Here is a 59,533-nt window from a genome sequence, read left to right as displayed (position 1 = left end):
AATGAATGCTTGAAGAAGCACAATGGTTTAGAAATAGTTTTTAACAAACTTAGGAGTCAGTATAACAAATCCTGCGTAATATGCTTTCATAGTTAACCTTGCCTCAATTAGGACTTTTGAATGTTGAAACTTGGCCTGGTTCACAGTTTTAAGAAACAATGGATATAAGGCTCAAAGTTTATTTACCCCACCCCTTTCTCCTTGATGTTCTCCAGATCCTAAAAATTCGCCTAATCCAATGGATGTGCTTTGTTTGCAAGAGAATCGTTTCAGTTTCGATGTTGAGCAGAAGCCTTAGTAGAGATCCAAACTTTGATGACATATGTTGTAAAGATTCAAGCATTGATGTGAAGCTTTGATGGTTTAGCAGTCACAAGATTATCCTTTGTATTTCGCCTTTGTTTTTATCCCTTATTTTTGCATGAGCTAATTCTTTTGAATTGGACCCATCGGGATGCCCCAATTTTGCCTAAGTCTTTTTGTTTCCTTTTATGGAATTTTCATTTTGACTTAGCGGGCGTTTTTCTCCTTTTTCTTTTGAATGCTCCTTTTGAAGCACTTGATCCTTGGATATTGAATGTTGTGACTGCCATGTCGATTTTGATTTGTAAGCTTCGCCTTTGATACTTCCTCAATCTTGAATGATGTAATGAGGAAGAAGATTGTTGTGAATGTTATCTCTATTACTTCCTCAATCTTTGATGAATGCGAGGAAGAAAATATGCTTGAACCTTTGCTTGAACCTTGCTTGAATTCTTGCTTGGATTGACTGATTCTCTTAACAACCAAAATACACCATTGAATTAATTGAAATCTACCCTGCCCCTGGTTAAAATCAAGGTTTATTTGACAAAGTAGAAACAAACTCCAACTCCTGGCTCGAGGGGGTAACGAGGGATTAACATCCTTATATCTCCATTGTTTGGGAATGGAAACAATGCCTGTACATCCTCGGCTCGGTCTTACCTTGAAAGCATATATTTAGCTGGACTTAGTTTTTGTATTCGTCATTCTCCCTCAAGTTTGTTAATAACCCTAAAAAATAGAAATGTGTGACTGGAAAGTCATGGTAGTGAGTGAATGAATTGACTCCAAAACCTGCATGGTTGTCCCATTATAATTACTAATCTGAAGGTACAACTTTTATCTTGAGTAACACTTAGCGGTCGTAAGGGTTGAAATTGTGAGCACGGTAAGCACCTATTGATCCTAGGGATAATCTCCTTTGTAGATCCACTGACCTTGTTTCACTCCTTAGATCCTTAAACTTGTAGAAGTGAGGGCAACCTCGAATTTTCTTTGGACATGTCAAACCTGGCGGGAATAAATCGTTAGCGGTGGGTTTTCGTCGTATCGGAACTTCATGAGTTTCCTTTGACTGAACCTCTTTTGCTTCTCCTGAGGACAGTATCACTTATGACCCTTTTTTCCTTTGGTGTGGGGCTGACATATGTCGCATTCCCTCCATTGTAGTCATGCATTTCTGCTCAGGGTATTGCCCCAGTTGGACTGACCCTTGCCCCAGGTTATCGTAGAGCGTCCTTGAAAGTTTGATATGTTCTAAGATGAACCCCTTTATGACTAGATACATCTTGAGTGTATCTATGAGGGAACTCTTTGTTGAACTGATCCTTGCTCGATGAAAACCTTTATTGTATTCATAATCCTGTTATGACAAGGCATGGACACGTGGTTGGCATAGTGGAAGACATCTTTTTTTTTTTTTTGCAAGACCCAGATCTTTTATTCTCCTTTCTCCATAGTTTTTTTTCTTTGATTTTTTTGGGAGTTTCGGGAAACCGGCTAGCATGGTTGGTATGGATGCAGGCGAAGATAGAAATGCAAATGTGAATGTATGAATGCATGAAAATGCAAATGCATGCGTAAGCGAGAGACTCCTTGTACTGTAACTCCGTGTATGCAATGCGGACATGTAACATATGATCCTAGGGATAGCCTTAGAGGCGACATTAGACCCTCTTGGAATCTTTGCAGGATAAATGTTATGACACGCTAAGGGAAATCCCTTGGATTCGAGAGTATGCAGAAGATAGCGGCTAGTGACCGTTCTAGACAGTCACTAAATCTCATGGCCATCGAGAGGCCAATCAACGTGTACCAATGAATTTGTCCCTCGTGGGAAGGTTCTCTATGCGGAACACAACCTATCTAAGGACGATATGGACGAAGAGAAATCCCTACAGGCTAGGGATGTGATGTGTAAATGGAGATCCAAACCCTACAAATTAGAGGGTGCGCGGGAATAAGCATGGAGTGACCGTTCAGGACAGTCACTAGATTTCATAGCCATCGAGAGGCCAATCGAACGCATGCTAGTGAAGTTGTCCTTCGGGGAAGGACGCGTCATTGTGAAAACACGTGGATGTAACAGAAAATCCCTATATGCTAGGGAGTACGTAGTAGCAAGCACGGGGTGACCGTTCACGACAATCACCGAATCGCATGGCCATCGAGAGGCCAATTGACGTGCGTTAATGGAAATGTCCTTCGTGGGAAGGACGCGTAGTTGTAAGAATACAAGGATATAAAAATAAAATCCCCACAGGCTAGGGGATGCATAGATGGTGATGTCCTTCGTGGGAAAGACATGGTCTTTAGAAATTAGAGTCCCTACAGGCTAGGGACCACGTAGGGATACCTGCAAAAACGAAGCGCATAGATATCCAAAGCAAATAAATTGCAAACATATAATAAGCACATGAGCACAAAAGTCCTAGGTTCATAGGTTCGACGTAGCGGCTTAGGGTGCCTACCCTTCCCATTGGTATGTTCTAGAAGGTCTCATGGGGTCGTTCGTAGCCGCCGAGAACTTTTTGTCTCTTTAGATTTTAGAACAACTCATTTATCCATGAGGTTCGAATTTTAGGGGTAGGTTCCCAGAGAGATCAGCCAAATACCAAGTTCAGCCCTCAACAAGGTCGAGCCTCGTATCAGACCTTTCCGGATATTCAACCCACTCTGAGTGGAATTGTAATAAGACTCGTAGGCGATGTAATTCCCCTCTGGTCATTACTATAATTCCCACGCTTAGGCTTAACAGCAATTTATATACAACCCAAAAATGCAATAAAAATAACAAATGTTCAAATAATCAAATATTTAATTAAAATTGCTATAAACAAATTGAATTGTAAATAAATAAATAAGTAAAATTAAACAATTTAAATATTTATTTATAAACTTTAAACCCTAGAAATTGCAAATAAATATATAAATAAAAAATTTAAAAATTTAAATATAAAAGAAAAGAAATAAAACCTAAACCCTAATTTACAACCCTAATTTTGGCAAATTAGTCAAACCCTAAAAAATTTGCCAAAACCCTAAAAAGTTTGCCAAAAACCTAAACCCTGTCAAAACCTATAAGAGCCTAATAATTCACCATTAAGTGTCCCCAGCAGAGTCGCCAGCTGTAGCAACCTGCCTAAAATTTTAATGTTTAGAGTCGCCACCTATTCTACCAAGGCGAATAGGAAACCCTACGCAGTTAAGAGATCGGGGTAAGTTATTATAATCAGGTCGAGGGAAGGTGTTAGGCACCCTCAACCCTTTCCTAAGGCTTTGAATCTAAGGCAACAGTTTATGGCTAAAAGTTAAGGTTAATAGCTAAAGAAGTGAAAAGGGCAAAATTGAGATTTTAAGTGAATTGAGATTTTAGGGAGGGGGACTCGCCTTGGTTATCCAAGTGCCTACGTATCTCCTTAGGGAGAATCAGAGTCAACGTAGTTCGGGCACAGGGTTGTACGCCTTTGAATTAGAATTGAAGTTGTTTTGAGGCTTTTTGAATGGCCTATCGTAGTTTTAGAAGTTGTGATTTGAAAGGCATTTTGAATTGCCTGATTGACAAGGATGAAAATCCGTAGTGTCGTGGTTTAGTGTCTTTTAAGATTTGGGCGTACAACCCTGATTTGATATGGCACCGTTAGATGCGATGACCAATAGATTTGGTCAGTATAGCTAACGGATTATGGGGCATTGCTGGTTACTCAGATCGATAGATTGATCGTCGCGGGCAGCAAATTGACTGTGTTTTAATTTATGTATATTCTTATCTCTCGTCTAATGCGACTAATAGATTTAGTCGGGTCGAGGTGAGAATTTAAATAAAGGATTAATTAAATTATTTTATTGCTTTATTCGGATATTTGATCAGTACGACATAGAGAGTCGACTAATTCGAAGGCGGGATGAAATAGATATTCATCCGCCGTTTATCCGTTAAAGGGGAAGTTAGAATTGATTGTTTTTATTATTTTTATCTCTCGTCTAATGCGACTAATAGATTTAGTCGGTTCGGGGAGAGAATTAATTAAGGGTTAGTGTTCTTTGCCAAATGGGCAATGGGATTGGACAAACCCTAACGTATATAACCTTTCTAGGTTTTTTGTGATTTTTAATATTAATTAAAATTGATTAAAATCAATTAACTCGAATAATCGAGATGATCGGGAAAATAATTCCAAAGGATCACCTAATCCTAATTTATACTAATCCTAAAAATAAATTCATTACATTAAGTACAAATCATCATTATTTAACCTAATAAATAAATAAATGAAAAAATTGAATAGGAACCTGGATCCTGCGCTATGCACTTGGGAGTGTCCACCATGAGCTTACAGCTCCTGGGTCGTTGGATCCAATTCTGATGAGATCTGACGACTGTGGCTTGAGGACGTATCGTGTGTCAGCGCTGATGTACAGCACCGGATTTTGTATCAAGTTACATCACAGTTTAAAAATAAATGGTCTTTGGTGGGATTCGAACCCCCATCTCTAGATTTTCCAGCGCCACTCGTTACCACTCCTACTGAAGTAGTCCCCTTGTGAAAGAGCAAACGGAATAAATTATATACAAGCAAAAAAACGTTAATAGCCCAGTCAAAGTAAAGGTCCGTGTGGGGCCCGATCCAAGGTGTTCCAATCCTTATCTCTTCCACGACCACTCTTTCTCTACCACCATTAAGATACAACAAGCTTAGTCTTTTTCCTCTTTGATTTCTATATAAACAAAACAAAAAAAGCACATAAATAAGGGATCAAATAGAAAATGAAATTGCAAGCATCCTCCCCTATTGGAAATAGTATCGCGCACGGGAGGGACCGGAAAGCAAAAGGGGTGGCCGGAATCTCAGATCCGCAGCGGATGGAAGCCGCGCGGGATGCTGGCTGTCGGCGGAGGAGATGTGGTGTTGTTCTAGTGAATAAAATTGTTGTTACAATGTGTTAGCATCTTGGTTACTGTTAGTGAAAACAAAAATTAGTGATGAATGTAATTGTTAAACTTCTTACTATAACATGAATGAGTCTTTTTCTATAGAGAAAAGCATGAAAAGATATATATGTGAATGAAAACTTAAAGATATACTGTACGGCAAAAGGAGGAATTATGGTTAGAAAAATTGGCCTCCCTGGTTGACAAAAAAAGCACCCTATTTATCTTAGTCAAATTAGGGTTTTCTAATCTAATGGGCCTATTGCCCAACTAATTAATTTAATAAAAATAAAAAGAAAAATAATTCTAATAATAATATTAACAAACTTATAACTAATGTATGATTAATTCCTAATTAATTAATAACAAAAAGGTTAATGGTTCTATAATAACAAATACAATAATAATTAATAATATTAGTTAGTAACATATACACATGCATAAAAATGAATAAATAAGTATTGTAGAAAAAAAATGGTGAAGAAGAAATCCTGAGATATATGGGCCAACAGTTGGGCCCTAAATATCTGTTAATTGCACACCTCCGTTTGAAAAGAGTTTCATAAGAGCTCAGGTTCAACAATAGATATATTAAACGCTGCAGCCCTTAATTTTAACACCCTCAGTAAATTAACAGACGCGAACTTGATCGGGCAAATTTTTAGGGTATGACAGTATTAACAAAAAAAAATAAAAGAATGATATAAATTAAAGATTGTTCTTCTCTTTTTTATCGTAGCGATGTGCCATTCTTAGCGTTTTTAACATTTTGAATGACCGAGACTATAAGGGGAATTTGAAAAAGAAAAAAAAAAGAAAGTGGTTATAGTAAAAAGTGCTATTGAAATTCACATATTTTGTAAAATAAATGTTTTTTATTATTTTTTTAAGATTTTTGTAAAAAAAAATAAAATACTCTTGCTTTTAGAAATGTTTATTTTAGAAAAATACTTTTAAATAATATATTTTTGTTGCAATTATTTTAACAAATAGAAGAAAAAAATTATTAAGGCTTGAATTGAAAAAGAAAATACTCTACGTGATGACACTAACTTGACCAAATTAAATGTACTAGAAAAATTTCTTTCATTGTATTACTTATTTAATATCATTTTACTAGATATAGGTAAGAATTCATTATTGGTATTATACCCATTTAATATCTATTCTTTGACTAGTCAAAAGGAAGAATACATTAAGTATTTTATTTTTTATTGTAAATAACAAAAATAATGGTATATATAACTTAAAGATAAGTGAACAAAAACATAAACATAAAGGAAAAATAGAGAGAAAACAGTTAATGGAAAAGTCTTGTTATTGAGTGAGAAATATTTAATTGAAGTGTTGAGAAGAGCATAATGGAAATTGTTGAGATAAGCACAATAATGAAAGTGTTGTTTGGAGCAATTTTGGTGATTTTGGTTCATATTTTGAATATCTTGGTGTTGAGGCCAAAATCACTAAGAGCAAAGCTTCAAAGACAGGGTATTAATGGCCCTTCTCCTCACTTCTACTTTGGCAATATTCCAGAAATGAAGAGACTTGTACAAGAAAACAACAATGGTGTTTCAACATCCATTTCTCATCATAACTGGCATTCTAATCTGTTCCCTTATATTTACGAGTGGAGAAAACAATATGGTAAATTATTTCATCCTTTATCTTAGTATTTTTTGATATATCAAATATGTTAATTTTTTAGTATGATAGGGTATGTTTCATTCATTCTAATATAAATTATATACATGTAGGTCCCATATTCTTGTTTTCTGCTGGGAGTATACAATGGTTACTAGTGACAGATATAGATATGGTGAAGGAAATTGTCCTATACACATCTTTGAATCTTGGGAAGCCTTCTTTTATGTCCAAAGATAATAAGCCACTCCTTGGAAAAGGTATAATATCATCAAATGGCCAACATTGGGCTCATCAAAGGAAGATAATTGCCCCTGAACTTTATCAAGAGAAAATGAAGGTAAGGGTATTAGTATTACAATTGCTTTTTTTTTATTTGGAATAGAAATCTATCATTATTTATAATCGAAAAAATCATGTTGTAGGCAAAGGTGAATATGATGGTGGACTCAACAAATGAACTGCTAAGATCATGGGATACCAAATTGAAAAAAGATGGAGATGGTATAGAGATTAAAATTGATCCAGACGTACGAAACTTATTGTTTGACGTAATTGCAAAAACTTGTTTTGGAAGCAGTTATGTTGAAGGAAGAGAAATATTCACAAAGTTTAGAGAACTTCAAAACATCATTTCCAAAGAAATTGCAGGAATTCCAGGCTATAGGTATGTGTTCTTTTCTTCTTTTAATATTTGTGTTCTTATGATTGTTAGATTGAGATCTCTGTAGCATCGACACATTGACATTTCTGGAAAAAAATGTATATGTGTCAGTATCCATGTTTGAAATTACGATAGTTGTGATTACATTTAATTTATTCATTTTTTAAAATTATTACCAATGTGGATGTATCAGTGTCTGTGTTTCATAGGTGAAAATTCTAATGAACAAAATGATATCATAATTTGTTGTAGATATTTGCCAAACAAAACTAATAGACAAATGTGGAAATTAGAAAAAGAGATCAATTCCAAGATATCGAAGCTCATAAAAAAACGCCAAAACGATGCTCGAGATGAACAAGATCTTTTACAAATGATACTTGACGGTGCAAAGAAATGCGACAGCGGTGGTAGTATCTTGCCGAATTCAATCTCTCGAGACATGTTTATAATAGATAATTGCAAAAATATATTTTTTGCTGGATATGATACTACTTCAAATGCTGCATCATGGTGCTTAATGTTGTTATCTATGCACCAAGATTGGCAAGATCGTGCTCGCGCTGAGGTGCTTGAAGTTGTTGGAAAAGATGGTAATGTTGATGCAAGTATGCTTAAAAGCTTGAAAATGGTATGTTTTATGCAATCTATGTACTAAGTTAAGTGTTTCGAATTCTGCTAGGTACTAACAATTCTTGTGTACTGCACTGCAGTTAACTATGGTGATTCAAGAGACATTGAGGCTTTATCCACCCGCGTCATCACTTTATCGAGAAGTTTATGAAGACATTGTCTTCAAAGGTCTCTTAGTTCCGAAAGGAACGAACATTCACATTCCAATGCCGATTTTGCATCAAGACTCGAAGCTTTGGGGGGATGATGCACATGAATTCAATCCGGAAAGATTTGCGAATGGAGTCCAAGGAGCATGCAAAATTCCACAAGTTTACATGCCATTTGGAATGGGGTCTCGTATATGTGTAGGACAACATTTGGCCATGGTTGAGTTGAAGGTGATGCTGTCTCTAATTCTGTTGAAGTTTCGCTTTTCTATATCGCCGAGTTATCGTCATTCGCCTTCGTTCCACATGCTTATTGCACCCGGTGGTGATGGAGTTGTTGTCAACATGACAAGAGTTTAATAAAAACCAATGTAGGTTGAAAAACATGACAAGAGTCTAATAAAAACCAATGTAGTTTGCATAAGGACCTTTGTCCAATTTTCTTGGAGTTGTTGATTGGCCTTGGGAAGGTTAATGTAAGTATTATGCAATAAAGTGTACTACAAATGGTTGTATTTGGAAATCCTGGCTAATTATGCTGCTAAACTTTGTCATTTCATTTCTGTTCTATGAGATTTATTTCTATCTTGCGTGTGATTCTAACCTTTTTATGATCAAATATGTCTAGCAGATGATTCAAAACATGATGCTTAATGAATCATAAGTTTTTTCAAAGTTAATCTTTAAAATTAGGCAGTCACAGCAATAATTCTGGCTTAATTAAGTCAATGAATTGTTGACAAAAACTATTCCATGTCCATCCACTTTTTATATAGATAAATAACATAATAAGGTGAAAATCATTAAAATAAAATAAAAATTAAGTAACACAATGAGTGTTAAATATTATAAAAAACAAAAAAGTGGAACAGCTAAAACCGAGAAGAAACACACAGATAGAACAGTCGAGCACTTAGAAACATCACTTAAAGGAATCATGTTAGATCTCAGACTGACAGGACCACCATCAACAGATCGGAGGACAACAAACCTGAATCAAAATTTACAAATCACTTACCAACCTCAAAATCAGAACAAACTCTCGATCTATACTATTGGTTTAGATATGAGATGGGATTCTGAAGCCAGACTGAGAAAGTGCACGAGTCCACCTCTGCTCTATCTAGAAACAATTTCCAAACCAAAAAAACTCTTTTCCTCCACTTCTTTTAGAGTTGTTGAAACACCTTTAAACATTTCATCATTACAAATCATAACATGTTAAATCATAGCAAAACCACCTCTAGACTTAGACCTGCTAGGGGTGGCAAACTAGATGGATTGGGTGGATATGGATTGGATTGTTAATGGATGGATCAAAATAATCCATTAGTCTATTAACAATCCGCTTAAATTTCCTTAAAAATATCCAATTCAATCCATCCATTAAGAATAAAATTCATCCAATCCATCCATTTACAAAAAAATAATTTAAATATTTTTTTAGAAAACTCGATTTTACTGTATTTTCAAAAAAAAAAAAACCTATTTTTACTATATTTATGGAAAAACATGATTTTACTATAATTTTGGAAAAACTTGATTTTGCTGTATTTTCAAAAAAATCGATTTTACAGTATTTTCAGAAAACTCGATTTCACTGTCTTTCAAAAAAAACTCAACCTAACTGTATTTTCAAAAAACTCGGTCATACTACATTTTCAAAAAAACTTGATTTTACTTATTTTTGGAAAAACACAATTTTATTGTATTTTAAAAAATTCGATTTTACTGTAGTTTTGGAAAAACTTGATTTTACTATAATTTTGGGAAAACTCGATTTTACTGTAAATTTGGAAAAACTCAATTTTACAATATTTTCAAAAAAAAACATGATTTTACTGTAATTTTGGAAAAACTAGATCTTCATATAGTTTTGGAAAAACAGGATTTTACAGTACTTTCAAAAAACATGATGATACTGTAGTTTTATAAAAAAAACTTAACTTTAATGTATTTTCAAAAAAAACAAGATTTTATTGTATTTTCAAAAAACTTGATTTTCCTGTATTTTTGGAAAAATTTGATTTTAGTGTAATTTTGGAAAAACTCGATTTGACTGGTTTTTCAAAAAACTTGACTTTACTGTATTTAAAAAAATATTGTATTTTGGAAAAGCTCAATTTTACTGTATTTTCCAAAAAAACTCGATTTTACTGTATTTTCAAAGAACTTGATTTTACATTATTTTCCAAAAACCTGATTTTACAATATTTTAAAAAACTCGGTCAAATTGTATTTTCAAAATACCTGATTTTACTGTATTTTCAAAAAATATGATTTTACCGTATCTTCAAAAAGACATGATTTTACTGTATTTTTTTAAAGAAACAATTTTATCTTAATTGGAAAAAACTTGATTTTACTATATTTTTAGAAAATATCAAAAAATCGAGTTTTTCAAAATACAGTAAAAATTAGTTTTCCCAAAATACAATAAAATTGATTTTTTTAAAACATAGTAAAATCGAGATTTTTGAAAATATAGTAAAATCACGTTTTCTAAAAAATACAGTAAATACCAGTTTTCTGAAAATATAGAAAAGGCGAGTTTTTTTTAAAAGACAGTAAATTTAATTATTTTTTTAAATACATTAAGATCGAGTTTTTAGAAAATACAGTAAATTTGATTTTTTTTTTTTAAACACAATAAGATCGAGTTTTTTGAAAATACAGTAAAATTAAATTTTTTAATAATACGGTGAAATTGAGTGTTTCCTAAAATATAGTAGAATTAATTTTTTGAAAATACTAAAAAATTGAGTTTTTTTTAAAATGCAGTAAAATCGGTGTTTTCCAAAAAAAAATAGTAACATTGTGTTTTTTTAAATACAGTAAAATCGGTTTTCTAAATACAGTAAAATTGTGTTTTTAAAATAACAGTGACATTGAGTTTTTTGAAAATACAATAAAATCAGGGTTTTTGAAAATGCGGTAAAATTGAGTTTTCAAAAATAAAGTAAAATCTGATTTTTCCAAAATACAGTAAGATCGTTTTTCTATATACAGTAAAATCTAGTATTTTGAAAATACAGTAAAATTGGATTTGTAGTAAATTGAGTTTTTTTTAAAATATATTAAAGTCAGGTTTTTTTAAAATACAGTAAAATCGAGTTTTTCAAACATACTGTAAAATCAAGTTTTTTTAAAATACAGTAAAATCATATTTTTAAATGATTATAGATTTAAAATATGATAGATGGATTGGATCAATCCATGTATATAAATGGATGGATTTTGTCCAATCTATTAACTTACTTTTTAAGTGGTGGATGGATTTTTGTCTTAATGGATTCAATTGCCACCCCTAAGACCTGCCACCTAAAGGAAGGAAATACTCAAATAAGAGTGTACGCTCACTAGGAATAACTAGATGTCAACCTAACTAATGAAAGATCCTATACCATAAGGATAATGCTAACTCGTTGGTGACAAAGAGATGGAAGACTGACTTAACCATAATGTCATGCAAGTAGGGGTGGGAATAGGCCAGGCCGGCCTACAGGGGCCTATAGCCTAGCCTACATAAGGCCAGGCCAGACCATGCCTATTTGATAAAAAGGCCAGGCTTGAGCTTTTTTAAAAGACTATTTAATAAAATAGGCCATGCCTAGGCTATTAAAAAAGCCTATAAAGCCTTGTAGGCCGACCTATATTTTCATATATATTAAAATTAGTCTAAATAGGTTGGCTTATATATGCATATATATTAAAAAAATTGTTAAATAGATTGGTCTATATATGTATATATATTAGAAAAAAAATGCTAAATTGGTTGGTCTAAATTTTCATATATATGCGACCTATAAGCCTTCTTAAGTAATATGAATTAATTGATAACATTAATAAGAAAAAGGCTTTTAAATAGGCTTTCAGACCAGGCCAGGCTGAAAAAACGAGCCTATAGTAGGCCATAGGCCAGGCTCAGGCCTTATAAGTTTATCGTAGGCCAGGCCCAGGCCTTATGAAGCCTAGCCTATTCCCACCCCTACATGCAAGATACAAACAATCCCATTAGAATCAGCGATTACCCCCTTTTTGAACATATTTTTCCTAGAAGAAAGTCTATCTTGAAAAAAATCTCAAAAGAAGATCGTCATCTTAGAAGGAACCCAGCTAACCCATATTAAGAGGAAGGTCGGGTTCTCAACAAGGTTTGAGACAAAGGAGGGGTAAGTAGGCCCAACAGAGAATGATAAGAAAAGGCAACAAAGAAAACAATGTCTCCTAAATTATTCCATTTCTACTTATCTCTGTATTGAGTGACTGTAGAACTTTGGATCATAGAGAGAAGGTCATCAATCACATGTAAATCGCGAAGGAAAAAGGATTTCCTCCTCTTAAGATTCCAAACAAGATTCATATTCTCCATCCTGCCATTCTCACACCAAACCATCTTGTTGATTATAAATTGAATAAAGATCATGGAAATTTTTCTTAAGAGAGATGGGTCTTACTCAAGGATACTCTCAAAAATAATTTTGGAGACCCGAATCCACAAACCTGAGAATACTATCACCAAACCAATCAGATAAGTCTACCTCTTTTGACCAAATGAGATACACTTCTTTCGACCACGAAGAATTAGATCGGAAACCTAAAATGTTTCCTTCCCAAAGAGAGGAAACAACATAGACACTATATTTGAAAGCAAGAATCTCGCACCGGAGACTTGATGTACCAATAATCATTCTCCATCTCCATTCAACCAAAAGTGTTGTTAGGTTTACAGATATTTTCCCACATGACCCAAGAGATATTATAATCACCTTTCACACCTCCCAATGGAATCTTCTTTTAGTATTAACAAGTTTTTTCCAAATTTTCACAAGCATCTTCATGAAAGATAAAAAGAAGATGGAGATAACATTAAGCACTAAATTAAGAAGGATCAATCGACACCCCTCCCTCCCCCCCCCCCCCCCCCCCCAAATTGACATATTTATGCTTCTAAGAATGAAATCTCTTTTTCAACGATTGATTAAAGGGTCTCAAATAGACTCCAGTCTAGGGTTAGCCCCCACATGGAGGCCTAAGTACCTAAATGGGACTCCTCCAATCCTATAGTAGTGGAAATCACATACAGATGCCAAAAACACAGTGTATACATTAACTTCGATTATATTTCTCTTGAAGAAATTGATCTGAAGCCAAATCAAACCTCCTAAGGATAGCCTTAAAGCTCCACAGTTCCTCAACAGTATGATCAACTGATAAGAATGTGTCATCTGCATATTGAAGATGGATGATCACCAAATCACATTTTCCCACTTTAACCCCCAAAGTAAAGACCAAGCTCAACAGGTCTAGAAACAAGGTTGATAAGTCCCTCATCCATAAGGAGAAAAAGGAATGGTGCTAGGGAGTAACCTTGCTTCAAACCTCTGTGGATTTTAATCTCTTGAGTTGGATTCCCATTAACCAGCAATGCATGATTCTTAGAGAACACACAAACTCTCATCCAAGATCTACATTTATCATTAAACCCAAACTTGAGAAGCATATAATCTAAAAACCCTCAATTTGAATCATACACTTTCTAAAAATCCACCTTCAAAATAAGGCATGTTTCTTCAACCTCTTATATAAGTATGTCACTTAATTAATAGCCATTATTTCATCTATCAACATTCTTCTTTTAAGAAATGTTGATTGATTAGGAGAAATAAGATTTTCCATTAATTGCCCATGCTTGGCCTTCGACACTTTAGCCACCACTTGTAGAGGGAACCAACAAGAGAAATAGGTCAAAAATCATCCAATTAAGAAGAAGACTTAACCTTAGGGATCAAAGTCATGAAGTAAGATGCAAAACTACGAGGTAGGGATGAAAAATAGTGAAATTGATCAAACATGAACCCCATGTCCTCTCTCAGAATGTTCCAAAACTTTTTCAAGTAGGAGAAATTATAACCAATTGGTGTATGGTAAATCTTATCAATTACTTGTAGAACTCGAACATAAAGCATAATGGTCTATAAAATTTATAAAAGCTTAATTATAAGAAATGTGATGGCAAGTGTCCGAAAAATGTAAATATACAAGATGTGAATTAAGAAGTAACATGACAAGAACCTGGTTATGAGAGAATTATATGTTGGGCAACATGTATAGATGTTTAACTCTAGGTTGATACTTTTTTCAAGAAGTCTAAATGGTTAGGTCTCTTCGTGGTTAAAATTGTGTTACCACGTGAAGGTGTGGAAATAGAAGTGCTAGGAACTATTGTAACCTTCAATGTGAATGGGCAAGTTAAAACCTTATCATGGAGATGAAATCATAGAAAATAAAGAATCGTCGTGTTTGAGTTGAGACGGCCTTGGATATAATGTAAGTCGGGTGTTTCATGCAGAAATTTATCATTAGTTCTAGTTTTCTTTGTTGTTAGTTTCCGTCTTATTCCCTAGTTTTTAATTTTTGTATTGCTTGTATTAGTAGGTTTCTTTAGGTTTTTTTTCCTTATTTTTTGTTTTAGTTTTATGTTTAAATATTTTCATTATTTCAATGTTACATTTATCTAAAGGTTTTTTCTTTACCCACCTCCCTATGGGGGTCACCCCAGCGAAATCCCCAACTTACCCCTGCTTCGGAGATGCATCTCCGAAGTAATTTTTTTTTATAGATTTTATTAGACTTCGGAAATGCATTTTCGAAAACACCAAAAAATTGATGTTTTCGGAGATGCATTTCCGAAATGCATGAAAATTCAAAAAATTTACAATCAGGTAACCTTTCGGAAAAGTGTTCATATACCATTTTCCCTCCTTCACTATTTCATCATTTTTCTCCAAAACAAACCCAAACCCTCTCCAAAACTTCCATTAAAATCAAACCATTTTTCGTCTCTTAATTATTCACCATTACAGGACAAAAATTGTAATCGCATTGATAGTAAATTGGAAAGTCTCTTAAATGATAGTAAATGCAGAACGAGTTGTAATCAACCTGATTTGAAATTTCGAAGTGCCTTTTCTTCCTACTTAAAAGTCTGCTCTCTCACCCATTTTTCCTCCATATGTTGCAGCTCCGGTTGTTCGTCCACCTGTTGCAGCGCCGTTTGTTCCATCTGTTGCAGCGCCGGTTGTTACTCCATCTGTTGCTGCGCCGGTTGCTTCCTTGAGTTCGGCTCCGATTTCCATCGAGAGCCTGACTGCCGAAGTTAAATAGAAGGCTACTCTAGAGTCGGCTCCATCGTCTCAGAAGGCGGTTAGGTTCCCTAACCGACCTGGTTACGGTCAATTGGGAAGGAAAATTCAAGTTCGTGCTAATCATTTTCAGTTGCGAGTGGCTGATAAGGATCTACACCACTATGATGTAAGTATAGTTTGCTCATAAGTTTTTTGAACTTTAAGTGTATAGTTTTTGTTGTTGTTTATTATGTTGGTAAGTTACAATGTGGTATGGATTTCTAGAGGATCAGGACTTTCTAACCTGTTGCAGTGTCTCCTCCATCGTCTTTCTAACCTCATTCTTTTATCATCAGGATCGGGACTTTTCAAATTCCCACTCATATGAGAGTCAATCGGGTTAAACTTGACTAAAGCACGCTTCATATATATGAATGTACTAGTACTCATTAACTGTACTCATACAGTATCCTATAAGATATTTTACAACATGTTTAAATGATAACAGTTGTGTTAACAAAAGGGCAACAATTTCTACACCTCTTGGTAAAAACATTTGGTTGAATAATAAAAAAATCCTAAATTAGGTGTATTTTCCCATTAGGGTTTCATGATCATGAGAGTAATGTGAGTGGAATGTAAGAACAAAAAAAAGTAAAGAAAGTGTAATTACTGGGAATATGAAAAGGAGGAGGTAGGTGAACAAGGGTTGGGTTTGGTTCAGTGATGTTGAGTTCAAAGATCGGGGGCCGACGTTATCAAAATGTTGACTCATCCTCACCTACTCGTGTTTAACAATATGTAACTTTAATCTTATGTAATGTGATCGATGTAATCTTCATCCGATTAAATAAAGCGAATCGTTCTTGTTTGTTATTTTTCTTCTGTCCAGACCTTATTTCGGAAGTGCATTTCCGAATTCCTCCAAGGGGGGTGAATTCGGAGATGCACTTCCGAATACACTAATTTTTTGAAAAACAACTTTATTTCGGAGATGCATCTCCGAAATCAATATGTTTTATTAAAATATTCACATTTTCGGAGATGCATTTCCGAAAACACCTTTTTTTTCAATAAAAGTACGTTTTCGGAAATGAACTTCTAAAACAAGGGGTATTTTTGTAAATTCACCAGAGGTGACCAGGAAGGTTAGGAAGTGGGTAAAGAAATTTCCTTATCTAAATATTTGTGTTATATATATCACTTATTTCAGTTTTATGTCTATTTAAGTTGTAATGAGTAGTACTCAAAACACAAAAGTTATAATTATTTATTTAATAATGAACTTGTTTAGATTTAATAGTTATATAATTTGTTTACTCTACTAATGATATAATTACGAATTTGATTGTGAAATACATCAAATGCTAGATGTGACCACTTAAGCACAAACATAAATTCAAAATTGTAGAAGGAATGACAATGACTAAATATTTTAGTCTAGTTTAAATTTTCTTCAAATTTTAGTTACCTTAACCGGTAAGGTTTGAAACATATATTCATTGTTTATTTATTTATTGTTTTAAATATTAGAGTACCATGCAAGTTGAAAATTTTAGAACTTGCACTTTTCTCTAAAGTTATTCTCACACCAATTAAGTCAAAAAAAGTTTATGCTTAGAGCCCTTTAGGTCCCTTACTAGCTCCATGAAGCTTTATCTCTTTCTTTGTGCTACAAACCAAATTATAATCTCTTGGCTTCTGATTACTTTTATCTTATTGGAATTAGGTTGTAATGAGAAAAGTCCTAAGCATGTTAAAATTATAAGTTTCGGTTTCTCATGAAATCTTAACGTTTTAAGTTTGAGGCATTGGTCTTAAAAGCAAAGGCCCAATAAAGAGGCAACACCTTTAAAATTTGAAGTGAAGTCTTTATAATGTTAGCATCATATCACTTAAATTGTTGATTGTGATAAAAAAAAATTATATCCGACAAATTGAAAATTTGAAAGAAATTAGTGCTTAACCCCAAAAATTAAGCCCACTTTTCTAATTTTATTCTTCTTAACCAAAGGTGTTGAAAATGTTGGTGGAACCGGTTACGAGCTCGTGACTTAGAAAAAGAAGTGTATTGAAGGCGTAATCGATTACGCTATTTTTCGTAATTGGTTATATTGAAATTGAGCAGTTTTATTTTTCTATTTTAATTATTTTTGGTGATTCTAATTATTTGTAACCTTCTTGTATATAAGGGACTCATTACTCCCTATTGTTGTTAATGTCAATTTTTCTACTCACCCTCAATTACTCTCTCTCTTATTTTTTTCTCAATTCTCTAAACTTAATCTTCTCTAATTGAACCTAATTCTCCATTGATTCACCTTAATTGATTTTGTATGTTCTAACACTTTGCATCAAGAGCCTGGTTTTGATCTAATTCCGCTGCAACAATGAGTACTATTTACAACGATAAAATTCCTACCAACCTACGTACTGATTCTTGGTTCGAAGAATTATGACAAGTGGTCGAGACAAATAAAGGTTTTGTTTGGGTACCAAAAATTTCTCGATATCGTCAACAATGGTGTTACACCACTTGGGCAGAACACACCTCTGCACATCAAGTTATATTCAAATAAGAGAAGAAGAAAGACTGCAAAGCACTCTTCTTGGTTCATTCTTGCGTTGATGGTGATAACTTCGAAAAGGTCGGTGATTGCAAGTCGACAAATTAAGCTTGGGTAATTTTGGAGAAAACTTATGTTTGGGCTGCTAAGGCGAAGGTGGTGAGGTTACAAACTCATAAGAGGCAATTCGAGTTAACGCAAATGGAAGAGAAGGAAACAATTAACGATTATGTGACGCGTATTACGCATTTGGTAAATCAAATTAAGGCATGTGGAGAAACCATTCTAGAGCAAAATGTGTCAAAAATCTTAGATCCGTTGACGTCAAGATTCGACAATATCATAGTGGCTATCGAAGAGTTAGAGGATCTTACGACATTGAGCAAGGATGAGCTTCAAAGTTCTCTAGAGGCACATGAACAAAGAATGGAAGAGAGAGGAAATAATAAGGCAAAGGAGGAGATAGTTTTGCAAGCTCGTTTCAACAAGAAGAGTAAAGGATCGAAAGGAAATTGGGCTTCGAAAAAGAAGTAAAGTTTTTAGAATTTTGGTGGAGGTGATTCACAAAATTCGAAGTTTGCGACGGGGCAAAAGGGAGAAAGAAGAAACTCCAATGGGTATGGTGATTATAGCAACGCGAGAGGCCAAAAACCGAGGGATATGAGTAAAGTGCAGTGCTGGAAATGTAAGAAACTTGGACATTTTGCTGTCAAATGTAGTGCAAAATAGTGGGAATCTCAAGGGGATGAAGTCAAGGTTGTTAGGCAAGAGGTAAATATTGAAGATACACTCTTAGTGATGATTACCGAGGAGTTTGATGGAAGTTATGAGGTGCTGGATAGTAGCTGCAAGTCGCGGGACATCAGTTGCAGTAGTGTAGAAAATGGACAGATTTGCGCTAGGAACAAAATGAGATGGTGTTCAAGGCAGCGATGAGTGGTAATTGGACTCCGGCTATTCAACTCATATGACAGGGAGAAAAGATTGGTTTGTGCAAATCAATCAAGTTATGAAAAGTAGAGTAAAGTTCATGAATGATACCATTCTTATGGTCGAAGGTGTCGATGATGTTTTAATCGAGAAGAAGAATGGTGGGCATTCTATGATCAAAGATGTGTTGTATATTCTGGGTATTAGGTGTAACCTTTTGAGTATTGGCCAATTGCTTAAGAAAGGTTACAAGATACGCTTGGAAGACAAGATTTTGCGTGTTGTTGATGCTAGTGGAGTGTTGATCCTTAAGGCTCATATGGCTTCCAATAGGACTTTCAAAGTTGAGTTGAAAGTATTGGAGCATAGGTGCTTAGCTACACCTGCAAGTCGAGAGGAGTGGTTATGGCTTTACCGTCTTGGACATTTGAATTTTCACGATCTCAAAGCGTTGCAACAAAATGGTATGGTTACCGGACTGCCACAAATTAACATTCCAGCTGAGATATGTGAGGAATTTGTGAGAGGAAAGCAACACAAGGGGAGCTTTATCAAGGATGCGGCTCATGGGACCAAAGTGCGTCGTGAGGTGGTGTACTCTGACGTTTGTGGGTCGATGCAAGTCGACACATTTGGTGGCAATAGGTATTTTGTCGCGTTTATTGACGATTTTAGTAGGACGTTGTGGAATTATCTTATCAAAAGGAAAAATGAGGTGTTTGATGTATTCAAAAGGTTTAAGACCATGGTAGAGAGGCAATGTGGTCACAAGTTGAAGATTCTCAAAACGGATGATGGAGGTGAGTATGCCTCGATTGCATAATGGAAGTATTATGATGATGAGGTATAGTGCGTGAGATTGTGCCACCCTATACGCTACAACAAAATGATATTTCCGAGAGTAAAAATGGTTTGATTATGAATATGTTTCGAAGCATATTAAGCGGTAAAAGCCTACCGAAGAAACTATAGGGAGAAGCGGTTTCTACAGCCACCTATTTGTTAAATAGATGCCCTACCAAGAAGCTTGAGAAGCTTACACCGGAAGAGGTATAGTCTAGATTCAAGCCGAATCTAAGCCATTTGAGATTTTTCGGTTCGGTAACGTATTGACATGTGTCAAATCAACTTAGGAAGAAGTCAGACGACAAGGGAGAGGAAATGATTCTTGTTGGATATCATTCCACAGGTGGTAACAAACTGTTTGATGCGAGAAATCGGAAGATTGTGATTAGTCGGGATGTGATTTTTGAAGAAAATGGTAGCATCAGTCTCAATTTAATCGGTTACAGCCAGCTAGTGCAATCTGGTGTAACTGGTTACCAGCAGCAAAAATAGAACCCTGCAGAACAAGATGTAATCGATTATAACCATTCAGTGCAATATAGTGTAATCGATTACATGCAGAACAGAATTCTAGCAACACTATTATTTTATGATCCTGTCAATCTTGAAACCGTTACGCAACCCCCGAATAAAGTTTAAAACGAGGAAAATCGTAGAAGATCAACAAGGCAAAGGGTGTTACCTTTGAGATTCCAAGAATGCGAGAGATTCCAAGATAATAAAGTCAATAATGAAGGTGATTTCGTCCATTTTGTACTTATGGCCGAATTTGAACCGGTGAACACGGAGGAGGCTCTAAGCGATCCAAAATGGAATTTTTCAATGAAAGAGGAGTTGGAATCCATTGAAAAGAATGGCACTTGGGATCCAACTCAATATCGGAGATTGATTGGATCATTGCAATACTTGTGCAATACGCGATCGGACTTGGTATTTAGTGTCGGTATTGCTAGTAGATTCATGGAGAGACTGAAGGTGTCTCATTTAGCAGCGGTCAAGAGGATCCTTAGATATGTCAAAGAAACTTTTGGTTGTGGAATTCTCTTTCTGGCATCGGATACGGGCCGTAAATGTGATTTACTTGGATTCGCCGATTCCAATTGGTATGGTGATAAAGATGATAAAAAGTCAATGGCTGGATACATCTTTATGTTTGGTAGGACACCAATCTCTTGGTGTTCGCAAAAAGGAACTGGCGGTAGCACTCTCGTCTTGTGAGGTCGAGTATATTGTGGTGTTGTTGTGTGTTTGCCAAGTCATGTAACTTATAAGTCTATTGAAGGAGTTGGGTAGCAATGAGGGTGAGGCTACTACACTTCTTGTTGATATTGTTTCAGCTATTAATCTTGCGAAGAATCTGATTGCACGCAGAAAGAGAGAGATATAGAGATGCGGTTTCATTATTTTCTGAGTGATGACCAAGTGGCGGATTTGTTGACCAAGGGAGTAACAAGTGAGGTGTTCAAGAGGTTGAAGATAAGCTTGAGTATGCTGGACTTGGACCAACTGAAGTGAGGTGGTGTGTTGAAAATGTTGTTTTTCACATACTTCAGTTGGTGTAACCGGTTACGGTAACTGGTTATGAGCCTGTGACTTAGAAATAGAAGTGTTGTGTTAGAGGCGTAACCGGTTACGCTATTTGTCGTAACCAGTTACCTTGAATCTAAGCAGTTTTATTTTCCTATTTTAATTGTTTGTGGTGATTCCAATCATTTGTAACATTGTTGTATACGAGGGACTCACTACTCCCTATTGTTGTTAATGCCAATTTTTCTACTCACCCTCAAAATTACACACTCTCTTATTCTTCTCTCAACTCTCTAAACTTCATCTTCTCCAATTGAACTTAATTCTCCATTGATTCACCTTAATTGATTTTGTATGTTCTCAATACCTGTATCCATATTCGTTTATCCGCGTTCGTAGTTAAATTAAATTGATTAATTATAAAATATCATATAATTTGAAGTTTTTTAACAATATTAAAAAAAGTATGGATGTTATTGTTGAGTTAAAAAATAAATAAATACTTTTGGTGAGATGTGTAATAGTTTAATAGTGATATTTAAAAAAAAAATGACAAACATGCATTTTTATATAATAATACTATAATACTATATAAATATGTAATGTCGATAACCGCATCCATACCTACTTATTCTAATGAATAATTATCCATGCCCATATCTATTTTTTATATTTTTACCCTACTCATTGTGGGTGTTTTTTTGCGAGTACCCTTAAAATATTGACCATATTGTCATCCCCTACACTGTCCATTAAACATTGTTCTTCCTTTTTTCGTCGTAGCGATGAGTGATTCTTAGCGTTCTTAACATTTTGAATAAGTGAGTGTTTAAGGAAAATTTGAAATGCACATGTTTTTTTTTCAAATTCAAGCCTTAATTATATTGAAATGCACATGTTTTTTTTCAAATAGATTTATAAGATTTTTGTAAAAAAAAATACTCTTACTTTTAGGAGTGTTTATTTTAGAAAAATACTTTTAAAATAATATATTTTTGTTGTAATTATTTTAACAAATTTAATTTTTTTTTATTTTAGAAAAGCTCTAAATTCCTTGAAAAATAGAAGAAAAAAAATTATTTAGGCTTGAGTTAAAAAAGAAAATACTCTACGTGATGACAATAACTTGACAAAATCAAATGTACCCAAAATTTTCATTCATTGTATTACTTATTTAATATCATTTTACTAGGTATAAGTAAGAATACATTAAACATTTCTTTTACTTTTTGGCACTAACTAGACCAAATGAAATGTACAAAATATTTCATTAATAGTTTTATATCCATTTAATATTTATTTTCTGACTTTTCAAAAGGAAGAATACATTAAATATTTTTACTTTTTATTATAAATGACAAAAATAATTATATATATATATAAGTAAAAGAGAAGAGAACAAAAACATAAACATAAAGGAAAATTGAGAGAGAAAACAGTAAGTGGAAAAGTCTTGTTATTGAGTCAGAAATATTTCATTGAAGAGTCAAGTTTGAAGTGTTGAGAAGAGCATAATGGAAATTGTTGAGATAAGCACAATAATGAAAGTGTTGTTTGGAGCAATTTTGGTGATTTTGGTTCATATTTTGAATATGTTGGTGTTGAGGCCAAAATCACTTAGAGCAAAGCTTCAAAGACAGGGTATTAATGGCCCTTCTCCTCACTTCTACTTTGGCAATATTCCAGAAATGAAGAGACTTTTACTTGAAACTCAATCATCTCAAGAAAACAACAATGGTGTTTCAACATCCATTTCTCATAACTGGCATTCTAATCTGTTCCCTCATATTTACAAGTGGAAAAAACAATATGGTAAATATTTTATCCTTTCTCTTAGTATTTTTTGATATATCAAATATGTTAATTATTGTTTCAAATTATTATCATTCAATTGTTCTAGTGGAACTCAAGCTCGTTAACCAGTGTGGCAGTTTTGTAAGATTCCTAGTTGAACTGAGGAACATGTAGATATGAACAGTAATCATGTGGGTCAGGGGATCAGAGTCGTCAAGGCGGGCTACTGCATATAGTCAAAATATTTTTACAATTAAATTATGGTTAAATAAGATTTTAAAAAATATTTTCATAGTTAAATTATACTAATTTAATAGGGTTTATATTTATTTTGTCATGATTAAAATTTAAATAATTTAAAAATAATTTTTAAAAAATTAAAACGGCTCAGATGTGGGTCCCCTTCCTTTTAACGTGCTCTATCGATCTAAAATTCTAAAGTTACTACTACGGTTGTAAGATATTGTTTGTTTTAGATATTAGAATCTAACACAACTTTGTCTTTAGTAAAATATGCATGTTGACAAAAATTATCTTTAGACAAAAAAAATTATTTTGAATGTAGTGTAACAATGATTAAATACATAATAAAATATAAAGTTAATTTAATATGTTTAAAATAATCTAATATAACTATTATTAGTCTAGGATGATAGTACCTACTACTTTGAAATTTAAGAATGAAGAAATTAATACCTAAAAAGGAAATCTTAATTACTCCTCCTCATCCACAAACCAACCTTATCTTTTTTTGCTATAAACAAGCTAACCTTATCACATTTTTTTCACTCAATCTTAGTTGTTATTTTCAAAATTTTAGGCAAACAAAATTTGAGTATGATAGATCTGTTTCATTCATTCTAATATAAATTATATACATGTAGGTCCCATCTTCTTGTTTTCTTCTGGGAGTATACAATGGTTACTGGTGACAGATATAGATATGGTGAAGGAAATTGTCCTACACACATCTTTGAATCTTGGGAAGCCTTCTTTTATGTCCAAAGATAATAGGCCACTCCTTGGACAAGGTATACTATCATCAAGTGGCCAATATTGGGCTCATCAAAGGAAGATAATTGCCCCTGAACTTTATCTAGAGAAAATGAAGGTAAGGGTATTAAATACTAGTACTCCATAATATTATGCTCTAGGGAAATTAAATGTTGCATAAACTTAAATAAAAAAAGTTGGGTATATTGACCATCAAAACTAGTTTAAAATGATAGGGGTTAAAAAAAAAGTTATATAATGGGTTCAATTGCAAAATCCTATTGCTAAATTATTAGCTATGTAATTCAGATAAATGGGCCTAGTAATTCATAGTTCGGGCTGAGAGGTCATGATACTGGTTAAGTATTGTTTCCATCCGAAATTGAACTCGGTATTTTCTGAATCTTTGTTTCTTAGCCAGAGCTCGTTTATCACTCGAACCCAATTGTTTGGTTTAACTTTCTATAATATTGTTTAGCATACAATTGCTTTTTTTTTTATTGGAATAGAAATCTAATTATCATAATTTATAATTAAAAAAAAATCATGTTGTAGGCAAAGGTGAATATGATAATGGACTCAACAAATGTACTGTTAAGATTATGGGATACCAAATTGAAAAAAGATGGAGACAGTTTAGAGATTAAAATTGATCAAGACTTGCGAAACTTATCATCTGACATAATTGCAAAAACTTGTTTTGGAAGCAATTATGTTGAAGGAAGAGAAATATTCACTAAACTTAGAGAACTTCAAAACCTCATTTCCAAGATATTTGCTGGAATTCCAGGCTATAGGTATGTGTCTTTTCTTATGGAGTAATTGTTAGATCAGATCTCTGTAGCACCGACAATTTTGAAAAAAATGTATATATGTCAGTATTCATGTCCGAAATCATGACAGTTATGATTATGTTTAATTTATTATTTTTTAAAATTATTTCCAATGTTGATGTATATGCGTCTGTGTGTCATAGGTGACAATTCTAATGAACAAAATGATATCATAATATATTGTAGATATTTGCCAAACAAAACCAATAGACAAATGTGGAAATTAGAAAAGGAGATCAATTCCAAGATATCGAAGCTCGTAAATAAACGCCAAAACGATGCTCGAGATGAACAGGATCTTTTACAAATGATACTCGACAGCGCAAAGAAATGCGACAGTGGTGATAGTTTCTTGCCGAATTCGATCTCTCGAGACATATTTATAATAGATAATTGCAAAAATATATTCTTTGCTGGATATGAGACTACTGCCATTACAGCATCATGGTGCTTAATGCTGCTATCTACACACCAAGATTGGCAAGATCGTGTTCGCGCCGAGGTGCTTGAAGTTGTTGGAAATGACGGTAATGTAGATGCAAGTATGCTTAAAAGCTTGAGAATGGTATGTTCTACGCAATCTATGTACTAAGTTAAGTGTTTCAAATTTCGCTAGATGCTAACAATTCTTGTGTACTGCACTTCAGTTAACTATGGTGATTCAAGAGACATTGCGGCTTTATCCACCCGCGTCATCGGTTAATCGAGAAGTTTTCAAAGACATTGTTTTCAAAGGAATCTCAGTTCCTAAAGGAATGAACATTCACATTCCAATGCCGATTTTGCATCAAGACTCGAAGCTTTGGGGGGACGATGCAGATGAGTTCAATCCGGAAAGATTTGCGAATGGAGTGCAAGGAGCATGCAAGATTCCACAAGTTTACATGCCATTTGGAATGGGGTCTCGTGTATGTGTAGGACAGCATTTGGCTATGGTTGAGTTGAAAGTGATGTTGTCTCTCATTCTGTTGAAGTTTCGCTTTTCTGTATCGCCGAGTTATCGGCATTCGCCTTCCTTCCATATGCTTATTGAGCCCGGTCATGGAGTTGTTCTCAACATGACAAGAGTCTAATAAAAACCAATGTAGTTTGAAAAACATGACAAGAGTCTAATAAAAACCAATGTATTTTGCAATCATGGCTAATATGCTGCTAAACTTTGTCATTTCATTTCTGTTCTATGAGATTTATTTCTATCTAGCGTGTGACTCTAACCTTTTTATGGTGATAATTCAAAACATGATGCTTAATGAATCATAAGTTTTTTCAGTGTTAATCTTTAAAATTAGGCACTTACAGTAATACTTCTCACTTAAGTCAATGAATTGTTTACAAAAACTATTCCATTTCCATCCACTTTTTTATAGCAAAATAATAATATAATGATAAGGTGAAAATCATCAAAATTAAAAAATTAAAAGGTAGAAATAGGTAACACAAGGAGTGTTAAATAGGTCACCACAATGAGAGATACAAATGATAAAAAACCCTTAAAAAAGTGAAATAGCGGGATGTGTTGATGTGCATAAGGTATATCCTTATGCACGGTGCATAAATACTCAAATATTGTTTATATTACTCAAAGTATTATATTTATTATTCAAACTAAAATACAGATTACTTAAAATACTATAAATATTACTCAGAACAACGAATATATTACTCAAAATAGTTAAAATTCGATATTACTCAGAATGGTGTAAATATTACTCAGAATAGTATACTCATTAATCACAATTAATAATTACTCATAATTAATAGATGTGTACAAATAATGCATATATTATTCATGGATTATAATATTATTACTCGTTTCTAACTAAAATGTTACTCGGAACAATTTAAATATTACTCGTACGAGACTTATGCACCGTGCATAAGGATATACCTTATGCATATCAACCTAACCCTGAAATAGCTATTTAGAAACTCACGGATAGAATAGTCGAGCACTTAGAAACCTCGCCTAAAGGAATCATGCTAGATCTCAGACTGACAGGACCATCATTAACAGCTCAAAGGACAACAAAAAGGATTACAAAAAAAAGGAATCAGAAACTACAAACCACTATCAACCTCAGAATCAGAACAAACTTTCGATCCACTATTGGTTTAGATAGGAGATAAGATTTTGAAGTCAATCTGAGAAAGTGCACAAGTCCACCTCTGCTTTACTTAGAAATAATTTTCAGACCAAAAAAACTCTACTCATCCACTTGTTTCAGAGTTGTTGAAAAATCTTTAAATACTTCATCATTACGAATCATAGTATGCCAAATCATAGCAAAACCACCTCTAAACTTATACCTACCACCTACAAGAAAGAAATATTCAAATAAGAGTGTACGGTCACTAGGAATAACTACATGTCAACCTAACAAATGAAAGATTATATACCATACTGGCAATCGTGGTTTTAAATTGCAGTTACGGGTATTACGGCTACTGCGATGTGGATTGCGGTCGTTGCGACGTTAGTTTATTTTTTGGAGCATAAAATATTATACTTTATTATTTAATTTATATTTCACATGTTTTTCATTTTATCTCTAATTTTTCATATATATCTCATTAATAATTCGCCATCATTTTAAAAATCACTAATTCGTTTAAAACATACCTTAAATCTATGATAAAAAATAGAAAGGAAGATGGATTAAATGAGTTTTGCTAGCAACGTATAATCTATTGCGGGTTGATGCGGTTCGATACAGACTAATGTGACCGTTGCGGTGTTATGATGCAGTCATTGCGGCGTTATGATGCGATTTTTAATGTGATTTACGATCACACCGCAATTGCGACCTGATGTAGATGCGGACATTATCGCAACTGCAATATTGCGGCCGCATTAGGTGATGCGGTCGCAATTTAAAACCATGATGGCAATGCTAACTCATTTGTGACAAAGAGGTGGAAAACTTGCTTAACCATAAGGTCATGCAAGGTACAAACAATCTCATTAGAATCAGCGATTACCCCCTTTTTAAACATATTTTTCCTAGAAGGAAGTCTATCTTGCAAAATAATCTCAAGAGAATATCGCCATATTAGAAGGGCCCAACTAACCCATATTAAAATGAAGGTTGGGTTCTCAACGAGGTCCGAGACAAATGAGGGGTAAGAAGAGAATGATAAGCAAATGCAACAAAGAAAATAATGTATCATAAATGATTCTATTTTTACTTATCTCTGTATTGAGAGAGTGTAGAACTTTGAATCATAGAGAAAAGGTTATCAATCACAGTTAAATCGTGAAGGAAAAAGGATCTCCTCCTCCTAAAATTCTAAACAAGATTCACATTCTCCATCTTGTCATTCTCTTCCACCAAGCCATCTTGTTGATTATAGATTGAATAAAAACCAGAAAACTTTTTCTTAAGAGAGATGGGTCTTACTCAAAGATCCGCCCAAAAATAATTTTGAAGACCTGAATCTTACCCCACCCGCATAATTCTATTTTTCCAAAAATATTTATTTTTTTTCATGGCAATAAAAATTAATAATTAAATTAAATATTTGATCATTTTAAAAATAATTATAATACTTGATCATTTTCATTTAATTTGTATTTTCAAAATAAATGAATAATAATTTGATATTTTAATATTAAAAAATATTAATGGATAATAAACTTATAAAATATAAGAATAATAAATTAATTTTAATAAATGAGGGGGATACGGTACAAGTACTAGTGTTTCCGCCCCTATAATTATAAACAGAATTTTCTCCGCATGCGGCCCCACCCTCAATTAAATTGATTTTTTCACGTTAGATTCAGAGTGGAGGCGGGCAGGTCCGATTTTTTTTTTCCATTCTTCTACAAACTCTCTTTTAAATGCAACCCAATTTGCTAGCTCCAGGTAAAATCAACTCCCTGTCTCTCTAAAATGAGTTAGACTTATGCTTGAAGACTCAACACAAATCCTCCAAGTTTTGCAAGTGACTAGTACATTCTTTATTGGGGTCGATTTTTTGTGGATCAAATTTCTTAAATCCAAATCATATGCCAAACAAAATTGTGCCTGCCTAATTGCCACCCACTATCCTATAACGTGTTAATACTTGCCTTAGCATCAAATTTGGAATCAGTTGGATTCATTTTTTAGTATCATTGATTCTTGTCTAGTCTTAATCTGCATGACAAGTTTCTAATTGATCATAGGACTTTTAAGTGCTTAAATTGATAAGCTTTACATCCGAACCTAGTCAGCATAACTAATACTAATACGATAATATTAATGGTAATGAAAAGATTCCAAATTACGTCACATTCTCTCTCCCACCTCTATAGAATAAATAGTAGTGTTTGACATATGATTAATTTTGAAGAAATAAATAAAGAACAGATTTAAAAACTAGAAGTGAGTGAATTTTTTATCTCTTCAATTAAAGTTTGTTAAATTTGCTCTATGATAAGCAATGGGTCAGCAATAGTGGCATTATCATCAATGCCAAATTGCTTAAACAGTACTACACAGGTTTGAATTTATTAATAATATACAAGGAAACAGGATAACTATGCCCGAATCTTATGTCTTGGTCTTGTTCCCTTTTTTATATAGTCTTATATTAAAAATAAACAGTCTTATAATTAGCGAAAAAACAAATATAAATGAATGGTTTGGTAGATTTTGCCAATATCACGGAATCAGATTCAAGTTTATGTTAAGGATTGAACTATTGGCAAAGAATTAGGTAAATGCATATGTACTCATAATGTTTTTCTCAAGATTTCAAATTCAAATTCTACTAAGTGGTAACAATTCATGTGTTTATTCAGTCCGTAAAGAACTTTACTCTATTTATAAATGGATTCTCTACTAATAAATGGTGGAATTAGTCCCTTTAAATTAGTCGGCATCAGAGTCTGATACCAAATTTTAAAATAAAATAAAATAAACTTATCTTCAAGCTCGGACAATAAAAGGTATGATTAGATATGCCCCTAATTTGTCAATCCAACAGGATGATTACTCAAGCAGTCAAGCTCAATTACAAGTATTGCCACGACCAAATGATTTAGCTACACATATTGTTGGCTCTCAATTAGCCCACACACTCATGATACAAGTTTTAATGCGTGAAGCTGAAGCAAGAATTTAAGTTGATTTTACTAACATTTAAATACCACAACGTGGCTAACATTAATATGCAGTGAGCATGATGATGAGGTGGAGAACATGCTTCCAACCATTTCAACCATGCAACAATTTATACGACCAATGATCAGAAAGTACTAAACACGCCTCATTATAAAGTCGATTAAAGCAATTATCAAACCGGCAAAATAGATCGAACATCTTATGAAAAATTGTTCTCTTATTTTTACCATGCTATCTTACAATATTTCACCAGCATATACATAAATTTACAAAACTATAGGCAAAGTTAAAGAGAATAAAACAAATGCACATAGTTTTACCATATGAATGAACATCGTCACTAATCACCTTCCCTCCCTCTATACAATACTCATAGCAGATAGTTAATAAATCTGCTTGCTTTCAGCCAGCAACTGGTGGAGATGATGGCAGTTTACATAAGAGTAGCTAGCTAAAAATCTCTTCCACAATCTCATGCTAATCTACTAAAACAAAAGTTGTAGTTGATAGTGTCACAAAATGGGAATTGAGATGCTCTCGTTAACATGATGCATTTCATTTTTTTCCGCCTTGATAGCAGCCACTCTAGCTGCATTGGCTGCTCTATTAGCTGCTGATACTGCTCTATTCACTCTTTCATCTACCTTGGCTACATCATAGGCTTTTTCAACTGCTCTTCTAGCTTCCTGTTTGTTCACAAAGAATCGCGTAGTTAATAATGAAAGCTCACAATACTGCTAACTATCTATTTTTTTACACAAATTAGCTCATTTGAACCATATAGAAGAAAACTTCCAATTATCTGTCCATAACTCAAGATTTTACAAAAAGGAAAATGCTTTAGAGCCAGAAGTTTCAACAGAATGAGATACAATCATCTTTTTTCTCTTAGTGTTAACTAGGAAAAGAACATTTAACAATAGATTAAGGTTAGTATGAATAAACAAAGTGTGTACCTGCACTGTATTAAGTACCCTGGAATGATTGACACCCACTGGCGAAACTGGATATGTGGCATTCTGTGTGCTCGGAATGTCAAGGACTCCATTTTGCCAGTGACCTGATTGAGTTTCTCCATTTCTAAATGTATACATTCCAAGACCATGTCTTTTCCCCTCATGCCAGGTTCCTTCATAACGATGACCATTCGCAAAACAGTATACCCCAAAACCATGCATCTTGTCTGCAAAATATTCACCAGCATATGTATCTCCATTTCTAAAAAAAAAAAGTGATTATAGTCAGTATTAACAAAAAAGAATAGATTTACACTTTTAATGGTGAGTAAATAAAAAGAAGGTACATCGAGCCCTACATGCATCAATTCAACAGTAAATGCACTAATGGAGATTTTCCTTAGAAGAGAGGAATTCTACATGTGAGAAATACCAGAAGAATGCTTAATAGGATTTAGCACCACTATTCATTAAAAGCATGCCAAAAATCCTACTCACTAAAACTAATACTAATAGCAAACTCAGTAATGCAATCGCAACAAAAAAAACAAAATATGTGGCATCAGAGTTGCTTTACTTGCTTATGGTCAACAAACAAGGTATTTGTCAAAGTTAGAACTAAAAAGTAACCAAACTTAAATTAGCAGCATATAAATGACTTAAACTCTTGCAAGGAACTTAGGAGATGATTTATGCTTTCAAACTAGCTTGAAGAGGCATAAAGCACCTCAAATCTAAACCCAACCTCAGAACCACCAGATACATTTTGCTCTAGAAAATTAAAAAATAGGCAGGCCCTATAAATATCAGGCTATATATATGCTTGGAATATTTCAGTTGTTTTTACAGTTTAGTAATTCCATCTGTCTGCTATATTATAACAAAGAAAACTTACAAGCCCTACCCCTGTGTCCAAACCTAACAGCTAGCCAGCTAGGAATTGGTGAAATGTATTACGACCCAAAGAATGATCAGAGACAATTAACAAGTCCTATTCGATTAGCCGGTCTCAGGTATGTATAATTGACCGAGTTCATGCTTATCTTTTCCTGGCTTACTAATCCTTAAAATTTAACAAAACCAACCCCATTTTGTATCTGAAATCTATACTTATTCTACCTACTATAGGGCCAAACTACAAAACAGAAGCCCAAATTCTAAGATTCAGATAAAACAAAGAAAAAAAATGAAGGAAAGAAAATCATTTGATCAAACAAAACAAACCATGTTTATTATTCACCACATCACCAATGAAAACAACACAACAAAGACATGTAATTATGTTGAATTTGTGATTCAGTGTGTCTAAATCAAACAACACTCACATTATATTATACCAGCATATAGAATAAACACAATAAATACTAATTGATATGATTTGCTAATTCTAACCCTACTAATAAACATTATGATCTGATTCTATCAGTAATTAATTGATCTTAACTGCAAAAACAATCCTACAAATGAACATTATGATTTGATTCTAATAGTAATTAACAGATCTTAACATCAAAAACAATCCTACAAATGAACATTATGATTTGATTCCAACAGTAATTAACTGATCTTAACTGCAAAAACAATCCTACAAATGAACATTATGATTTGATTCCAACAGTAATTAACTGATCTTAACAGCAAAAACAATCCTACAAATGAACATTATGATTTGATTCCAACAGTAATTAACTGATCTTAACAGCAAAAACAATTCTAAAAAAGTTACCTGAAATGATAGTGGCCAAGACCATGCTTAACACCCCACTTGAACTCTCCAACAAATCTACTCCCATCATCACAAGTATGAACACCAGAACCATGACTCTGTCCATTCAACCATTCCCCAGCATAAACATCCCCAGTATAAAATCTATAAACCCCAAACCCATGTCTCAATCCATCTCTATACTGACCCTTGTATCTACTCCCCTTAGACCAAGTCTCAACCCCAAACCCATCATATTTCCCATCAACCCAATCCCCTTCATATCTCCCACTCATATTATAGTAATAAACCCCACTCCCACAACACTTCCCACCCTTCATCTCACCTTCATAAACGTCGCCGTTCGAATAAACCCTAACCTCTAACACAACCACCGCGCTCGCTAACTTGTTCCTCTCCTCTTTATTCTCCTTCCACCTCCGCCGCCACAGCCGCCACCTCTGCCACCGTTGCCACCGCTTCACAGACAGAACTATCGGAAGCGACGGTGCGGATTTGAATTTGAGGGAGAGAACAAAGAAGAGCGCAGCCGAGAAAGCGAAGGCGGAGAGGAAGTTAAAGAAGAAAGAGTGAGTAGGACGGGAGAGAAGAAAGTAGAAGAACGGAAAGGAGAGAAGGAGAACGAATCGGAAACGGTGGCGGAGACGGCGGAGTGCGGCGAGGGAGAGTGAGTACAATTGGGGGAAATTGAAAAATTTTAGGGATTTATGGGATTTGAATTTGTTGTTGTTTTTGTGATGATGATGATTATGATGATGATGATGATGAATTGGTGAAGAATTGTGATGGTGTTGTTGTTTGTGATGAATTGAATTGTAGAGTTTAGGGTTGAAATCGGAAGAGATTCCGGTGCTTTCTTTTCCGATCTGAATTTCCGATTTCTTTTGATGCATTACATTAAGCTGAAAACTTCTAACTTGTTCGATTTTTTTCTTTTTTCTTTTTTGTTTCTGTTTTAGTTCGTTGCGACTTTTTCTATGCTTACTATTTATTTTGAAATGGATTGTGATGATAATGATGTTGCGTTTTGTGTTTTGAAAATGGCGCGTGTGTGTCGTTTTGGTGGAGGTGAAAAGTGAGATGAACGGTGAGGATGGTGTGTGTTTTTATGTTTATTGTTATAGTTTGTTGATGGAAAAGTGTGAATTTTGATGAAACGGAAAAAGAAAGGCGTAAGAATTGTGCATAGGAAGTGTCGTTTGGAATAAGTCTGCAATTGGATGGATTGAGGAAGACAAAGTCGTTTGTTTCGACTCTCAAAAATGAATGAGCTAACAAGTTGGACGAAATTTCCCCTTCAATTAGTGTTAGTTTATTTGTTTATTTCACCTGCGGAGTGACAGAAATAAAAACTTGGTTGAGTTCAAATTTACAAAACTTAGGTTTTTTTTTTTTTTGGGTGAATCGATGGGAATGAATTTGAAGAGTTGTCTAATCTATTTAATATCTATTTATTTACAAAAATAATATGCTAACAAAAAAAACCACTAGCACATTTTACTCTGGATTTTCGACTACGATGACCTCAGAGTATGAAAGAGAAGTTCTTAAAAAATTAAGAAACACTTGAAGAATTAAAGGAGCATTTTAACACAATTCCTTCAGCTCAAGAAGTCGGAGTTTCAAGCATAAGGTAGAAATAGGGACTTAGCATTTTTCTTAGGAGTAATGGTCCAAGAATTTCGACGAGAAATGATGCAGTCAAGATTTCAACAAAAAGGTTGGCATAAGTCTTCGATAGCAGTGAAGTGGCGCGGAGAAGAGCAACATAACTATTTTTCGAACTTATCCAAAAATACATATGGCGACAAATCCAAGGATGAAATACATGTGGCGAAAACGTGTCAACTTTTAAGAAAAAAGTTGTTGAAGACAGTTAATCTTGTATTAGTATCAATAGAAGTTCTAATGTTAAGATTCGGGGTGTCAAAATCATTATGAAAGCTCACAAACTCAAAGTATCCAAGTTTCAGGCAAGACAAGAGTCAGTTGAGCGAAATGTATGATCTTTAACACCATGTTCTTTACATTTTAAGCAAATTTCCTTTATTTTAAGTTGTTTTTCTGCACTTTGTTTCTACTTTTTTTCCTTACTTTTTACACAGATTTCGACCTAGTCGGAATCTTTCATTTTCTACAAACTTTACATTTTTACTTAGTAGGAACCAAAATCGATTTCACGTCACACCAAACAGTCAAACAAAGTCACAAGAATCCATGTGTGTATGTCCTGGATCAACTAGTCGATCCTGCAAGTAAACATTTTGGAAGACTGACACTTATTTACTAAATTTCACGGTAAATAAATTGGCACGCCTAGTGGAACCTTTTTTGTGCATTAGATTCATAAGTAGATTCTTAACAAAAAGTGTGTCTTTGTTACAAAATTTTGTCAGCTCTTCGTTTGTGGAATGTTGATGGTTGTATAGATTTAATGAGTGGTAAAAACAGTTAGAAATGGCACGTCCATCAATGAGAAATACCCACCTCCCCAAAAGGACCATCAAAACACAGAAGGGTAGACGAACATATCATTACAAGATGTAATAAGAGCGTCAAATATAGGTGGAGAGAATTTTTCTGACGCCATTTAGATAAACAATTCGACAATAGTTACGACACAACAAGTGTCGAGCGTTCTTACAACTCTACAGGCACCCTAAAGCCTGGTTGTAGACCAAAGGCCCTTCTTTGCGTCGAATTTTTCCATGCCTTTAAATGGAAGAGAACAACTTTATTGTATGTCAACATCAGTAATGGCAAGCCTTCAACCTAGCGTATTCATATTCGCATACAGGGTAATGGTTGTCACATCCTTTGGGAATCCTTTTTTACCCCTAGGGACAACATCGACTTATCCTAGTCGAATGGAGCAACCAGTTTGGGGAACTAGTTACGCTCTTTTTGGCATGCTAATTGTGACCAGTCATACTCTCTAATCGTTAAGACAATAAGTCGAAGAAAGTAACCATGAAATGGTTAACATACTTACACAACAAATGGGCACGGTGTTCAACCCTTTGATTTACAACACCACACATAATTACTCGCAATTGGCACAATAGAGGGGCAAATTGCTGATTTCTTTGGCGCTCTTATTACCTTGGATTTTCCACCAGATTTTTTAGGACTATGATCCTAAATGAGTTAAAGTCTCCAATCGAAACGTAACCCTGTCGAATGGTAGAAAGGAGAGTTATTTATTAACTTAGTCGACTCCTCCTACCCAGAGCACTATAAGCATAAAGTCTTAAAAAAAGACTTAGAAAATTTGTGTTGTCTTTGATTGCTTAAGGCTTGGTCGATCAAAACTTCCACATGGATAAGGACAAACGATTTTCTCAAGGACAAGTGGAAACCTATCAGACGAAAGCATGCATGAATTAGAGACGTGGCATTTGTAGCTTAGTTGACCATTAGAAACAATTATTTTAGGATTTCTATATAAACAACAGTTGTTTTCAATTTTAGAGGTTTGCATTAGTTACATTGTAAAAGTCTAAAAGAAGCTTAAAGTATCTGCATAAGAGTGAGAAAACAGTGTTTTCTAGAAAATGTATGTATGTGTTCCAGTTTATAAATTCCAAGTTATTTGTTTTCTTATTCAATACAAATTTCATTATATAAACTTTTACTTTATCAGCTTTTCTTTTCATTTCTTTGCATTCACTCCTTCGGCATTTCCTTAACACATTTCATCAACAATACTTAAACAATAGATAAAACTATAAGAGATCTTGGCACTATGTCCTATAATTCCCTAGTTGATCCTGCAAGTAACCTTTGATAAGAAACTAGAGGTTGTTTACTAAAAATTAGGGTAAACAACTACCCAATTGCCAACACAATAGTTGTTAGACGCGCAACCTCGACAGCAAGTGGCAACATTCAAAATACACGCACATAGGGCATTCGAAGGCTATTTAGCCCAATAATCACCTACCTGAATATATATTGCAAACGAAATTATCCAAGGGTTGGAAAATCTCAAAGTTTGCCAGATTTGTAAGGGACACGATAAATTTGACTGTTGAGCACATTGCTCTATATTAGTTAGAGTATGGAGATTTAGCCAACAACGAGAATTTGAAAATAAGATTCTTCTCCAACTCCTTAAAAAAGAATGTTTTTACATGGTTCGCTAACCTGGTTCTGGTAAATGTTTGACAAAATAAACTTGTAGGGCATAATTACATAAAAAATGTGGTAGAGCAAATATCAGCCCAAAATGGTTTGAACATAGACACCCATGGGCCAAATTTTGTGTCTCTTTTATCTGAATATATATTGCAAAGTGAATTACCCAAGGGTTGGAAAATCCCAAAGTTTACCAAATTTTCAATGGACACGACAAATTCGATTGTCGAGCACACAGCTCGTTATCAATCAGAGTCTGGAGATCTAGCCAACAACGAGAATTTGAAAAAAATTCTTCTCCAACTCCTTAATAAAGAATGTTTTTACATGGTTCACTACCCTTACCCACATTTGATTCATGGATGGGGGTAATTGGAAAAAGTTATGCATAAGCAATTCTATATGGGTCAGTCAAAATAATATCAAGGAGTTAGCCAGTGCTAGGCCAAAGGTGGATGAATATGTGGACGACTACATTAGTCGGTCCAAGATCTTGAAATCAAAATGCTTTATTCAAATGCCTAAACATGAATTTGTTGAATTAGCGGCTAAGGTCTAGATTATTCTATTAGAAAGAAACTGGGCATCCAATACTTGAGATACATGGCTCAGATGGCAGACGGGTTTGACAAGTCGAACATTTGAAATTTGAAAAAGGCAGGTCAAACAAATTCCACAAAAAAAAAATGTCTCTTAGTTAGACATAGATGTGGGAGACCATCAAAATGACACAGGGTACGAGGAAATCGAGGGAAGTGATGTAAATGTGGAAGATTTAAATCCAGGCCCTCCATATGTTTGTAAACCACTCAATCTTCTGACGGGAAAAACCTAGTCGAACCTAGGAATGATAAATTCGTTGCCAAAACGTAGACTTTCGACGTAACTAAATGCGACGAAATCTTCTACCTCTTATTCCAAGCACTATCTTATTTTGATTATAATAATTACATAAATAAATAAATAAATAAATAAACAATAGTTAAACATATATGTTTATTGCATATTAAAAGTGTCTCATTATCTAAAATATAGATGTAAAAGTAAATTTTGTAGAAGAAGTTAATGAAAAGTAGTAATTTGAGTATTAAAAACTGGACCTAGGTATAGTTATTGTGGCCCATTAGTTAAGCCCATACCCGCATTATTATAAGTTATTCATTAGAAACCCTTGTTGGAAACGATTTGCAGTAGTTTGCAGCCGCTCTTCTTCGTTTCTCACAGCTTCCCTTCAAGCCACTCCAAAATGGTTGGTTTTCTCATCTTGTTGAATTTCAACTGTTTTTCTGTTATTCTAATTTCATTCTTACGATGATGACTGTGTTTGTTGATTCATATGTTTGTGATTTTGTTTACAGACTAAGAGAACCAAGAAGGCCGGTATTGTTGGCAAATACGGTATGTTCTATCAATTTTGTTACTTTTCAACATTTTCTGTTGTTTCTGTTTTGTAGAAATGTGCCTTTGTTATGGTTTTCTGTTTCAGATGTGTTTGTTTTGTTGAGATATATAAGGATGTTTGTTCTAACCCTAATAACTTAATAGGTTTTTGAATTTCAATTAGGTTTAGTTTAGATTTACTTCTAATTTTAATTATTTGATGTTTTTTTTATTATAAGAATTTTGGTTGAAATTGCGTTGGAAAAACCAGTTTAATAATTGGTTTAGTATATAGTGAGTGAAATTTGAGCAAATTGTTGTTGTTCTAATTTCAGGAACTCGATATGGTGCTAGTCTGAGGAAACAAATTAAGAAGATGGAAATAACTCAGCATAGTAAATTCTTCTGTGAGTTTTGCGGAAAGGTATATATATTTTTTCATTTTTTTCGTAGGAGTTTTTTGAACTGTTATGGTTGATTATGTTCTCAATTGGCTTTGGCTGTTATGTTATGATTTTGTTATATGCAGTATGCTGTTAAGAGGAAGGCTGTTGGTATTTGGGGCTGCAAAGATTGTGGAAAGGTGAAAGCTGGTGGTGCTTATACTTTGAAGTAAGAATCTTTATCAGAAAATTGTTTTCTCATATGATTATTTGCTTGTATATAGTTTTGCTCATGTTGTGATTTTGTTTTGTGCTTGATTTATTGACAGTACTGCCAGTGCTGTAACTGTGCGGAGCACCATCCGAAGGTTGAGGGAGCAGACTGAGAGTTAGAAAGGACACCAGTTTTACAATTTTGTTATTTTGATTTGAAAGTTATTGCAGACACTCTTGTACGCCCTTAATTGTTGTTATATTTGATTTGGATATTTGACGAAGAGGAATTTTGAAGGTTTTGTAAGTGTATCAGTTATCTTTTAGATTATTGAATACTATTTAGTTTTTGAGTTGTTTGCTTCTTCATCCAATGTTGATTATGTTGGTTGAATATGTTCAATGTTTGAATATATTCAAACGCTGAAACTTCTTGTTTTTCCATTTAGTGAATCAAATTCATTTAAAAACATTCACAAGCCTATGTTTTCTGAAATGTGGTTATGTAACATCCTTGGAAAAGAAGGATATAGGATATGATTGTAATACACAATCCAACACATGCTTGGTGTTATAGTTTGAAACGTTAGACGAAATGTGATTAGAGTTGCTTGTGTTGCTCTGAAACCATTGCAATATAGGTTGTGTTTTTCCAACTGGTTACTTTCAATTGTGTTTTCCAGAATGCTGCCAATAGAAATGTAAACATAGTTACATCCATTGTTTGTAATTATAATAACAATAATATATGATGCATATTTCATATTACTGATTGATAGGGTTTTTGGAAAGAATTTTATAATTATTTCTGAAAAATGTGTTTATAGTCTAGCCTATTGATTAAGAGTGACTTGATTGATTCAAAGACATTTTCCAACTAAAAAATCAATTAGAACTAAGTACCCAATAGATTATTTTCTCTTGGTTAATTCTAATATCGATCTAAACATCTCTTAATGATTAAGACTAAATATAAAAAAAAAAGTTATTTGTGGCTTGAACAATCTATTATTGGAGTTAGAATTAATAATAGATTATTATAATTGATCATGTTCATTTAACGCATGGATTGTTTTCAAGTTTAAACTCCATTCTGGCCTATAAATTGAGCTTCTTTATTATTTTATTTCATCCATAAAGCGAGCTTTTATCTCACTTTTTCGTACTCTCATTTGTAAATCTCTCGATTTCTTACATATATTTTGTCTTAGTGCTTAGAGAATGCTTTTGTGCTTATGTGAGGATCGTTGTTCTGGATGAGGGCTTTATGTAATTTATCAATAGTGTATTTATCTCTTAAGTAAAATATTCTTCTAGAGGTCGTTTGGTTGCGAGATAAACCATTAAAAAAAATTATTTTGTGGGACCGTCTTTGGAAGTCTCCGCTTGGTTTGTTAGATTCTCCAAGAAGAAAAGTTCTCTTCTGGTTCGTGAAGATCTGTCATCAAAATCTCCAGAATGATTTTTTAGTTCAGTTAGTTGAAAAGCTCTATCATTTTGAGATTAGCATGTGTAAAATCTCACTTGGTTCTTGAGCTCTATCTAGTAAAAAAGCTCAGTTGCTTCAAGATTATCCTGTATAAAATCTCAATTCGGTTCGGTTTAGAGGATAGCCAACTTAAATTTCAACTTGATTTGAGACAAGTTTGGTTCGGGACCAGCCTTTGAAAAATCTCTGCTTGGTTTAGAGGATAACCACTCTAGACCTTGTTAGTTGTTTGGTTGGAAGTTTGCCATAAAACTTTATTTTCTTACCTAAGTAGATTCGTGAGCACATCCTTATAAAAGCTCTTAAGTATTTTTGGATACTCTCAAGAATAATTATTAGAAACATGAGTAGATAAATTTAGGTCAAATTTGTATAAATCTACCGTGTTTCTCTCTCTAGTTATTTTTTGTTCCGCTTCTTATTTACTCATTTGGTTTTCAAAATATTTTCAAACTTCAATTTAATAAATGATTTTATTTTCAATCAAAGTTTTTTAAATCTCCACAATTTATCTCTTCTCTTATGTATGGAGTTATATGTCCAACAAAAATTATTTGACGTAGAAGCTCCAACAGTCATAAACAATATGGAAATTGCTAAAATGTTGAAGATGAACATTGTACAAATCTTCACGGACTACAAAGTGCTCGCAAAATAAGATTTGAAAGAAAGAAGAAGACGACGTGAGTAAAGAGGATATAACACATTGTGGACCAGATCAATACCATCAAAGAAACCTTAATGAGCTTTGAAAAGACTTTTATAGATTTCATTAGTATAGACAATTAATGGATTGACCTATAACCTAGCCCAAAGAACTATTTAAGAGGAAAAAAAATTAGGCTTAGAAGCATTACCAACAAAAATGTAACCAAGGCTTTTATGGAGAAATTCCAAAGTGAATAAAAGTCTTTACTTGTGTTTAGAAAGAGGGTGTCAATATCTTATACACAATGGCCATGGTAACTCAAGCTAATTAGAAGATAATTTTCAATATTATTTTATTTTCTATGCTAATTTATAAGTCTTTAGGTTAATCATTAGATTATAATATATTAATACTAGTTTTCAAGAAACATTTTTAGTCATTCATTGACAACTTTATGTAGAAATTTCAAGAGTAAAGACCAAGTTCTCAAAATATTAATTCACGACAAGAAAAAGTTTGAGTACTACAATAAATATTGTATTCAAAAAATATTTAACAATATTTATTAGATAAACAAATTATCTATACATTACTAAGTGTTTTATTTCAAATAATTGTTATAAATTATAACATTAGTCATGCAATTTTAACCATTTATCATTTTGTTCCATCAATGACACTATTATAACATTATATTTTGTCCTATAATTATAACTTTTTCATTTATTAGAATAGAACAGGTTTATAGATTTTATTTATATATGGCAAAATGATAACTATTTTATTTTCAAATGCCAATACAAGGAATGTCATTGACATAACATGTTACATAAACCACTAAACAAGAAGAACAAAAGTGATTTCTTCTTGTTCAATTATTCCACCATCTCCATTATTTTCTTAATTATATTAATATATTTCATTAATCTTTGCTTTTTTCATGCTCCATGCACTCAATTTCTTGATCTTAACATCAACTGTTCCATTATTAAACACATGAAGGTGTGCCTTATCATTGATTGCCAACGTTGGATAAACTCTTGATGTGATGCATGCTTTTCCTTGTCCCCCAAAACTCTCCACCACAGAGTGATCTATCTGCCAAAAATAAAAAGTTATACAAAAACTTCTTAGATGCTTAAGAAGAAAGAAGACTATGTTTAAATATATTTATAAGGTGTTTGATGGATTTTGTTTAAATATATTTTTGTTTGTAGTTAGCACTAGAGTTATTTCAAACTTTTGAGAGATCCAAGCTAAAATTATCTTCAGTTGAGTCGTAAATTTTTTTTAAAGTGTCGTAATTTACCTTAAATTAACGGTAAAATATTTGTACGGAAACCTTTTTTTAACTTAGCCTAATCATAAAAAAGTGTGAGACAATGTATTGTAGATTGCCTTACAAATCCTCAAAAACGGCCCCTAGTTAGTACTTACCAATGTTCTTATTGACAACTCATCATAAAGAGGGTTCACATCCACAAAAGCTCCATAAGTGGTTAAATCATTCTTGTGATTCAAAGAAGACCTATAATGAAGACACATAAAAAAAAAAGTTGCTTCAAATTGACACTTTAGTTTGGTGAGAATTTGATGGATAATGAAAGAGGAGAGACAAGTACCTGCTTTGGTCACTACACATGAGCACAACATGTTTTTTGTTTGCTCTAAATACCTTAAAGAAAATTCTCGTGTATTCTTGCATGTCCTTTGAAGCCAAAACTAGTAAACCAAACGGTCCTAATCCTGTCTCTTTTGCTTTTGCACCATTTTCACTACATAGATGTTGAGGGTCCATTTTCCAACTAGGGTCTAATGCTTGTGCCTTTTCAAGATCATTCACTTCAAATGATATTTCAACATCAGCCTGAAAATAAATGACAAATTAATGAGGAAAATTTGCATGCTTCACCAATTGTAATGCCACACATATGTTGTGGTCACATGAATTGTCTTCCACTAAATTATCATAATTTTTTTGTATATGAATCATGCATAATTTATATATATATATTATAAACATTATACAAAAATAGAATATAAACCAACAACAAATTACGTTGTTGTTCTTTTTTATATGACAAAACTAATCTTCTTAAAAATTACATCAAATGATATAGAAAACACAATATTATTATGCATGAATTTTAGATTCTATAAATATAAAAGATTCACCGCATCTGATGTTAGAAAATCATACACACTAGTTATTAGATTTCACCTGTGCTGCCGTGACATCAGAAATTTCAAACAATGTTCTCCCTTTCAACACTTTGGAGTGCAAGTTTACAAAAGGCTTGGTCCGTAGTTTTTCAATCTCAACTATAGGCCATTGGATCAATTGCTTCCCAAATTTATCAAGCCATATAGTCCTAGGAATTGCCTGCAAATAATTAGTCAAAATATTATTAATCAAGTTCATAATATTTTCTTGAAATCAAGTAATTCATAAAAAAAGAAAGAAATTGTTACCTGAATTCCAGACCAACCTTTTTGAACATCATCCTCTTGAATTGAAGATTCATTAACCCAACCCCATAACACCCTTCTCTTTTTCACACCATCATAAAATGTTTTAGATGCATAAAACTTTCCATAATCATATCTTAAAACCTCATTATTATTTTCCTCAAACCCTTTATTAGGAATAAAAACATCCTTAACAGTATCATAAGTACCAATCAAATAATAATCATGTGCCACATCAAATAAACTAACCTTAAGCACATGCCTAATACCATAATTAATTGAACCATTAATCAACATAGGAAAAAAATCAGGACACTCCATCATTCCAATTTTTTTGGCAGAATAAAATGGAGTTTTAGCTTCAACCCAATTAATAAAATCTTTACTTTTAAATAAAAGTGTAATTCCCTTATTGCCCTTTTCTTGGCTTCCAACAAGTACTCTCCAAAATCCATCATGATGACCAATCCAAGCAGTGGTAGGGTCCCTAAATGATGTTGCATTAATTTTGTTACTTATAGTTGGAACCATTAAAGGATTCTTAGGTGATTTTATCCATTCTTTAAGAAATGGATCAGATGCATTTTTTGGTATAGCCAAATTTTGAGTTTGGTGGTTATTTTTGTCAATTCCAGTGTATAAGATGGTTGGTTTGTTATTAGAGAGAAATGTGATTGAACCTGACCAACATCCATTGATGTCATAGGGTTTGGTTGGAGTAAGAGCATGTGGTAATGAGAACCAATTCACTAAATCCTTTGAAACTGAATGGCCCCAAACAATGCTAGTGTTGCTCCATGTTGCTCCTTTTGGATTGTGTTGGTAGAATATATGATATAGTCCCTTGTATCTCATAGGACCTAATTCACATACAAAAACATTTAATTAATAATTAAAATATATTAAAAGTTGCAAAAATTCTTGTTAGTATCCACGCAAACTCAGAAAAAAATAGAATGCGTGGAACAAACATATTAGAGAGTGCAAGTCTAAAATTTTAATTCGTCGCGTAAAAAAGTACAGACAAAACAAATATGTCCTACAGGGCGAATTTATTTTGCTACCCCCACCTCTATATACTATAACAAATGTGTGTATGTGAGAGTAAGAGTAGAACTAACCATTAGGGTCTACAAGTCCATTCCATATATTTCCACCATATCATGCCAAGAGTAAGAAAAAACAATAAACAAAAGAAAACTCATAAGATAAAAAAGTGATTATAAAGTGGATGAGTGTAATGTCATGAAAAGAGGTTACTAATTGAATTAAAAAATAATGAAGTTGAAGTAAGTACCATTCATCCAATTTTTGGAAGGTTGGAAGTGAAAAGAAGGCTTATATGTTTGGTTCAAATTAAAGGTAGAAGAATGAGTTTGATGGAAAGCTTCAATATGGACAACACCATAGAGAATAAGGAAGAAAATTTTAGACAACAACCAAGAAGTTCTCATGTTGTAGTGTAAAAATGATAAAGGAAACTAGTGCCTTATGGCCATCTATTTATAGATAGAGATTGTTGAAGGGCAGAAGTGGAGGAAACAATCATTTTTATAGTTTTTTAGTATTAATTGTATAATGTATGTATCGGAGAATTCTTAAGTATCCACCACAAAAAATTGAGTATAAATTTTACATATAAATAATTTATAATGTTTTATTATTTTCCTCTTATGTTTTTCTCTTTTAGGGATATATCAGGTTGTTAGGATATATAACTACTTTTCTATTAATTAGGTCAAAGTTATTTTGCATTCATTATATAATAGGAATATGTAACCTCTTGGCATAACCAAAAATAAATTTCTTTTTTGTATGATGTTAAATTTACATTATCATGGTTGTTAATGTTTAAAAATCGGACTGAATCGGTCGGTAGGACCGATCAAATTGGAAATTGGAAAGGTCAGTAGACTGGTTGTTGGATCGAGTATGTTATTGAACTAGTAGGAATCAGTCAAAATTGATAAAAATCTGTGAGCTGACGATTTTAGAAAATTGGCAGATCAAATGCACTTTTTTCAGACAAAACCACACCGTTTTAATATTCTTTTTTAAAAAATGAAATTAAAAAATAATTAGATTTTATTCAAAAATTTATTTGTAACAACTTTCCCTCGTTTGCAATTAGACCTAATTCGAAATTTATTTAGATGTGTATTTTGTATTATTTTGTTGTGTGTGATAATTATATTTAGAATTTGAATTTAAAAAATGAAAATAGGAAATTATGAGATTTTGAAAATTGGAATTTTGTAGGTGTCGTGATATTTTTTAGAGGCCGAATCATCCAGTTCGACCGATTTAATAAATATATAATTTTGTTTTAGAGACCGATTTATACAATCGAGTTATCAGGTTTAATCATACAGTTCGACCAATGACTCACTAGTTCGACCAATGAACCCATGACCAGTACCTTAACCAATTTGACTTACTGATCTGATTTTTAAAACATTGATAGTATCTATTAGAATATATGGTTTAATATATGATACCCCCTGCCAAACAAGCGAGATTTGATTTTCTCCCCTTAAAAAATTTGTGATCCCCCCCTTGAGAAACCAAGATTCCAAATTGCGTCACCCCTCATGCTGACTTGCCATGGAATTAACACTTGGTATATTATTGATTTAACTCCTAATTAAAATCTAATAGATTGCAAATGGGTATACAAGATTAAATATAATACATATGGCTCTATAGAGCGCTATAAAGCACGTCTCGTAACAAAAGGTTACTTTTAAGTTAAAGGTATAGATTACTATGAAACCTTTTATTCGGTTGTAAAGCTCGCCATGATAAGATCTCTCATTGTTTTAGCTTCACTTAAAGGTTGGTTTTTGGAACAATGAGATGTAGTAATGTTTTCTTACACGAAGAAGTGTACATACACGACCTCACTTAAATGTCTTGTTTTATCTAATTCTGTCTACACTAATATCAAAGTCTGCGAGCTACAAAAGTCCATTAATGGGCTCAAACAAACTAGTAGACACTGGTGTAAGCTGTTTGATTCATTACTTTCAATTAGTTATAAACACTCTCTTGTTGACTATTTTCTATTTACTAAACATCACAATTCTTCTTTTACTGCATTACTTATATAAATTGATGATATTGTCTTGGATGGAAATGATTTCTCGAAAATTTTATCTGTGAAATCCTTTCTTCAGGAATGTTTTAAAATTAAGGATTTAGGGAACTTTAGATTTTTTATCTTGGCATTGAAGTTGCCATATCTTCCAAAGGTATTTTTATCAATCAAAGAAAATACACATTAGAACTTTTGGGTAGCTTGCTACCAAGCCCTTTAATACTCCATATGATACTTCCCTTTATTGGGTTTTGAAGATTCGAATCGGGTGGCCTGCCCTATTTCCAGAAAATCAATCACGTGTTATGCACTATTTTTTGGCTAATCTCTAATCTCGTGGAAATAAAAAAAATCAAAGCATTATTTCTCGGAGCCGCTCTGAAGCAGAATATCAAACATTGGCTTGTTTAGCTTATGAAATTCAATTGCTACATAATTTATACAAGGATTTGAATTACTCTTTCAATCAACCAACTTATGTTTACTACGACAACAACTTTGCAATTGCCTTACTCATAATTCATTATTTCATGAAAGATCAAAACACATAAAAATCGATTGTCATGTCATTCGTGAAAAGATTAAAGTTGGACCCATCAAGTTATTCTCGTTACACTCCATGGAAACCTTGTTTAGGGAACCAATTCTAAGGACATGGAATGCGACAAAGATCAAATGATATTTTAGTTGAAATATTTTTCTAAATCCGACTTATGTAAATTGGAAATACCTCTCTTATGTAATACCTTTGAAATAAATAATTCAATAATCTATGCTTAGTTGTATGATTGTTTTTCCTAATATACAACTAACACACACCCGATGTGACAAAACCCAAAATAGGGCGAACGAAGGTGCATTTGACACACCTCTTCTTGGTAGCTAGCCACTCCATATCTTAGGTGGTATAAAATCATGCATGCGAAATGATAACAAAAAATTATGAAAGACCATATGATAAAATAGAATTAAGGAGGATTATATGATGAAATAAAATCATGAAAGACCATATGATAAAGTAAATTCATGGAGGACTTTATGATAAAATAAAATTATGAAGGACATGATGATGAAATAAAATCCAAAAAAAATTGAACAACGAGAACAAAACCAACTCGAGCGCAGGGTAATGTAGAATAATCTCTTGTAAAGAAGCGATAAGTTGAAGTCATGCAAAGCCAATCAATTATAAGGGAATTTGACCTTACTAACTTTACTAGCAAGGGCACTATCACCCCTAAAGTCGAACATGTTTTGATAGTGCATTTTTTAGTAAAAATGTTTAAGATATGGAGGTAAATTTTGATATAGTTACACGGCATAAAATAATTTTGTTTGTTTGCAAGTATCACATGGTCAAGATTTATGGTATGGTTATTCCTATTGACGAGGAAAGCCAACATATGTCATCGACTGAATATCATACTATCCTTAAATATCACATTATGATTCCTTTATTTTATGTTTATTACGTTTGCACTATTTGTCGAAAGGCATGCTGATATATCTTAGGGGAACATGTGGTTCATTGTAGAGATCTTCAAAGGTTTAAATACCGACATAACTTTGTTAGGAATGTCTTATTTAATATATTTCAACGAATACGAGTATATGTGAAGAAATAATCATCTGTGAATTTCTTGACCAATTCACAAGACACAATATTGGCACTTAGGCCAACTCACAAATATGTCTTCACATCGGTTTAAAAATCATTTACAGAAGCACTTATAGATTATCCATAAAAATGTCCTTACATAGACAACCAAAATTGAATCCACATGTGTGAACCAACTCTTAATTAATTTTGATTAGAGTTTATTTTTGAAGTTTAATATAATTTGTAAAAAAAAATGTCTGACAACGTGTTTATAAACTTATTTTAATTAATTTTGATAAATTTTTAAAAAATAAATTGAACATAAATATTTATGATATTATTGTAAAACAAATATTTTTTTTTAAATAAGCTAAAGTTATATAATAAAGTGTTGCTTGTACTTTCTGAATGTTTTAGTTCGAAATAAAATAAATAATTTTAAATAAATTTTTAAACTCCTTACGCGTGTATTTAGAAAAAATGACGATGCCAGTAGCAATTCGCGTGGGTTTATCGAAAAACAGTAGCCCGTAAAATGCATATACCCTAGCTTTTCTTCTTCAAATCGCGCGCGCTTCTCCTCCTCCTTCGCCGGCAACCACCGCGGCGGCGTACTTCGTCATCGGAGTCTCACTCCCACCCACCTCTCTCTTGAAATCATAGAAACAGAAATCTCCAAAACCGTAAATTTCAGAACTAAGTAATAAGCCCTAATTCTCCCGTCGAGTTCACGGGACTGTTACAGTCATGTACGGCGGCGGTGAGTGCAAAAACAAGTTATGTTTAGTTCTTACTTAATTATTTCTGTTCTACTTCTCAGCATTCTTCATTTTGTTGAATTCACAGATGAAGTTTCAGCTATTGTGATTGATCTGGGTTCACATACCTGTAAAGCTGGTTATGCCGGAGAAGATGCTCCTAAGGCCGTGTTTCCTTCTGTAATGTCTTCATTAAACTTTTTATTTTTCTCCTTTTTTAGATTTTATTTATTTATTTATTTTTTGGATTTTTGTCGTGGTTCCAGTTTCAATGGCATTAGCTGCTTTCAATTTTTGCTGTGGTTCCAGTGTTCTTAGGTTAATGTATGATTTATAATTTGGTAGATAGATTATAATCTATGGGTGTTAGTGATTTATTCATTTGAGGAAGAGTATGGTTATATGATGATAAGGAGTTTTGTCTTGACTCATGTGAACTTAGGTTGTTGGAGCTATTGATCAAATGGATGTTGATGAATCGGATGATCCTGAAAAGAACTCTGGCTCTGGTGAATCGAAGAATAATAGTAGAAATGTTGAGGGTGATAAAGCCAAGGGAAAGAGAAAATTGTATGTAGGATCTCAGTCCTTGGGCTACCGAAGAGATTTTATGGAGGTAACCAACCCTTTTGTAATGTCTTTTTGATCTTGATTAGTTTTTGAAATATAGCTTTCAAATTTTTTAATTAATATTAGATGTACTTAACTTTTGATTTCACGATGTCAGGTACTGTCTCCACTGAAGGATGGACTTGTTGCTGACTGGGATATCGTTGACAGCATTTGGGATCATGCCTTCAGGTTTATACTGATGTTATAATCCGTCTAAGACAGTATGTTGAAAAGAATAGAGGAAGGCCAAAGAGACTGTAGAAGAAACCATTCTATACCCCATACGCTAAATGAACTTATTATATGATTGACTACTTTTGTTTCTAAAGAGCTTTATGTTAAAATCATGTAGCTGGCCCTATCTAGTGGAATACCGCTTCTTGTGTTGTTAGTGGTTACTTTCTCAACATGGTTAAATGAAATATTTTCAGTATGCGATAGTTTTTCTTCATTTTTTGGTTTAGTAGTTTTTCCCTTGTATTGTTTTTTCTTTTTTGAGTATTTTATGTCACATGCTTCATGAATTGATTAATCCTTAAATTGGCATTTTTCTTTTTTAGTAGGGAGTGCCTATTGATTGATCCTAAAGAACATCCCATGCTCCTGGCAGAGCCTTCTTCAAATGCTCCACAACAGAGAGAAAGGTGTTCTTGCTATAATTTATCATCTAGATTTAATGGAGCTGTGTTTAAAACATCAATATGTATAAGTCAGTTTGTTGTGATTCTTGCAGGGCAGCGGAGCTCATGTTTGAGAAATACAAAGCACCTGCACTATTTTTGGCAAAAAATGCTGTAAGTGAATAGTCCTACACTAACCTATATCTCTAAAATAAAATAATATATGTTATCAAGGGAGAATTGAAATTTTACTCTTGTTTGACTTATAGGTTCTGACTTCTTTTGCATCAGGACGTGCCACATCATTAGTTGTTGATAGGTAAGATATCATTGAGTTAAATGCTTGCTAGTATTATTATTATTTTTTAATTTGGTAGTATGATTGGTGATATTTTAAATTAGTTATGCATTTCAATGGCTAACTTTTAAACATATTGTATATGGAAGAATAGTGTTAGAACTGGTATATTAAACCAATAGGATATACTAAATGTACTAGGATAGTATTGAGGAATCACCCTTGAAACAATGTGACTAAGAGCAAAGATTACATATGCACTGTTCCAACAATTCGTCCTTGAACCAAACTGACTGAGTAAGTTTCTTAAGAACAATTTCACAATTATTTGAATAACAAAGCTAACCCGAAATTGAGAGCCCGTTCATATCCAACCACCAACTGTTTGAAAGTTAAATATATTAGTTTACTTTTTAAGCTGGAATATAATGCTGGAAGCGTTGTTGATGAGATGTTTTCTTATTATTCCATTGCTCTCAGTGGTGGAGGATCTACTACAGTTGCACCGGTTCATGATGGCTATGTTCTTCAGAAGGTATTTGTTATTAATGAATCAAATAGAATTAACTTGTCATGTAATTGAATCAAATCATATTTTCATTTGATAGAACTATATTTGATTTGGTATCCAATTTCTGGAAAAATAACCTGGTTGTAAAAAGTCTTCTAAATTTGTAATTACTATTTATATTTACATGTCTTTTATCATATAGGTAGTGGCTAAGGTAGACAATATGTTCTCAAGAGGGGTTTTATTTAAGGTTGTAGAGAAGAAAAATATTTGTACTTGTAATGCTTATAATTGAGCAATCAAAGATATGCACAGTAGGTTCTGACCAGGATAAGAAATTATGTTCATAAGGTGATAGCGGAACAACTAAGCAAGGGTTTTCTATTATTCTTAGTTTACGTCAAAGGTCAACTGAGTCCTTATCTTTTTTATCTTGGTTTGGATTTGCTCATCGAGCATAATCAAGGCAGGGCGTCATGGTGCACTGCATATTTTATGCATATGATATAGACTTAGTTTGAGAGTGGGGAGAAGGAATAAACTGAGCTTGAGAGTTGAGATAAGGAGACATGCTTTGGAAGACATTGTTGTTTAAGTAGAAATAAAATACGGTATTAAATGCAAGCAGGTCTAAGTAAACTTGGAGAGAAATTTTTACTTTATATGAGAGGGATTTGAGTTGAGTCTAATAGCAAGAGTTGCCAAAAATGACCTTATAGTTGAAAACTGGAGATGGAAAATGGAAATAAATGCACGGTAGAAAAACTCAACAATAAAATCAAACCAGCATTGCAAAGATAAGAATGCTATAATGGAGAAGCGATCACACAAGACAATATTGAATAAGAAATGATATCGTTGGAAAAAAGTAGGGGGTAGCTTCTATTCTAGAATCTCATCTTAGGTGCTTTGGACATGTAGAGGAAGTAGAGTCAAATGATTAAGAAAGATTTTTGGTCAAATGGTCTGTATTTAGACATGATTTATGGTAGGATATTATATCCTTCAATGGTGAACAAGTCTGATAGTGTTGTGCCATGCACAAGTTTGTTTTCCACCATTGAATCAATAAGTCCCATCATGTTTCACTTGATTCAGTGGTGGGACTTATTGATCCCATGGTGAAAACAAACTTGTGCAGAGTATAACACGTGTTCCACTTAAGCACCATAGAGCTAGGCTATTATATTGCAATTTGATCCATGTATTTGGCTCATCTAGATGAGAAGGATTTGGTTGTTGTTTTAGTTACATATGAATAATACACATATTGGCATAGTCTCCATATTACTACTTAATCATTTACCATTTTGATTCTGTAGAAAAAGAAAATAGACCGTAATTAAAAATTTATATATGGGTGTTCATGAATATATATAAGGCACTAATTGTTGACTAGGAATTACTTCCTCCGTCTTAGAAAAATGTCTCATTTACATTTTTTCAGTCTCAATAATTGTCTCTTTCAAATACCAATGCAACATTTATTAATATTTTTTCACTACTATACTCTTATTTATTTCTTTTCACTCTATTCAACTACTTCACTAACTACAACTAATAAGGGTACTCTAGTAGACGATACTAATTATATCATTAAAATCAACACATCTAACAATTTTCTTAAAAACCGCACACGGCTCAAATAAAACATTTTTTGAGACGGAGGGAGTTATGTATGCTCCATATATTCATAATTTCATTTGTTATGCTCTATATATTTAATAATTCAAGATCTCATTCTAGCCCGTAATTGATATTTGGCTAATACTAAGCTTTTCTGTCTGATTATATCAACTATTTTTACAACACAAGGCTGTGGCAACCTCTCCAATCGGAGGAGAATTTCTTACAGACTGCTTGATGAAAAGCTTGGAAAGCAAGGGTATTGTGGTGGGTTACAAACACTAGCTATTATATTTGTCAATGGTAAAGGTGCTTTGATTTTATCTGCCTGAGATTTTCCCTTATTTTGTACAGATGAAACCTAGGTATTCCTTTAGGAGGAAGGAAATACGCCCTGGAGAGTTTCAGGTATTATGTGTTTTCATATTGACGACCTGTTAGTAACCGTTTTTTCTTTTACATCCTTGTAATCACCAGTGTACGCAGAACACCCTCCCCTCCCCTCCCCAAACACAAAGATAGTGAACCTGGAGAGTATGGTAACCCCCCTCCTCGTTCAAAATATTTCTGCAAAAGTTGTGCCAAGATTAGTTTCTTAAAACTAAAAGTATTAAAGAGATAATGGCGTATGCTGTTTGTATACATTTTCTTTATTTTAATAACATTTGTAACCCCATGTCTATTCTTTCTTTTATATCGTTATTCAATTTAAAAAAAACTCTAGAACTTTTGGGGCAAATGATAGTAAGCTAAAATCCCATTATTTTCTTATTCATTGCATTAAACTGATTTTGAAAAACCTTTCAATACGATTTTGGTTGTAGTTGTAATGAACTGCATCAATGATCATTTTTCTTATAATTTCTGAATCTTACAGACTGTAGATTTGGATTTTCCAAATACAACTGAAAGCTACAAACTCTACTCCCAGGTCTGTCACTGATCATGTTTTACCTCATTAAATGTCATGTTTCATATATCTAGTAACTATTTTCTTGTGACAGAGGGCGATTGCTAGTGATATCAAGGAATGTGTGTGCCGCGCTCCAGATACTCCATATGATGGTTTGTATACCTGTTATTCTCATCCCATATAATGTTTTGAATCTTGTTAAGATAACTTGATTTGTCATCTCTTGTAATTTGATTTGCTTTTACACGGTCTATGTGCTTTGAGGTGGGTTGCATGTGATGCTTTTTCAATGATCTGATTTAATGATAAATCTAGGTTTACATATTTTTCAGTTAACTCTTTATAGCTCTTGTAGATGCTTTTATCTTCTCGACTCCATTAGAATTTATCCAAGAAGTTCCAATATATGACATCTATTTTTCTTTATTTGGCAGAGAGTGCATATTCTAACATCCCAACGACCTCGTATGAGCTTCCTGATGGCCAGTAAGTTGCAGTTATTTTTGCTCATAGAAATAGTGGAGATGGGGGGGGGGGGGGGGGGGGGGGGGGGGGGGGGAATTGAGTTATGTTTCATCTGGAAATCTTGATAAAACATGTTTCTAGTATTTGCAATCATTCATATTTCATAGCCTAATTATCCTTGGTGTGAGGTTTTCATGACAATTTTTTTCTTCAAAATTTACACTATAGGACAATTGAAGTTGGAGCTGACAGATTTAAGATTCCAGATGTTCTTTTCAATCCATCCCTGGCTCAGGTATGAGACCTAAAAGATTTATCATGCATTTAGTATTCTAAACTTCTGGCAATGGGAGTTCAAAGATTATTTAGTAAAATATAATCTAATTATCATCATGCCTATTAAAGGCCTACATGAGATTCTTTTCATTTTGATTGTACTGTATTAAATTAAAAAAAGTGTAGCTTCTTCAAAGTATCTTTCTACAAGCTTTCTCTGCGTCCTTGCTAAAATTTCTCATAGATTGGCTGGGTGTTTAATTTTGAGGTTGCACTATGCAAACTTGTTTGTTTGGTTTTTGTTGTGCTTATATTTTTTCTTCTTGCTGTTCTGTATATTACTTATCAATCATATTCTCTGTTATTTTGCTCTTATGTCGTGTTTATGTAAATTGCAGTCAATTCCAGGCATGGAGAGCTTTGCTGAAATTGCTCCTTCAGTTCGTGGGCTTCCTCAGATGGTAAGATATTTTTTATCTTTGTTTAGAGTATCTCAAGAATCAGACAGTGGGACAAGGCAGTTGCTGTTCTTTTAAGTATCTCAAATGGTTGAGCATAATTCAAAATCTAGGGTAGAAGGATATGATCGGTGAAAATTGTAGGCCAGACCATTAGAAAGACTTGCTTTTATATGGTCTCTCTTTAGACATGATTGGACATTATGCCATCATTTGATTCATGTAGCTGATCTCAGCAAGGGAAAACTTTTATTGTAGTCATTGTTTTCTTTTTAGGGTTCTACATTTCTGTTTCTGATTTATTTACATTCCTTTGAATATTTGCAGGTTATTGAGAGCATTAATAAGTGTGATGTTGACATTCGAAGAGAATTGTTTAGTAGCATACTGGTAATGTTATTTATTGTTTCCTTCTATCTCCGTTCCTATGTACATATACTCTAGCCAGTTCCTATGTAGATCTTAATTTAATTTAGCAGAGACTTTTGGCGTCTAAAATAAAAATGGATACATGACTAGTCTGCATGCATTTTAACCTGTCCCATAACCATTTTGATGGGAGCATAGTTGGATCCTTCATGCAAATGGGCCGTCCTTTCTGATTGAGAATTTTGAGATATTTTGAGGATTGAATAATAAGCAAGATTATTTAGTTCTGTGATGCACATGCATTGAAACTCATTTTTTAGTCTTGGTTAGAATGCTTTGAGTTTTATTTTGTAGTCAGCTGACCTATACTCACAAATTCAATTCAATCATCAAATACTTGCTGAAACCATATAATGGAGTTATCTGTTTGATAGGTTTTGCCTTTTTGGTGTACTGAATATAATGATCGAAGCATATTATACAAATTTATTTACCTCCATGTTTAAAGTTGATTTCATTTCTCTTTCAGCTTGCTGGCGGCACAGCTTCAATGCAACAACTGAAGGAACGCCTTGAGAAAGATTTGCTAGAGGTATGATGTAATTCAGGAGCCCTTGTTGTTTATCTTTCAACTCTTGCTGTTTTGGTTTTACTGTCTCAACCAGTTGGTCTATGTTTGCTATGCTCAGTCCTCTTTTAAGCTTGAGAAGTTAGATGTTGTAAAAATTGACTAAAATTTCATTTCTGATGCAGGAATCCCCTCAGGCTGCTAGAGTAAAGGTATTGGCCAGTGGTAATGCTACTGAAAGGAGGTTTAGGTGCGATCTCTCTCTGTCTTAGTAAATTTGTTGGGTACATATTTTGGAAGCCACAGGAATTACGGGCAGTGCAGACATGTACAAAAATGAGAAAAACTTAGATCAAGTTTTCATGCTCTGAAAATTCGCACACCAAAATAAAATTAGAAAACATATAAACTTTAAACATATTGAGTTATTATTTTTAGTTGCAAATACAATAGTTTCTAAGCACTAGAATACTGGATGAAGTACAAAATATCTTAATTTTTATTGGTGGGGTCTTCTATTTATGTCCATGTAGACTTTGTTGTATAGTTCAGCTAGGCTTATAAAACTAGTCCCCTATATTCTTCCCATTTCTTTCAATGTCAAGGGGGAGGCTTAGAAATATGATGTTATATGGGGAGTGATTGTTGATGCTTCAAAGTATGAATTGTTCTCTAACTCGTGATAATGATTTTATGGGCAGTGTCTGGATAGGTGGCAGTATACTGGCTTCTCTTGGTTCCTTCCAACAAATGTGGTTCTCCAAATCCGAGTAATTTCCCTCACTCAAACATACGCCTGTCCCCATCAATCATGACTATGAAATTAAGCTTCAAAATTTTCTCATAAGGAATTACTTTAACCACTAAACTGTTTTAATGCACTCTGATAGGTATGAAGAGCATGGAGCTTCATATATCCAAAGGAAGTGTCCTTGAATTGCGATTGGTACGTGGATCTTGCCACTGATCTCTATCTTGGTTTTATCATGTTGACCTCAAGATGAATCACAATCTAATTATTACTGTAATCTATTCTGATGTGGAGTGTGCTTAGAGTCTGTAATATTTTCTTATTTAACAAATTGAGTTTCACTTCTGTGTAAATTTAATTTAACCGGGCATGAGAATTGCCATTTACATATAATTATTGAGTAGTTTTATTTGATAAATAGTTTTGATTGACGTAAAAATTGTATACTCTTCGAAGCTGTGTATTGTTGTGTATGGGTACACATTTTAGTTTCTCTTTAAAAATGAGAGAATCTAGAGTTAATATAACATTTGTGCAAACTTTCAATTTAGAAATTATTATTTTATAAAAAAAAATTAAAAAATTTGGGAAAAAAGGAATTTGTATTAATTTAAGTTTATTAAAGTGTTACTAACTCAACTAGTAAATGCAGTGATATTCGATTGTTTCATCTTTTTTTCTTTTCTTAAATATTAACCTAGTAAATGTTATGTACCATCTTTCTTTAATGTCATCCTCAATCCTTCGAAGTCGCCCTTGTTACATAACTCCTCTTGCATTTTGAATTTTTCTGAAATATTATTAGCAATAAGACAAAGAGTCCAACTGATAGTCAGAAATAACACAACTTAGTTTTTTCCAAAGGTTACAACACATGCTAATTTTTAAAAATTAAAAAAACCATATAGAAATATAAACAAATAAACTAATATCAAAGTAAGGCACTGTTTATAGATCTCTATGAACCATTGCAATAACAACACAGCCAATAACCATTGTTCAAAACAAACCATTAAATAAAATTAATCTCAAACTTCAAGTTAATAGCGTGCTTAGAACAAGGTTGTGTAAATCTTTGTCTTGATTTTGAACAAACTTAAAAAAACTAAAACTAGATAAAGATAGACATACAATACAATCAATATAATAAAATTATTAGAACAAAAGTGATTCTAAAAACAAAAGAATAAAATTGACAGACAATTGTACTCATCTCCAACGGATATCCTAAAAAAATATTCATAATGGGTAGGATAAAAACCCGCAAAATGAGTACAGACATGGACACAAACAATTAACCACAAAAATAAGCGGGTATGGGCTCGGTTAAGGTACCCACCCCGCCCCATATTCTCACAATATATATATATATATATATATATATATATATATATATATATATATATATATATATATATATATATATATATATATATATATATATATATATATATATATATATATATATATATATATATTATATATTATATATTTTTTTTATTAGTATATACACGTATATGCTTAGCATTTTATAAAATACATCACTATTAAATTTGTGCGCATTTTAATAAAAGTATTTATCTATTTTTTAACTTAACAATAAATTCTTGATTTTTATAAAATATTGTTAAAAAATTTAAAGGGTTAAATATACAACACTCCCTGTAATATTAGCAAGATTTAATTTTAACCCCTAGTAAAAAAAAATTATAATCCCCCTTGCAATATTTAGATTCCTTCAAATACCCCTGACTGGCACATTGCAGCAAAGATTCTCTCTTGCTGCCTAAATGGCAGTCCACGTGGTATTTTTTATTTTTTAATTATTTTTTAAATCCACGTGAAATTCTTTTTTTAATTAAAAAAATATTATATTGTTTTTTTAAAGATTTAAAAAATTTGTACTCTATTTAAATTTTTTAAATAAGATTTTGTACTCTATTTAAAAATTTATCAACTTTATAGTGTATTTTAAGTGAATACAATATAATTTTATTAAAATTAAGTAGAAATGGTATCGATTTGGTCCTATGAGAAATATAAATTGTTGTTTCCGCATGCATCCGAGAACAGTTCAATGTTGGGTTTGGTTAAAAATATATATGTTGAAGAAGTCCCACATCGCTTAGTTTTGTGAAGGAAAAGGGAGTTCAAGGCTATATAAAGGATTCAAGTTCTTCGTTATAAGATGCACCAGTCAAAAGTACTTTAAGTTTGTATTTGACTTTTTTTGTTCTCTTATGCTCTTGTATTAGAGTGTTGTGAGATGTAGTTAAATATTTGTTTTGGAGGGTGTGGGTGTACTAGGGGTCTGTGTTAGTTGAGGGTATATTATGTGTTGTCACAATTATGTTCTTGTGTTGTTATTTTGTTCATGTTTCTTTCTATGTTTGTTATTTTTCAAACAACTGGTATTAAAGCTTTTAGTTCGATCTGGGGATATGACTTCTTAGTATGCGTTGTGGTTGCAGTTTTGTCTGATCTTCCACATCAGAAAAGAAGGGTGGTGTTGTGAAAGTGTTGTTGAGCTGCAGTCACATGTTCCACCGTGCAGTTTGGGTTAGAGAAAATTGATGGAAGAATTATTTTTTAACTTGCGGAAAGTTCAAGTCAAAGATGTGTGGATAAAATAATATTTACACAAGGTGTGAGATTATGCCGGTGGTTGAAGAGCTTCCTGCCAACATGGAAGTTACACCATATTATGGACCAATTTGTGTATATAATTGAGGTTAATTTTGTGGTTCTTAACAACTCAAACCCTTGTATTTATTCTAGTTTGCATAAAAATAGCTTAAATATAGTAAGTTTATGTTTTAGTATGTAAATATGTGAGTATTTATTTTTGTGCTTAAATTTGTAGGATACTTGACTTTTGCCATTTATTGGAATTTGGATGAAGCTTAAAGGAGGCTTTGAACCATTGAAAAGTCAGAAAATTGAAAAAAATTGCTGTCAAGCTTGCTTAGCGCAAATTGCAGCGCCCTATTGCCCTTTTTTTGGAACTCTTGGCAGTAACTTTGGGCTCTTGGTCTCGCTTAACGCGGTCCACTGAGTGGAAAATAATTGTTTTCTCGTAAGCTCGCTTAGCGAGACTTCACTTTCTAAACTTATATAAAAGCATTTTATAGATATTTTGGTAAATATAGTCTATCTTGCCT

At 33.2% G+C, this 59,533-nt stretch overlaps 6 protein-coding genes across 9 annotated transcripts; 4 read left to right on the top strand and 2 right to left on the bottom strand.

The window, feature by feature from the left end:
• Positions 1-6,522: 6,522 nt before the first annotated feature.
• Positions 6,523-8,923, top strand: LOC131617984 (cytochrome P450 714C2-like). Of its 2 annotated transcripts, XM_058889256.1 has the most exons (6): positions 6,523-6,880; positions 6,991-7,217; positions 7,303-7,544; positions 7,794-8,172; positions 8,255-8,698; positions 8,739-8,923. In XM_058889256.1, exons 1-5 carry the CDS (start codon positions 6,598-6,600, stop codon positions 8,681-8,683), a joined length of 1,560 nt encoding a protein of 519 aa, XP_058745239.1. In that variant the 5' UTR covers positions 6,523-6,597; the 3' UTR covers positions 8,684-8,698; positions 8,739-8,923. The 2 variants fall into 2 exon arrangements, with proteins under 2 accessions (XP_058745239.1, XP_058745238.1); XM_058889255.1 differs by having other exon boundaries at positions 8,255-8,923.
• Positions 8,924-22,737: 13,814 nt separating this feature from the next.
• LOC131617983 (cytochrome P450 714C2-like) lies at positions 22,738-26,154 on the top strand. The gene is made up of 5 exons (XM_058889254.1): positions 22,738-23,132; positions 23,999-24,225; positions 24,663-24,904; positions 25,127-25,505; positions 25,588-26,154. Exons 1-5 carry the CDS (start codon positions 22,835-22,837, stop codon positions 26,011-26,013), a joined length of 1,572 nt encoding a protein of 523 aa, XP_058745237.1. The 5' UTR covers positions 22,738-22,834; the 3' UTR covers positions 26,014-26,154.
• A 4,091-nt stretch (positions 26,155-30,245) lies between these two features.
• Positions 30,246-33,989, bottom strand: LOC131616113 (uncharacterized). The gene is made up of 3 exons (XM_058887361.1): positions 32,731-33,989; positions 31,005-31,266; positions 30,246-30,734 (listed from the first exon to the last, which is right to left on the bottom strand). Exons 1-3 carry the CDS (start codon positions 33,621-33,623, stop codon positions 30,561-30,563), a joined length of 1,329 nt encoding a protein of 442 aa, XP_058743344.1. The 5' UTR covers positions 33,624-33,989; the 3' UTR covers positions 30,246-30,560.
• A 4,011-nt stretch (positions 33,990-38,000) lies between these two features.
• Positions 38,001-39,193, top strand: LOC131617982 (large ribosomal subunit protein eL43-like). The gene is made up of 5 exons (XM_058889253.1): positions 38,001-38,116; positions 38,226-38,265; positions 38,583-38,671; positions 38,777-38,859; positions 38,960-39,193. Exons 1-5 carry the CDS (start codon positions 38,114-38,116, stop codon positions 39,021-39,023), a joined length of 279 nt encoding a protein of 92 aa, XP_058745236.1. The 5' UTR covers positions 38,001-38,113; the 3' UTR covers positions 39,024-39,193.
• Positions 39,194-41,739: 2,546 nt separating this feature from the next.
• LOC131617981 (beta-fructofuranosidase, cell wall isozyme-like) lies at positions 41,740-44,947 on the bottom strand. 2 transcript variants are annotated; one of them, XM_058889251.1, is made up of 7 exons: positions 44,748-44,947; positions 44,572-44,580; positions 43,454-44,310; positions 43,203-43,364; positions 42,604-42,848; positions 42,419-42,509; positions 41,740-42,079 (listed from the first exon to the last, which is right to left on the bottom strand). In XM_058889251.1, the coding sequence occupies exons 1-7, from the start codon at positions 44,902-44,904 to the stop codon at positions 41,891-41,893; spliced, it is 1,710 nt and encodes a 569-aa protein (XP_058745234.1). In that variant the 5' UTR covers positions 44,905-44,947; the 3' UTR covers positions 41,740-41,890. The 2 variants fall into 2 exon arrangements, with proteins under 2 accessions (XP_058745234.1, XP_058745235.1); XM_058889252.1 differs by lacking the exon at positions 44,572-44,580.
• Positions 44,948-48,622: 3,675 nt separating this feature from the next.
• Positions 48,623-56,790, top strand: LOC131616112 (actin-related protein 4). 2 transcript variants are annotated; one of them, XM_058887360.1, is made up of 20 exons: positions 48,623-48,907; positions 48,994-49,085; positions 49,348-49,521; positions 49,633-49,706; positions 50,081-50,161; positions 50,251-50,311; positions 50,407-50,456; positions 50,916-50,970; positions 52,762-52,839; positions 52,927-52,980; positions 53,450-53,503; positions 53,577-53,637; positions 53,920-53,971; positions 54,179-54,245; positions 54,625-54,687; positions 55,012-55,074; positions 55,583-55,645; positions 55,807-55,871; positions 56,323-56,391; positions 56,512-56,790. In XM_058887360.1, exons 1-20 carry the CDS (start codon positions 48,895-48,897, stop codon positions 56,555-56,557), a joined length of 1,335 nt encoding a protein of 444 aa, XP_058743343.1. In that variant the 5' UTR covers positions 48,623-48,894; the 3' UTR covers positions 56,558-56,790. The 2 variants fall into 2 exon arrangements, with proteins under 2 accessions (XP_058743343.1, XP_058743342.1); XM_058887359.1 differs by having other exon boundaries at positions 48,624-48,907; positions 50,078-50,161.
• Positions 56,791-59,533: the final 2,743 nt, after the last annotated feature.

Source organism: Vicia villosa, linkage group LG7 (assembly GCF_029867415.1).
Source record: "Vicia villosa cultivar HV-30 ecotype Madison, WI linkage group LG7, Vvil1.0, whole genome shotgun sequence".
In the NCBI taxonomy this organism is placed as follows: Eukaryota; Viridiplantae; Streptophyta; class Magnoliopsida; order Fabales; family Fabaceae; genus Vicia; species Vicia villosa.
Note: the sequence above shows the minus strand (reverse complement) of the source record. Positions and strands in the feature narration are given on the sequence as shown.

Excerpts from the sequence above, each read along its gene's own strand:
- LOC131617984 (XM_058889256.1), top strand. The coding sequence starts at position 6,598 with ATGGAAATTGTTGAGATAAGCACAATAATGAAAGTGTTGTTTGGAGCA. Across the intron at positions 7,218-7,302 it reads TTTATCAAGAGAAAATGAAG|GCAAAGGTGAATATGATGGT; the intron begins GTAAGGGTATTA and ends ATCATGTTGTAG. Across the intron at positions 8,173-8,254 it reads TGCTTAAAAGCTTGAAAATG|TTAACTATGGTGATTCAAGA; the intron begins GTATGTTTTATG and ends ACTGCACTGCAG.
- LOC131617983 (XM_058889254.1), top strand. The coding sequence starts at position 22,835 with ATGGAAATTGTTGAGATAAGCACAATAATGAAAGTGTTGTTTGGAGCA. Across the intron at positions 23,133-23,998 it reads CAAGTGGAAAAAACAATATG|GTCCCATCTTCTTGTTTTCT; the intron begins GTAAATATTTTA and ends ATATACATGTAG. Across the intron at positions 25,506-25,587 it reads TGCTTAAAAGCTTGAGAATG|TTAACTATGGTGATTCAAGA; the intron begins GTATGTTCTACG and ends ACTGCACTTCAG.
- LOC131616113 (XM_058887361.1), bottom strand. The coding sequence starts at position 33,623 with ATGCATCAAAAGAAATCGGAAATTCAGATCGGAAAAGAAAGCACCGGA. Across the intron at positions 31,267-32,730 it reads CTTGGCCACTATCATTTCAG|AAATGGAGATACATATGCTG; the intron begins GTAACTTTTTTA and ends TTTTTTTTTTAG. Across the intron at positions 30,735-31,004 it reads GGGTACTTAATACAGTGCAG|GAAGCTAGAAGAGCAGTTGA; the intron begins GTACACACTTTG and ends GTGAACAAACAG.
- LOC131617982 (XM_058889253.1), top strand. Across the intron at positions 38,266-38,582 it reads CGGTATTGTTGGCAAATACG|GAACTCGATATGGTGCTAGT; the intron begins GTATGTTCTATC and ends TTCTAATTTCAG. Across the intron at positions 38,672-38,776 it reads TCTGTGAGTTTTGCGGAAAG|TATGCTGTTAAGAGGAAGGC; the intron begins GTATATATATTT and ends TGTTATATGCAG.
- LOC131617981 (XM_058889251.1), bottom strand. The coding sequence starts at position 44,904 with ATGAGAACTTCTTGGTTGTTGTCTAAAATTTTCTTCCTTATTCTCTAT. Across the intron at positions 42,849-43,202 it reads CTGATGTCACGGCAGCACAG|GCTGATGTTGAAATATCATT; the intron begins GTGAAATCTAAT and ends ATTTATTTTCAG. Across the intron at positions 42,510-42,603 it reads ATGTGTAGTGACCAAAGCAG|GTCTTCTTTGAATCACAAGA; the intron begins GTACTTGTCTCT and ends TCTTCATTATAG.
- LOC131616112 (XM_058887359.1), top strand. Across the intron at positions 49,707-50,077 it reads ATTTGGGATCATGCCTTCAG|TAGGGAGTGCCTATTGATTG; the intron begins GTTTATACTGAT and ends TTTCTTTTTTAG. Across the intron at positions 53,972-54,178 it reads TATGAGCTTCCTGATGGCCA|GACAATTGAAGTTGGAGCTG; the intron begins GTAAGTTGCAGT and ends TTTACACTATAG.